Below are 72089 nucleotides of genomic sequence, written 5' to 3'. Positions count from 1 at the left end.
AATAGTTCCCTCTCCTACGTGTAAAGAACACATTTCCCTACTCACTTTTCAATTTCATGTAGCTATTGTTACCAAAACCATAGACAGACCTAACTTAGATGCTGTCATTATGATTGTTGTGTATTTTGTTTCCTGCTTTGCTTATCTATTTTCACTAAAAAAAAGTTGCTTATTCTATGGTTAAAAAGAATTCCGATGAATATACTTTTGGTTACTCTCCTATTCACATGAAGTTCCTTTCGACAATCATCTTGAGCCCCTCCAATTTTTGGATGATCTCCGGACTCAACAGATCCCTTGCTTCCCTAATGAGGGTACCTTCTCTACTCAAATGATAAGCATCCACCACACTCTTTATCCAAGTGTGAAGCTTCTCTGGAGTCCTGAAAAAAATATTGAGAAAAAAGTTATTGTTGCAATTGAATTCTGTTTCAAGTTATTTTATTCTCTGACATCTAATACATACGTGTACAAATTATCCACATCCTTTCCTTCAAGTTCTTCTCCGGGTGTAAAGGCATCTTTGAGGGCAGAGAGTTGCTCTTCAGGATCATCGATTTGAATAAGATACTTGACTATTCTAATCTCTTTTGGCACGAGTTTCTGAAGATTTCCCACTGCAGTCTTGTATAAATGAAAGAGGATATCCTTTACCTACAAATAAATGAGTCTTGTATAAATGAAAGAGGATATCCTTTACCTACAAATAAATGAGTCTTGTATAAATGAAAGAGGATATCCTTTACCTACAAATAAATGTTTCATTTTACAAGCTAAAATACGACAGTAGGAAATAGCAAGTACAATATATATATATATATATATATATATATATATTTTATTTTTATTTTTATTTTTTATATTTTTATTTTTATATATATTTTTTTTTTATCAGCACAAGTACAATATATAATGAAGAAAAAATTACAATATAATTTTTTAGGAAATTAGAACATAAATATGAAATTGTTAGATTAGTTACAATCAAATTGGACCTATAATTATATTCAGTCAACAGATACTCATCCAAAATTTCTAATCATCCATGTTATTGAAATTAAAAAGAAATAGCACACAAAGGAAATTAAGGTCACCGTCAGATTACCTCATCTTTCATCATGTCCGACTCCTTGGCAGCTGACCAAGCTTTGGTGATCATCAATACTAATGTTGAGTCAAGTTCTTTTTTTTCAGCCAAATTGTCTATCTTCCTGCAGGCAGCATCAAGCGAAGGAGAATTGATAATATCTTGGAATTTCAACTCTGCCGCATTTACCTGTTCAATGTTTTCAGTTGCAGCATCATAGGCTTGAACAGCAGCCAAGCATGAGTTCCCAAGCTTTGCCAATTCTTGTAACACAAAAAAAAAACATTATAGGTTAAAAAGTGTAAAATCAATTATAATTATAAATGCAAGCTTGAACTGTCCCATGATAGCAACACATTTCTTAACATATGGCATCTGCCACATTATGTTGGCTAACAATCAAAATTCCTCCCAGACTACCCAGAGAATATCCTCATTTCTCCTAATTATGACCTGATATGCTTCAATTTCAAAAGTACTTTTTGCTTCTACAAATTTAATATTTGGTGTTCCATGCAGGTCATAAATTTGAGTGTGTCCTACCAGAGAAAAAAAAAAACACTATCTGGATATAAGAAAGAATCTGAACTAATCGAACCTGATATGGTTTGACAATCTACCATACAAGAAAGCCTGATGAAACATTCAGAAAAATTGGATACTAAATCCAAAAGGTTGTTTCAAACAACCACTTAGATACTAAAAACTTGCAAAATGAAGTCCTACCATTTTGCTTTTCTTTGTTATCATAGTAGGATTCAGCCACTGTATGAAGGTGAATAAAGAACTCCTCAGTAAAATCTTTGCGACGCTTGGAGACAATCTCACTAATTTGAGAAGGATCCCGTTTTACCACCTCAATAAGCTCATTGTGTCTCTGTACATCCTCATCAATCTGCACAAGAGAATTCCAATCCTAATCAATCCCTATTCTTGTATCTTATCCTCTAATGAATGTAGATCATGGTAACACTGTGCATAGAAAATTCAATAAGAAGCTAGTAAGCATGAATACAACACAAGAGGATGATACCTTATGACAAAATACAGAGTACAAAGTATTTTAAAAATAATAAGAAAACACATTACATTAGAACATATGATATCGGTATAAACTTAACATAAAATCAAATATTAAATCAAAAGAGATAAACACAATCTTAAAATTATCAAGGTTTTTTATACAACACCAAATATTGTTCGCATGATGTCATTGCTTCATTGGACTCTGTTAAAAAAAATTCTCAGGAATATTAGATATAGTACTTATATTTCATAGATATAATAAAGTACTATAATTTTCCTAATTAGTATAATATCCTCATATGCATTGGCATGCAAGTTTCAAGAGTAGGAACAGCACGAACTGGAGGGCCAATTGTCGGGTAATATAGAATCTATAGACCCCCCTTTGCATGAATATTTGAAGCGTGATTCATAACTTTGTGGAAAACTGAACCCAACTCACTACTATTTTGAGGTATTCAGACTTTCTTAGTAACCAAGTATTTTATAGATAAAAAACTTGACTAATTTTTTTTTCATTGTTCTCCAATCAAAATTGAAAGTTTCACATGGATAATCTTCATAATCCTTTAATGAAAACCTTTATTATGCAGATTATAGAGGAAATGCTCCAATCTTGATAGGATAAACTGTATCTAAGTTTAGTCTTAAATAAAATACAAACAATTATATACAGTTCCTTCAGAGACTTTGGTGCTGTTTCCTAGAGTTTCACCTCAATAATCCACGTAGTGAAAGTTTCCATTAAATGTAACAAACAATATCGCGATTGGAGAGTTGCATAAAAAACAGCTAATCGTATTATTTACTCCGTTAACATTCATAAACAAAAGAGACCTGTTTGAGCTTCCTTGCAAGGCGTAGCAACTTCTCCTTCATGGCGGGATCCTCTTCGGCATCGGCTCTTTCGTGACAGCGCGCAAAAAAGTGAGGCCTAAGGTTGTTCCATTCTCTGCTGAAAGCCAACAACCTTCTCCAATCGGTAGGGGTGGGCTTGTCCACCATGAAAACCCCAATCAGCTTGTCACACACTCTATGCATTCGGCTCTCGTCCACCGCCTCACAGGAACGGCCGTCACTAACAGTCGCACGGGGTCCCGATCCTCTTCTTCCTGCGTCGCAAATCGCAATTAAAACGACACAGTTTACAGCGTAGAAATTCACAGAAGCTGAAACTGTTGGTGCGTAGTACTTACTGTCGAATTTTCGTTGGGTGCGGATGATGAAACGGGGGAACGGAACGGAGTATTTGAGGTTTCGAACGCAAGCTGCGTGGAGTGTAGGAACGGAGAACCTTGGTGGAAGAATCGCGTTGGCAGTGCACAACTCCATTTGGTTCGGTTTTGAAATTGAGAGTCAGAGAAGGATCAACTCGCTCGCCCTTCACTCAGTTAGATATGGTTATGGTTACTCGCCGTAGACAGAGACAAACAGGGGTAGAAGCAGGGTTTACGTTGAACCAAGTTATTGATAATTAAAAATTAAAAATTAAAAGAAAATATACATGATTAAACTTATAGGGGTTGAATAAAATCTCTCTGAACGTAATTATCTATTTAAAATTAAACTCGCAAATACTAATTAAACTTTATCAATTTTTGTATTAGTTAATATTCATTTAGTTGTATATAATGATTAAAGTTTGATAATTTACTAAATTTTCTAATAAAGCTTGTGACAAGTTTTATATGGAGATAAAAATCGTAAAAAAATTCAAAACCGGTTAGATTGGGTTTATTGAAAAAATGTTTAAAGAGAAGCTTTATTATTTGTTTTTATTTAGCGGAAAATAATTTTCTACTTTTTTTAATAAGCAAATCTTATTTGATATCATTCATTATTTTTATTGTTTGAAAGCTTTATGATACCATTTTGAGCATTTTTTCTGCTACTTCAATTACTTGATGGTTTAAATTGACATAAAAAAGTGTCTAAATAATTTTGTAAAGGTAGAAATAACAAATGTTGCCCGATTAAGTTAATATTCGTATTTGTTAGGTCATGAGTCTTACCGATAGTTGATTATTTATGGTACCTATGTATCTAAAGTTATAAGAGCACAAATTAAGAGATTTTAATCAATTAGTTTTAGATATTCAAGTAAGACAAAATCATGATTAAAGTTGGAGAAGTTCCAATTCAGTTTATATATACCAGATTATACTCTACACAAAGGACATATAATATATTACTCCAACTCATATTTTATCTTATACTTATTATATTTTGTGTTCTTATTGACTAAGGGTCAAGGTATCATTCAAGGAGTCGTTTTCCGAATATTGAATCACTAAAACTTGAAGGAAAATCACAATAAATGGGTTTTAGGTTGTTAAATTTAATTTTAGTGTTCGTATTTAAATACAATATTTTTGGTTGTATTTTTAAAATTGGGTAGATATTGTTCCCGATCAAATTAAACTGAAGTAAAATGTGAATCATGGAATCCGTTGAATTATGAAAACGAAAGCATTGTATTTGGAATATAGAGAATAAAACCAGTTTTAATCAAACTTAAATAGTCAGGAAATTGTTGGGTTTGGGCTCACTTCCTATGTGGAGGCCCAACCCACAGTGAAATTAGGTTAGGTCCCTTTTGCTTTTCATTCTTTCAATGTATGAGTGAGTGCAGTCAAGGTGCAAGAAAGAGAGAGCCATCCATAAACTCTTGGAGAGAGCCAACAGTGTGCCATCCATAGAGAGTGAAATAGAGAGTGATAGTGAAGCAGAGAAAAGGAGAAAGTTTCGTCAGAAACTTCCGACCACCGCCGCCGATTTGTTCACCGTTGGATCTGGCTGAAACTTTGTCAGCAGGTTCATACTGTGTGTAACTTCAATCTAACCGTTCGGATCTTGCATAAGGTGTTTGAGCAGAGAGAAATTCATCTCACACTGTAGCAGCATTTTTCAGCGTTTCTTTTGAGAACGGGAATTTTCAGATTGCTGCTGCGGTTTCGTCCACCGTTGGATCGGGCTGAAATTTTGTCAGCAGGTTCATACCTCGTGTTTCTTCAGTTTGACCGTTCGGATTGTTCAAAAGTCACTGGAACAGTGACATATACGCCGTGTACGGTAACTGCAGTTTGTGAATCTTTCAGGTTCCTTGTTCTCTGTTTTCATCTCTGTTGTATTGGTATTTGGCTGGTCATTGAGCACAATTTGTGCTGTGATTTGAGTCTCTTGTAACCATATTTTTTATCATAGTGGAACCTTGATTGACTGGCTTGTGCACGCGGTTTTTACTTCTCACATTGAGAAGGTTTTCCACGTTAAGTGTCTTCTTGAAGTGTGTTTTCTGTTGCTGCCATTATTTGCTATTGCTTCTCACAGATTCTTGCAAGTTGGAGAAATTGTTATCCGCTGGGTATTGCTCTTGTTGAGATATTATTGTTATTGTATTGAATTTCCCATCAGGAGTGGTATCGGAGCTCCTTGGTTGGGGCTATTTGACTGCTTGAATGATGGAGGCAAATACAAATTTGATGGTCTGTTTGAACGACACTAACTATCACTTATGGAAGGAAAAAATGAAGGAAGGGGAAAATGAAGGATCTGCTATTTGTGAAGAAATTGCATCTTCCTGTGTTTGCTACTGAAAAGCCAAAAGACAAGACTGATGAGGATTGGAAGTTTGAGCATCAGCAGGTTTGCGATTTTATTCGTCAGTATGTTGAAGACAATGTTTATAATCACATTGCTGATGAGGAAGATGCAAAATCCTTGTGGAAGAAGATTGAGACTTTGTATGCCTCTAGTACAGGGAACAATAAATTATACTTGTTGAATTCCTTGATGAATTTGAGGTACAAGGAGAGCACTTCTATTTCAGATCACTTAAATGATTTTCAGGGACTCCGAGATCAATTGGCAGGAATGGGCATCAAGTTTGATGACGAAGTTTTGGGATTATGGCTGCTGAATACTCTACCAGACTCTTGGGAAACATTTCGGGTTTCAATTACAAACTCATCCCCGGATGGTGTTGTCTCCTTGGAAAGTGTCAAGGGTAGTGTTCTTAATGAGGAGATGAGAAGGAAGGCACATGGTACTTCATCTCATTCCGAAGTACTTGTCACTGAAAATAGGGGGAGAAGCCAGAGAAAGGAACTGAAAGGGAGTAGGCAGAACAACATAAGTAAATCCAAGTCCAGATACAAGAATGTGGAGTGTCATTATTGTCACAAAACAGGGCACATTCAGAGAAACTGTTTTATATGGAAAAGGGAGAACAAGGATAAGAAAGGGAAGCAGAAGGAGAAACATCATGACAATGATGATCGTGTTACTACTGTTATTTCTGATGATGATCTTATTATTCTCCGTGACCATGATTCAGTTAATCTTGTATCAGATGAGAGCATGTGGATAATTGACAGTGGTGCTACATTGCATGTTACACCAAGGAAGGAGTTCTTCACATCTTACACTTCTGGTGATTTTGGAGTGTTGAAGATGGGTAATGATGGTGTGTTTAAGGTAATTGGTATTGGTGATGTTTGCTTGCAAACCAATATGGGAATGCAGTTGTTGCTTAGAGGAGTCAAACATGCTCCAGATGTCCGCTTTAATTTGCTTTCTGTGCAGATGCTTGATGATAGTGGTTTTGAAAATCACTTTGGTTTAGGAAAGTGGAAACTCTCCAGAGGTAATCTCATCGTGGCCAAAGGGGAGAGAATCAGTAAACTGTATTGGACAAAAGCATTGGTTGCTAAAGACAGTGTGATCACCATGGATATGGACGCTTCTTTGTGGCACCGAAGGCTTAGTCATATCAGTGAGAAGGGGCTGAATTGTTTAGCTAAAAAGGATGTGCTTCCGGGATTGAAGAGTGCAGAGTTGGAGAAATGTTCTCATTGCATGGCTGGTAAGCAGACCAGAGTATCCTTCAAGAAGCAACCTCCCACAAAGAAGTCAGAGTTGCTTGAACTGGTGCATTTTGATGTTTGTGGCCCATTGAAGGTAAAGTCATTTACTGGTGCACTTTATTTTGTTACCTTTATTGATGATTGTTCCAGGAAGCTTTGGGTTTATGCTTTGAAGACAAAGGACCAAGTTCTAGAGAAATTCAAAGAATTTCATGTTTTGGTCGAGAGACAGTTAGGCAAGAAGCTGAAATGCATTCGTACTGACAATGGTGGTGAGTATTGTGGACCGTTTGATGCTTATTGCAAGCAACACGGTATCAGACATGAAAAGACTCCTCCTAAAACTCCTCAGTTGAATGGCTTAGCAGAAAGGATGAACATGACACTAATAGAAAGAGTCAGGTGTATGCTTTCTGAAGCAAAGTTGCCTAAGCACTTTTGGGGTGAGGCATTGTACACTACAGTGCATGTTATTAATTTGAGTCCTGCAGTTGCTTTGAATGCTGAGGTGCCAGACAAGGTTTGGTTTGGCAAGAATGTCAAGTATGATCATTTGCGAGTCTTCGGTTGTAAAGCATATGTGCATGTTCCTAAGGATGAGAGATCCAAGTTGGACGCGAAGACAAGGCAGTGCATCTTCATTGGTTATGGTCAGGATGAATTTGGCTACAAGTTCTTTGATCCGGTTGAGAAGAAGGCAGTGAGAAGCCATGATGTGAAGTTCATGGAAGATCAAACCATTGAAGATATTGATAAGACAGAGAAGACAACATCTGAGACAGATAATAGATTGTCTAATGTCGATCCAGTTCTGAGTGATGAACAACATGACTTGGAGATGCTTTTGATGTTCCTATTGATGACACTGAAGAGGAACATGGGATGTCACAAGACGAGGATCTTGGTGATGCTCCTGAACCACCTCAAGTTCAAATTCGGAGGTCTAATAGGCAGAGGGAACCATCTACTAGGTATCCTTCTGATGACTATGTTACCTTGACGGATGAAGGAGAACCGGAGTGCTATCTTGAAGCCATGGAGAGTGAAGAAAAGAAAAAGTGGTTGGATGCAATGCAATATGAAATGAAGTCCTTGCATGATAATCACACTTTTGACTTGGTGAAATTGCCAAAAGACAAGAAGGCTCTGGAAAACAGGTGGATTTACAGGTTAAAGCAAGAAAGCAATTCCACATCTCCAAGGTATAAAGCCAGATTGGTGGTGAAAGGTTTTAGACAGAGAAAAGGCATTGATTTCAATGAGATTTTTTCTCCTGTGGTGAAGATGTCATCCATTAGAATTGTGCTGAGTTTGGCTGCTACTCTTGATTTAGAGGTAGAGCAAATGGATGTTAAAACTGTTTTCCTTCATGGTGATTTGGAGGAAGAGATTTACATGAAGCAACCTGATGGTTTTCTTGTTGAAGGCAAGGAAGATCATGTGTGTAGGCTGAAAAAAAGTCTATATGGCTTGAAGCAAGCTCCTCGTCAATGGTACAAGAAGTTTGAGTCTGTTATGTGTGAGCAAGGCTACAAGAAGACTACTTCTGATCATTGTGTGTTTGTTAAAAAATTTGCTAATGATGATTTCATTATCCTGTTGTTGTATGTTGATGACATTCTTATTGTTGGGAAAGATATTTCCATGATCAACAGGTTGAAGAAGCAATTGAGTGAGTCATTTGCTATGAAAGACATGGGAGCTGCTAAGCAAATTCTTGGTATAAGAATCATGCGTGATAGGCAAGAGAAGAAGCTTTGGTTGTCACAGGAGAACTATGTTAAAAGAGTGTTACAGAGGTTCCAGATGGAAAATGCTAAGGTGGTAAGCACTCCTCTTGCTACCCATTTTAAATTGAGTACAAAACAAAGTCCTTCTGATGAATATGAAAAGTCAGATATGCAACGGGTTCCTTATGCATCTGCTGTGGGTAGCTTGATGTATGCAATGGTGTGTACAAGACCAGATATTGCACATGCTGTTGGTACAGTCAGTAGATTTATGTCTAATCTAGGTAGAGAGCATTGGAATGCTATGAAATGGATTTTAAGGTATCTTCGTGGTACGACTTGTTTGAGGCTTTGTTTTGGAGGTGATAAGCCTACCCTTGTAGGTTACACTGATTCTGATATGGGTGGAGACATAGACTCTAGAAGGTCTACCTCAGGCTACGTGATTAAATTTGCAGGTGGAGCTGTGGCATGGCAATCCAGATTACAGAAGTGTGTTGCATTGTCCACTACTGAGGCAGAGTTCATTGCCATTACAGAAGCATGCAAGGAGTTGTTGTGGGTGAAAAAACTCTTGCAAGAGCTTAGTTTTGTTCAAGACAAGTACTTGCTATTTTGTGATAGTCAGAGTGCAATTTATCTTGGTAAGAATTCAACTTTCCATTCTAGGTCCAAGCATATTGATGTGAGGTATCATTGGATACGCGATGCTTTGGAAGCTGGGTTACTGGAGTTGGCAAAAGTTCATACAGATGATAATTGTGCTGATATGATGACAAAGTCACTACCAAGGAGCAAGTCTGAAACTTGTTGCAAGATTGCCGGTTTGGCAATCATCTCCACATAGTTGTGAGGGGGAGATTTGTTGGGTTTGGGCTCACTTCCTATGTGGAGGCCCAGCCCACAGTGAAATTAGGTTAGGTCCCTTTTGCTTTTCATTCTTTCAATGTATGAGTGAGTGCAGTCAAGGTGCAAGAGAGAGAGCAGAGAGAGCCATCCAGTGTGCCATCCATAGAGAGTGATAGTGAAGCAGAGAAAAGGAGAAAGTTTCGTCAAAAACTTCCGACCACCGCCGCCGATTTGTTCACCGTTGGATCTGGCTGAAACTTTGTCAGCAGGTGTTTACTGTGTGTAACTTCAATCTGACCGTTCGGATCTTGCAGAAGGTGTTTGAGCAGAGAGAAATTCATCTCACACTGCAGCAGCATTTTTCAGCGTTTCTTTTGAGAACGGGAATTTTCAGATTGCTGCTTCAGTTTCGTCCACCGTTGGATCGGGCTGAAATTTTGTCAGAAGGTTCATACCTCGTGGTTCTTCATTTTGACCGTTCGGATTGTTCAAAAGTCACTGGAACAGTGACATATATGCCGTGTACGGTAACTGCAGTTTGTGAATTTTTCAGGTTCCTTGTTCTCTGTTTTCATCTCTGTTGTATTGGTATTTGGCTGGTCATTGAGCACAATTTGTGCTGTGATTTGAGTCTCTTGTAACCATATTTTTTTTATCATAGTGGAACCTTGATTGACTGGCTTGTGCCCGTGGTTTTTACTTCTCACATTGAGAAGGTTTTCTACGTTAAAATTCTTGTGTCTTCTCGAAGTGTGCTTTGTGTTGCTGCCATTATTTGCTATTGCTCCTCACAGATTCTTGCAAGTTTGGAAAATTGTTATCCGTTGCGTATTGCTCTTGTTGAGATATTATTGTTATTGTATTGAATTTCCCATAAAAAATAACCTTCTATATATAAAAAATAAATAAAATAAACAATGACTTATTTTTTCTCTCTAAAATATCTTAAACTATGATGACTATTTAAACCTATCATATTATTATTGTACATGTTTTTTACCATGTTAAATTAGGGATTAGGTGAGTGAATTAAGATAGATATTTGTATTTTATGTGTTATCAATTTAAATTATTAATCTCACCTGAGTTTTATAATTATATGTTCTTTAATTATGTTACTAAGAGGTATTAGGTGTCTGTCATAGTTAAATTTTTAAAAAGTTCTTCATTATATTATTTTGAGATAGTAATATGTTATTTCTCTTTTTTATTATTATAATATTAAAAGTTACACTTGTTTTACTCATGTATTTATTTTCAAACTATTATATTAAGTAAAACATCGTCAAAATTTTCATTTGATTTCCTGTATGGTTGTTTGGATGTGATGGGAGTGAAAAAAAATTAGAGAGAAAAGAGTAACAAATTAAGTTATTTAGATACAGGAGAATGAGTGAAAAGTTTATAGATAATTTAGTTAGTATAATCACGGAAAAAATGTTTAATAAAATTATCTTGAATTTATTTTTGTTAAGTTTAATTTTTAAATAATTTAATTAAATACATTATATTTATACTAATGGGAATATAGTCGTGTATCCGCATTTTTTTATTTTTATAATTTATATATAATTATTTTTAATATTAAAATTGAATAAATGATATCATTATTTACACCCTTATATTGTTAGTATAAATTTATAGTTAATTGTTATAAAAAAATAAAAACATATATGAACCAGTAATAATAAAAAATAATAATATATTTTATTCAAATTGTTTCATAAATAAATTAACAATTATGCTGATTCAAATTATTTCGTAAATAAAATAAAAAACCGTTCTACTGATTCAAAAAGAAAAGCAACAAATAGAAAATTAAATTCAAAACTGTCTACAAAATAACCAAAAACAGTTACAAAATAATAAAAATAAGAATAGAATATAAATAAAATAAAATATTAATAAAATGTAACTGATTTTGAAAATAAACCAAATCCCTCCTCCACCTCTCTTTCAATTCATAATTGTTCTTCCACATCTCTTTCCATTCAAAACCACTCTTTCACTTCTCTTTCAATTCAAAACCCACTACGTATACCAAATATTGTAGAAAAAATAAAAAATGACACAATGACTATAATACAATAATAAAATTAAATATTAATATAAAAAAAATGAGGAAAAAATGAATAGCAGTTAGGAGGGAAATCCCTTTATATATATAGATATAGATTTAAACAACATACGTGTGTATATATATATATATATATATATATATATATATATATATATAATTTTTTTTTGGAGAAAACAGTTGCATTTTTTTATGAAAGTAATGTTAGAATTTAATGTTTCTGCACTACTCTATGTTATACATTAAAAAAATTAAAATTGTATCATAATCTAAATATATTACGATTTTGTAGTTATTTCATATACGTTTATGTTTACAAATGGAACCGTACATGTAATAATGAAACAACACATTATATTTTTCGAGTTTCACCAAAATTAATCAAATGCATCACATGCATAATTGATTATGTATGTTTTAAGGCATAATAGATTATGCATAATGCATAATCAACCATGTTTCTCTACAAAATACAAATATCTGTTTTATATAAATGTATGATCATATTATGCAATAACTTCGTGTTTTAATATATTTGTTGTGCAAAATTTTTTCACATCTCATTAACTACCAATGGACCTCACTTTTCACTGGCATAATCAATTGTCCATTAAGAAGTAATTGATTATCAAATCTTAATTAGTCTTGATCTAATTTGTCTCATTAATGGTCTAAAAATGAAGTTCTCAACAATTATTTTTTCCATGCATGTGAAATATACATACATGAATTTAAACTTACAACCACAAGCAAGTAACAACCTAAATCCAACCAAACTTACCCTCTTATCTTCATGTCTCAAGGGATAAATTTTCCTCCTCCCTTTCCTCTTTCTTTCTCTACCTTTTTAGCCAAAATCACAAATTTAAACGTAAATAGTGTTTCACTTTCTCCTATATCTTTTTAGCGTAAATAGTATATCACTTGATCCAAACTCAAAATTACTATTTGTTTTCTTCCATGTCAAAATTTCAAAAGTTTATACATTATAAATTTCCGTATAGTTCATCATTCAAAAGTGTCATATTTTTATCCATTTGATGAATGATTATAAACAAATGTTAAAACTAACAATGGTTAAATAAAGGAAAAAGTGATATGGACAAAAATAACAAATTAGTTTTTTTTTGTATATATTTTAATTACTAATATTAAGATTACTTTTTTTAAAAAAAAATTCCTATACAACAAACAAATTTTGATATTTTAGATAAATTTACGAAATTTAAAGTATTATTTTTCATTGTAGAATCAATTTTAGTTCTAGAGGTTTTATCTCAAAGTTTTACATGGAGAACACTATTAGTCTCAAAACCTTACTAAGTTGTCATCTATTTTTTCTTCACACATGGTTTCATTGGCAATTTATATGTACTACTAATTTTTAAAGGAACACAATCTCATAGAACTCAACATTGTTAGTTTCTACTTTAATATATGTTCAATTGTGTCACTTTTTTTAAGAATAAGAAACTTACAAACAACATTATGTTTACATAACCTAAAAACGTGCAATAAAAAATTTAGAATATATTTTTATTTTTTTCATATTTCAGACAAAGTAACATCTCCACACTTTAAATTTGTACAAGGAGTCTAGTTTATTTTCGACTTTATATATATTGACACTATAGTTGAATGTAATAAGAGCAATAAAATTTCAAATATATTTAATAAAAAAATTAGATGACCAATATTATCGTACCATCTCACTTATAAAAAAATAAAAAATAATATTATAGAAAATGAATAAATAATATTCACACAAGCAAACAAGCAAATAAACACGTGTACAGGGAAACCAGGGAAACCGACATGAAAAATTAATATTAATGTATAAACATTTAGAATAAAAATGAACTAAATAACTTTACATTCAAAAATATCATAAAAAATTTGAATTAAAATATTTTTCTCTCCTCACACATATCCTTCTTCAAAACAACCCCTGCAGAGACAAATATTAATGTTATATTTGAATTAGGTGACAAAAAAGTGAGGAAGAGAAAAAAAACAGTGAAAAAATGAATAAAAAGTAAAATTATTTATATTTATAGAAAAAATTAGAAAAAAATAAAATTTAGTTATTATTAATAATTTTTTTTATTTAATATTTTAATTAATATTATTATTATAATACAAGACGTAATTATTAATGAAATATTTACAATAGAATCATATAAAATGTAAACATATAGGACTATAATCAATAATATAATGTAAACATATAATCAATAAATATTATTGTGTAGATCCATCAGAATAGTTTCTTATTCTTCTTATTATTATACTTTATAGATGTAAATTATATATTATTCTTATAGATATTACGGAATACACGAAAGTTTTTGTGTACAATTACATTTTAAAAGTTTATAAAAAATATAATTTAAGTTATCATTAAATATTATAAAAAATTTAAAATTGTCTCCTCAATTTATTTAGAGACATTAAATAAAAACTAAATGACATGGTTACATGAAATTTAATAATTTTTGTTTGTATTATATGTCTCGAGGAAATACTGTATTTACCTATAATTTTGTAAAAAAAATTAGTCAACTAAACAAGAAATCCCAATTCCATAATCTCTCTCTCTCTCTCTCTCTCTCTCTCTCTATATATATATATATATATTTATTTTTTATTTTTTATTTTTATTTATCTTTCTATCTATCTATTCATTCAGAATCTATATCTCTCGGACAGTGGCAAAATTTTCAGAAACAGCAGCCATCCATATTCCAAAGAGCTTCTGCAAGGGCTTTCAACCCTCTGTAACAGGTTCACTATAATATATAGTTCGTATCCTTTTCGATTTATTTTTTATTTTTATGTAATTAATCAACGTTCTTGTGATTTTTCACTGTAGGCTAAAACCTTGTGCATGATATATAATCCTTGTTCTTTTATAATTTCATAAATGGTTTGTATTTGCCAAGTTTATGATTCGTTCGTGGATACCTATTCGTGAACTTTGGACTTTCGGTTGAATTGAATTTCCAGTGCAGTTACTTGTTTGATAATTGTGATTATATAACCGTTTTCCTTATGTAAATCTTTTTCTATAAATTACCATGTTACAGATTTTGTTGTTGTTGTGAAGTTGGCAATGGAAGTTTTGCTGCCAAAACTTCCTTCTTTCAAATTTTCAAGTCCCAGTCATTGCTGCTCGATCACTATTAGGAGCTCATCGTTTGTAAGATTTGGGTTCCGTCGCGTATCGTCTCTCTCTGTTTTTGCATCAACTGTCAACGAAGCTGTAGCTGAACCAGCTGTTGGCTCCCCATCTCTGGGGCACTCCACCCGCCCCCACTTTCCTATACTTCACCAGGTGCCTGTTTTTTGCTTGTTATCCTCAATTTTGTTTTCCTTAGTGTAGATGTGAATGTGTAGAAGTGTCGGGTTAATTAGGGTTTGAATTTTCAATTTGATTATTGCGTTACAAATTTAATTCTTGACGGATGGACTAGCTTAGACCCTCTTAAACATAACAAGAATATGTGCTGTAGAGATAGAAATCTTGACAGTTGAGTATCAAACACTTATGGCATATTTAGATTCTCATTTGAGATCTGTGTCTGGTGGAACTGCAAAAGCAACAAAGAGTTGCTTCGATTGGATGCCTCAGAAGTCAAAGGTTTCTAATTCATCTCCCCATATCTTTGCTGATGTCTCAAGAAGTATTCTAGAGTGCAAGTCTAACTGTTTCATCTGTGCCTTGGTGTTTTCTGAGCAATATGTTGGCTTATTGGACAAAGTCTATTACTTTTTGCCTAGTCAAAGTGAAGTTGAAATATCTAGTCTTGTCATAATCTTAAATCACTCACAGTAAAATTGTTTACCTTGTTTTCTCTTTGCAAATTAGCTCGCAAATTTGTTAATTGTATACTTGACATTCATATGTTTTTTGTGGTACTTATTCTTAGAAAGTGCACTTTAAGTTTAATTTAACCTCACAAAATTAGCTTGCAAGATGAGTTTTGCAATGCTTATATATTATAATTTGGTAATCGATGTAAAATCTCTAACACATCCTGTCACGCAGATGACTTACATCTTGAGTGTGAGATTGAATATTTGTGGCTGGTCGATAGTAGCCCAATAGTGGATAACATGATAGACTTAACAAATCTTACTAGGGTAGGCCTTGATATCATCTTATTGTGTGTTATTGTATATCAACAATTGGAAGTTTTAACATTCAAGAGGTTAGATTTTGCTGTTAGGTTTTGCTTATACTTGTTGCTTCAGTTATATACATGTGGCTTAAAAGGATTGCCTTTACTGATTGCCACCTCAACATACTATGTGGGATGATCTTGAAGAATGAAAACTAAAACTTTCAGTGATACCTTTCAAGGCCTCACAAATCTCGATCCTTTTCCAAACTAATGTAATTGAAGCAACATGTATAAGCAGCACCTATAAACAAAACCTAAACTCTTGAACATTAAAATTTTCACTTATATACTATATCTAGACAATGTGAGATCTCCAATACATATTATGAAGTTATGATAGTTTATCTAACTCCACAGGAAGTAAATGGTTCAAAACTTGTTTACTTAGACAATGCAGCAACTTCTCAGAAGCCCACTGCTGTATTGAAAGCATTGCAAAACTATTATGAAGGCTACAATTCAAATGTGCATCGGGGCATACATTTCTTGAGGTACTTATTGTGTAATATTTGGTACACATGTGCAATTTGAGGACACTTTATTTTAAATTCTTTCTTGCTTTATCGGGAGGTCAATGCACACTCAATTTATATACAGTATTATTCAAATAACCTATTGCTTTATTGTATATAATTTTTATGGATGTAGTGCAAAGGCCACAGATGAGTATGAATCAGCTAGAAGGAAAGTTGCATCTTTTATAAATGCTTCTGATTCTAGAGAGATTGTATTCACAAAAAATGCTTCTGAAGGTGTCAATCTTGTTGCTTATTCTTGGGGATTGTCAAATTTAAAACCAGAAGACGAGGTATTTCATTGTAGATTCATATTTTTAAAACTCACTTATTTGTTCAACTAATTCTATAATCATTTTTTGCATTTTCTTAAATCTTGGAGAGTATCAAGGTTTATTTAAATTTGTCAAAAATATTTTTTTTGAAGTAGAAATTTTAATTGCTGGGTTAGACATTTGGGCTTCTTTGTAATCACTTAATATTGTCTTTCATAATTAGCATACACATAATGATTTTGGTTCATACTGCCATTGTCTGCAACTTGTGTACTTGTAAAACCTTTAGTTTTATACTATTACAGATCATACTTACAGTTGCTGAGCATCACAGTGCGATTGTTCCTTGGCAACTAATAGCTAAAAAAGTAGGGGCTGTTTTGAAATTTGTGGATTTAAACCAAGATGGAATTCCAGATATAGACAAAATGAAAGAAATGTTCTCAAGGAAGACCAAAATAGTTGTTGTCCATCATGTTTCAAATGTGCTTGGTATGTTTCTAACCATGATGGTTCATGTTGATAATTCCAATTTACTTAATGATACCTTGAATTTATGCTGTTGAAGATCAGGTGCCTCAAGGGTTAATTTTGTATTTTTTCAACATTGATGCTCATTGGTTCACTAGCTGTTTTCTAAAATCCCTCACTGTTTCACAAGAATGTCACTAGGTTTCAAAGGCATAATACTGGAACATTGAAAATTTGATTGCCTTGAATTTATACAGATCTGTGAGATAACATGATCAGAATCAGCACCTATCATAACATTATGCTAAATGTTCTCTTGAATTTGGGATGGGTCCAACTAAACCCTAAAAACTAGTTTAGGAGGTGAAGATTATCCAAACTTTTATAATCTCTACTTTGGTATTATTAATGTGAGATCACAACACCCCCTTGCACACCCAGGATTGGATAAGTGTGGAGATTGTAGGATCTTCTCATATTGTATTGAGAAAGCCATAGGGTGAACATCGTGGGTTGGGTAAAGTTTTAGACAGTTGAGGGTGACCCTGATACTATTTTGAAGTTGGGTTGTGTCTAACATAATCCCAAAAATTAACTCATGAAGTGAGGAACCTAAGCCTTTTGTGTTGTAAGATTTACTTTGATCACATATAGAATGTGTAGCTGAAATGAGTGAGATTTCATATATCTTGTACTCTGCTTTTATGTAGCTTCTGTGCTTCCTATTAGAGATATTGCACAATGGGCACATGATGTTGGAGCAAAAGTTCTTGTAGATGCTTGTCAGAGTGTTCCACACATGATGGTTGATGTCCAGAGCCTTAATGTTGATTTTCTTGTTGCTTCTTCTCACAAGGTAGGATTGTTTACATATTTTTGCACTGTAACTATTACGAAATAGTAACAAGTTATCAAACACGTGTTTCAGATGTGTGGGCCTACGGGAATTGGATTCTTATTTGGTAAAATAGACCTCTTGTCTTCCATGCCTCCATTTTTAGGTAAGTTATTAGGTCTGGTTACTTATATCTTCCCATAAAATAAGAACAACCTACTAAAATGCAATATAATAAAATAGGGTTGTTGGTTTGAGAAGACATTTTGTTTTCATTTTTAATTATGAAAATGTCACCTTGTTTTCACTTGGTTGTCTTTTTTAAAATATTTGTATAAGAAACAATGAGAACATTTTTTTTTCTTTTTTGTTTTCAGTTTTTCCTATTCAATCTTTTGAGAATAGAAAACAAAGTAAAAACAATATTTTTTTTTGTAATTAAAAGTGAAAGCAGAAAATAAAAATAGACAACCTTTTCTCATACTAAACAGACCCTAACAGTTCCTGTTTGGTTTGGCTCCATGATAATGAGATTGACTTTTGAAGTAATGTATTGCTGTTAATCTCTACCTTTAATTGATTAGGTGGTGGTGAAATGATTTCTGATGTATATCTTGATCATTCAACTTATGCTGAACCTCCATCCAGGTTTGTGAACTTGCTTTTGGTTCGACCAAGGCTCGGCTTATCTTAGTAGACAATCTACATTGGCTTGGGTAGAGATCATAAGTTTGATTCCCAATATACTAAGAGAATATAAGAGCATTAGTGGCTGTACTAATTTTTATCATTGCTTTTCCTATATTCTTTAAAGTTTACTTGCTACTACATTCCATCACTACAAGATTTATACCTAGGCTATTCTATCGACTAGCAAGTTTGCTTGAAATTATCATATATCTTAATATCTCTATGTATGCTTGGAGTGTCATGCAATACATTAGTAAAGGTAAGAGGTGATATATGTGGGATTAAAATTTGAAAATTGGAAACGGATACACAGAGATTACTTCAGAAGAAATTTTAAGTTAAGACTGATATTCTCCTCTGTGCTTTGTGTGATTCTATTCTTCTTCTCTATTGCTTAGTTAGTTTTTTTCACTTTCTTATTGTAATTTTCCTGCACTTGATGCAAGACTATTATAATTTGGTTTTGATAATTGATGTTTTCAAACTCATAAAATTCTGTGACCTGGAAAATGATTGCATCAACCATTTAAGTGATTGTTATTAATAATAGTTAAGGGATAGAAACGGTTTTTGCTACATGGGAGTCATACTGTGATGATTTCTTTATCCGGCTTAAGAATAGCCAATAGTAATATCTGGCCTCGTGCCTAGCTGTTTTCCTCCACCCTGCAATGATAGTTTCTCTACTATTGTTGCATACCAATAGTTATATGTATCTTATTATTTGAGGCATTTTTACTGTCCTAGATTTGAGGCTGGAACACCTGCTATTGGGGAAGCAATTGGTTTAGGAGCAGCAATTGATTACTTATCTGGGATTGGTATGCAAACTATACATGATTACGAGGTGAGTTGAGATTCAATCTTATAACAAACACTGTTATTTATTCAATGATGCATAACTTCTGGAGTTTAATTTTTATATTCTCTCGGTGTAAAACTCTTTGACACCATATCCAATCTTGTGTTGATGCTTGACACCTCATTTAATGAGTTTGTGATATGGCAACAGAAGTATAGCTCCATTTTATTTATTTCAAAGCTTAATCTCTTCTACTACTGATATGGATGACAAATCCAGAAGAGAAAAAATGAAAAAAAAATGCACTTAGAAAAAAAGAAACACTGCAGAAAGGATCTGCCCCTCCCTTCCACTCCTTTCCTCACCACTATTTATCTCTCTCCTTACATCATGGAAGAAACCTTGTATCTTATTTAGAATAAATAGAGCTAGACCGACCTTGATTACAAGGATAAAAACATTGCAAAATTTTAAGGGTCTGCTTCTCCTAATTCCCAAATGCACCAGTTATCTCACAAACTAAATGACCTGTCTCTCCCCCTATCTTGTTAACATGCCTTATTCAAACTATCTAACCTACCATCATCATCTTCAAGGTAAAACCAACCACTGCCCTCATGTTAATGCTTTGGATATGCAAGACAGGACCCATTTTCTTCTCTATCTTAGCAACCATACTTGCTTCATGGTTGAGTGGCCTTGTGATTCTGGTGATGGAATCTAGTTTGTTGTAGGGCATGTCCTTGAATGATGATGCATCCTCCTCAATGGAAGAGTTTAAGTTGTAGGTTCCGCTGGTGGTGGCTTAGCCTTCATGCATAAATGCCCGAGCTCCTCAATAGACAATCCATGATTATGACCTACTTGTGTGTTGGGTCAAATATGGGTCTAGTGGTTGTGATGGTGGTTACATGGTTGGAATCCTTGAAATTCGAGTGTCCAACCCTTACTATTTCTCACATCTTCCTCAACCATAATGAAGCTAAGGTTTTTCTTGTTTTTAATCACATCTTTTGCTGAATGACCACTCTTGTTCTTTGTTTCTTTTTCTTCCTCACCATTGATGCCCTCTCTACTACCTTGTTTTTAATTTTTATCACTAAATTTGTTAGTAGTTCTAATGCACCAAGGTTTGTTTCTTCTCCCCCGTGTTGGTTCTTGCTTTCCACCCTTGTATCTACATTCTCACATTTGTTGCTTGGCTCCCATGGTTATTGTTCCTCATTCCAAACCCAATCCAGTTGATCAAGATCATACTACAAATAATACATAATATTATATATACATTTGAAACTCAAATTAAGCAATAAAGTCAATCATAAATACTTTTATAGCTTGAGTGTGTATCTAAATAGTATGTATTGTTTAAAGGCTTAAATAAGTTTTAAGTCCCCAATAAATTTGAGTTTTTCAACTATTTACCCAATAAAATATTTCATTCTTTGAGTACCCATTATATTTCTATTTTTTTCTAAGATCCTTGCTGTTTGATCCCTCCGGTTACATGCTGACATGACTGTTATGCCTTGTTAACATCGCACGTATTCTCTAAGTTGGACTTTTTTAGATACCATTTTAAATTAAGAAAAGGCACTGACTAGTGTGGGTAGGCTGTCAAGTTTCCCACCGTGAACTATATCTTTTTCACCATTGATGTATTCTTTTTTCAATCAATGGTCAGGATATTTTTCTTTTTTTACCCTATTTTTTTCCCCTTCATTTCCCAATTCATCCTTTTCTCCTAGATTTTCATTTCTTGTCATCCTCATTTTTTACTTCTTCAAATACCCATTTTCTCCATTATTGTAATTTTCATTATTTGATGCCTCACTTTTGTTAGCATCATATTCAAAGCAATGCTGCCTTAGTCATGCTATCCTTCAATATCATCAAAACAATCAAAATCACAAACTAAATTACTAATTTTCAACCTGGTATATCACTGAATTATTTGTAGTATGGTTGGGATCACCTAATACACAGCTAACCTAACTTATTTTACTTGGAGCTAAAAGTTTCTTCAGTTTATTGCATGATTTCAACAAGTGATACTGATAGAAACTACTGGCAAACATGTCAGTTATAGGTCAACGTTATTTTTTGCTCATGTATAAAATTTGTAATGTTTTTCATTAGTGAGATAAATTATACTGTTATTCTGTGAACAATTACTAAACATAAAATTTCCATAGGTGGAGTTAAGTAGATATCTGTACGAAAGGCTTGTATCAGTTCCAAATATTCGCATCTATGGGCCAGCGCCTTCAGAAAAAGTCCAACGAGCTGCTCTTTGTTCTTTCAATGTTGAGAATTTGCATCCCACTGATCTTGCAACATTTCTGGACCAACAGGTAGGAGTATAAATGACTATCCCCAGATATGTGCATTATTTTGGTTTTGAGAAAGTTTATTCTATATAAATCAATTGTGATAAAGCCTGAATTTGTGGAAGAAGTTTTGTAGCTGTTAAAGTTGTTAGGTAATTAATTGAGAGTGTATAATTTCAGCATGGAGTGGCTATCAGATCAGGTCACCATTGTGCCCAACCCCTCCATCGCTCCTTAGGAGTCAGCTCAAGTGCACGCGTTAGTCTATATTTCTACAACACAAAGGAAGATGTGGACTACTTTATCCATGCCCTCAACGACACAGTCAGCTTTTTCAATTCATTCAAGTAACCAGAATGTATTATAATGTATATTAAATTTTGTTTATACGCCAATGAGTGGGTTGTCTTAGTTGGTAGGAAAGCTGTGTCAATGAAATGTTCTTGAATTTCATTCCCACTATTGATATCACTGGTAGGAACTAGGCATCCATTAATTGCAGTATTTAAACCTATCTACCTCTTACTTTTATATACATTTAAATAATTTCCCCTCTTCATGTTGGAAGGTGAATGTTTTATCCACTTTTACTTTTGATGGAACCATATGATGTATAGTGCTCATTTCTTTTAAATTTAATCATAACAGTGGAATCAATTCTAAACCATTGAACATAGTTTGGAAGGATCCATGCTTAAATTAGTCTTAATAAAAGATTTTTTTTATTAGTATGTATGCATAATTGAAGCAAATATCAAAGCCTGGTAATGCGGAGGCAATTCGTAACATTCTGACAATTCTAAATGAAAAACTAAACTTTGATCTGTGGAGTGCGACATTCTAAGGCCATAAATTTCTTGGTGTTTTGAGTGTCAACAAGGGTATTGCTCTGTTGATACTGTATGGTGTTGTTCCCTGGCTCAAATATAATTATTGCTTCCTATTATACTCAAATTTAGAATAAATTTGAGGTTGATGGTTGCTGGTATCAAGCGATGTGGTGTCCATTTCTGCTTGATGTTGGATTTCAAGTTAAAGTAGTAGTCACAAAAGTGTTATTTGAAGGATGTAAGGCAAGATTAGCAGCAACTAAGAAGAGTTTTCTGCTTTAATGTGCCAATGCTGAACTGAGGAGTTTGGTGTTCACAATCTGCATAAACTTGAATTTTGTTGTATAATGGAGTGATAAATGTTGCACTATAACCTAATTGCTATAAAATATGTATAGAGAAGTTCAATACTATATCCTAATCTCTATAAAATATGGTAATGAGAAGTTTGATGCAATTGAAGGTAAGTTAAAAAATATTCACTGTGATTCATTTCAGATTCTATATGCATTTTATAGTTAAAAAAGTAAGAGTTGCTTCCAGACTTTATGATCACATGATTCTTTTAGTTTGTCTTTTAGTAGAGCAATTAAAATGTGAGAAAAGTATATGGTAAGCACGAGTCTATTAAAGATCATAAGCTTGATATGGTCATGATTTTTTTATGCTCAATTCTACTGTGCGTTCCAATTTTAATAAGAATACGTAAATAAATAAATAAAACTAATAAATTCTATCTTATAGAAAAGATATAATGCAATCATTACGTTTTTTTACTAAATTTGATAAACAGCTTTTACAAAAATTAATTAGTAAATATTTTTTTTTACTTTTGTACCATTTATCCTATAAATAATATATATATATATATATATATATATATTTAACTTATAGTTATCTTCTATAAGTGTTATGGAGAAATATACCTAAATAAACTTATATTTTACTTCAAATAAGCTTATTCTATTTTTTAGACTTTTATTCTTTTTGGACATCCTAGAATCAGGTTTATCATTAAAATTAATAAAAAATGCTTAAAAATGTAGACTAGTTCATAATATCATAAAGATGAATAAAATGTGAGTTAATAATGTTGCATTGACCATATATATGTTACAGGTAAGAGAAAATTTTATTAGTGCTCCAAGAACTGATTGTTTGTGTCCAAAGAAACATTAACTTGCAGAGCAAGAAACATCTCTCCTTTCTTTCTCCACGGATGACCTTATCATCCTTTTGTCTTTTCTTTTTAATCATAATACCATATTCTCTATAGATAGGCATGAACTTTAGCATCGTGGACAGTTCATCAAAAAAGAAAAAAACAACTTCGATGAAATTTTGAAAAGTGCAACAAATGTTCCTCTTTACTAACTCTCTATGCTTTGTTTGAAGGTTGAAGCCAAAATTATTTAAATGGTCTTATTCTCTCCCTTGTGGCTTTTGCATACCCATCTTTCCATAAAAAAAATGTTACCAATTTTATGGTCATTTCTAAAGGCTACTGTTAGAGAACAAGACCGAAATCTACTTGCAAATGTATAAAAGAACCAGTGATTTACAGAAAACAGTTGTGGCAAAGGTTGGAATAGAGAATCTAATCAAGCAGTGGATCAAAACCCCTGATAAAAGAACGTCACCAACTAAACAGGTGTACCACTTACAAATATTATATATATAGAGAGAGACACACACATACACATACTTCCAAATGTTGGGGGTAGTCAGAAGGATACAGTCTTTAACACATGAGAACCTTTTCATAAATATATTCATGACCTTTCTTGGTCTACGAGGATAATAGAATCATTTCCAATTCCAAGGTCCATCAGAGAAGAAGTGTCATTGTCAAGCAACAGAGGAAATGGAGAACCCTGCAAAATGCGAAGACATGTAACTAAATCAAGAAAGATTTTTTTTTGTTAGTGCAGAAATGATACTCATCTTGCAAAATTTTCTTGAGGTGATAAAAACTGTATGAAATATTAAAATAAATATATAAACATAATAAAAATATATCTAAAATTTCATTATTATAATTATAATGTTTCAAATTATCTCTCTCTTCGTAAGACTTGAAACATTTACATAAATTAAAACAAAATTTCAAAAGAAAAATAAATATTTTCCATCATCCATCTTCTCACCGAGAAACTTTATTACCTGTAGCATTTATCCTCTAAGACTATTTTTCTCGGTCCTAAAAAAAACAAGTATGACCATCTACTATGTTCTAGTTCTTCATCTTCCCCCCTCATTCTCCACGATAAAGTTTTGTTACAAATTAGTTTTCCAAAATATCAATTTGAAATTATTTTATTCATTCAGAGCAGAACACAACGACTTCTTAAGATTGTCTAGAAGCTGCTGCTTCTCATTTAGGAAATTTTTAATCAGCTAATCAGGCAATCATAATAACAAATAGCACATATTATTCTTGATAAAAGCAAACCTCTTCTTGAAGATATAACTTTAGCTTCATGGACTTGAGCTTAAAAAAGCTTTCGCATAGAGATTTCAGCTTACCGACCTAAGAAAAACAAGGTAATCAGAGGAGTTTTTAGGTCTTGAAATACTGAACATTGCATTACTAGAGTAGTATTGATGTTTAACTGTGGTTGTTGCTGGAAGCTTCTTTGTCAATGGTGGCTTCTCACCCATGGATGCTCCAACACAATTCAGAGTGATAGCTGCATTAATCTCTATATCAAAATAAAGATATTTCAAATTCAGAAAAACAAGCAGATATACGAACTTAACATCCATAGTCCATACACAATAATCCTGAGCTGATTGTTTGTAGGACAGTAGTTCCAATTGAAGGTCGTTCATCCTCAATTCCATGAATCTTCTTAAGCTCGTATAACCTGTAGCAAATTTCACCAGTATATTCACAAAAAATAGTTGTTAGAAATTAATTGATAATCCCATCTAGATCCAGTTTCAATTAATATCTACTATAACAGAACTCTTACAACACGTGTGCTGCGCAAATTCAATAAAAAAGACCATTCAATTAAGCATGGTAAAGCAGAAAACTTTCTATGGAACAATCTTAAAGGACTCTTTTATGAGCACCAAGTGTATCTCACAACATTAGTGTGGTTCTAGTTAGACCCTTGTTAAGTTTCTCATATAATCTTGCTAGGGGTGCGCATGGATAATCCAAATAAATGGATTGGATTTAAAATCCATATCCACTTTAACTAGATTAAATATATTTGGATTTTTTTAAAAATCTATTTAAAATGGATTGAATCTAGATTAAATCCATTTTGTAAATTACATTAAATCCATATTGATATGGACAGAGACTAACTTGGCTTGAACTGGGCCTAAGCCGACTCAACCTGGACGCAGACCAACTCGGCTCTACATCGGCCCAGACCCAGACGGCTCGACATCGGCCTGGGCCCGAACGACTCGACATCGGTCCGGGCCCGAACGACTCGACATCGGTCTGGGCCCGAACGACTCGACATCGGCTCGGGCCCGGACAACTCGACATTGGCCCAGGTCCGGACAACTCAACATTGGCCCCAACCCGAACGACTCTACATCGGCCCAAGCCCGAATGACTCGACATCGGCCTGGGCCCGAACGACTCGACACCAGCCCGAGCTTGAACGACTCAAACATCGGCTTGGACCCGCTTGGCTAGACATCGGCTCAAGCCTGAACGATTCAAAATCGGTCCGGGCCCGATCGTCTTGACATGGGTCGGGCCCGCTCGACTCGATATCAATTTGGGCCCGCTTAGCTCGACATCGGCTCGGGCCTTAACGATTCAAAATTGGCCCCGCCCTAGACGACTCAACATCGGGCCGAGCCCAAATGACTAGACATCGGCTCGGGCCCAAATGGCTAGACATCGGCCTGGGCCCGCTTGGCTCGAAATCGGCACAAGCCCAAACTACTCAACATTGGCTCAGGCCCGCTCATCGTGACATCGTCTCGGGCTCGCTCGACTGTATATCGGCTTAGGCGACTCGACATCAGCTTGGGCCCTGACGACTTGACATCGTCCCGGCTTTGCTTGGCTTAACTTTTGCCCGGGCCTGCTCAGCTCGACATGGGTTCGGGCCTGCTTGACTTAATATAGGCCTTGGCCCGTTCGGCTCGACATCAACCTAGACCTAGACCTGCTCGGCTCAACATCGGCCTGGGCCCGCTCGACTTGGCGTTAGCCCTGGCCCAGTCGTCTGGATATCGGCCCGGGCCCGCTCGGCTTGACGTTAGCTCTGGCTCGGTCGACTAGATATTGGCCCGGGCTTGCTCGACTCAATATCAGACCTGAAAGACTCTGCTCAACATGGGCTTGGACCGGCTCGACTAGACATTGGCATAGGCCAACTCGGCTTAATATCAGTCGGCTTAATATTGGCCACTCAGCTCGACTTGGCCCAGGGTTGACTCGGCTCAACTTTGGCCCGAAATGACTTGGCTCGACTTTGGTCCATACCGACTCAATTCGACTTGGGCCCGGACGACTCAGCTCGACGTGGACTTGGGTCGACTTTGCTCAACCCAGGCCTGAATTGTCTTGGCTCAACTTGCATCGGGCGAAGTCAAAATCCAACCTATTAAAGGAAAAGAAAGAATAGGGAAAATCCCTTGTGTATATTGAACACATAGAGTTATGTTTATATAGGAAAAGAAACATATGGGCTAAGCCCATTACATAAATATGAGATATCTAACAATATTTATAATATCAAATAATATATAATTATATCTAATAATATCTAACACTCCCCCTCAAGCTGGTGCATATAGATCATATGTACCCAGCTTGTTACAAATGTAATCAATCCTAGGCCCTCGTAAGGGTTTAGTAAAAATATCTGCTAATTGATTATTTGAATTAACAAATTCAGTCTTGATATCTCCCGATATAATCTTTTCTCGAATGAAATGATAATCAATCTCAATATGTTTTGTCCTTTCATGAAAAAATGGATTTGAGCTAATATGAAGAGCAGTCTGATTATCACATATAAGTGTCATTTGAGTAACCTCTCCAAATTGCAATTCTTTAAGTAACTGTTTAAGCCAAATAAGCTCACAAGTAGCCGAGGCCATAGCTCTATATTCTGCTTCTGCACTAGATCTTGCCATAACACTTTGTTTCTTGCTCTTCCAAGAGATCAAGTTATCACCAATGGAGACACAATAACCAGAAGTTGATCTTCTATCAGATGGAGATCCTGCCCAATCAGCATCTGAATAACAAACGACTTTAGTATGGTTATTATGACCATATAACAAACCTTTTCCAGGAGAGCCTTTAATGTACTTCACTATACGAATGACTGCATTCCAATGATCTTCACATGGAGAATTAAGAAATTGACTTACCACACTAACTGCAAAGGAAATATCAGGGCGAGTAACTGTGAGATAGTTCAATTTTCCAACTAATCTCCTGTACTTCTCAGGATCTGAAAGAGGCTCCCCTTGATTGGGTAAAAGCTTGACATTGGGATCCATGGGAGTATCAACAGATTTCGAATTCATCAACCCAATTTCCTCTAAAATATCTAATGCGTATTTTCTTTTAGAGATAACAATACCAGTATTGGATTGTGCTACCTCAATCCCCAAGAAATATCTGAGTTTGCCAAGATCTTTGTCTGAAAGTGTTGACAAAGGTGTTGTTTTACTTGTGAGATGCCATGGTAATCACTGCCGGTAAGAACAATGTCATCAACATATACTACAAGATAGATACACCCGGCACTCGAGTGACGATAAAAAACTGAATGATCTCCTTCACTGCGAGTCATACCAAATTGTTGAACAACATTGCTAAATTTTCCAAACCAAGCCCTAGGAGACTGCTTGAGGCCATATAAGGATTTGCGAAGACGACATACCAATCCAAAAGACTCCCCCTGAGCAACAAAACCGGAAGGTTGCTCCATATAAATTTCTTCCTGCAAATCCCCATTAAGAAAAACATTTTTAACATCCAGTTGATAAAGAGGTCATTGTTGAAGAGCAGCCATAGCTATGAATAAGCGAACAGAGGCCATCTTTGCTACTGGAGAAAAAGTATCACCATAGTCTAAACCAAAAATTTGGGTATAACCCTTAGCCACAAGACGAGCTTTGAGACGATCAATAGTACCATAAGGACCAACTTTGATAGCAAAAACCCACCTGCAACCAACAACAGATTTCCTAGATGGTAAAGGAACAAGTTCCCAAGTTCCATTATTCTGAAACGCATTCATTTCATCAAGCATGGCCTGACGCCAACCAGGATGAGCTAAGGCATCACCTACAGATTTTGGAATGGATACAGAAGAAATAGACGAAAGGCAGGTATAAAAGGGTTGAGATAGTCTATGGTAACTCAAAGCAGTATAATGTGGAGAGGGATTACGAGTAGAACGTATACCTTTACGGATAGCAATAGGAAGATCAGGTTCAACAGTTAGAGGTTCAACTGTAGGAGCCGGAGGGGGATGAGGTGTTGGCACCGGAATAGAGTCTGCTGATGGACGATGAGATGTTTGACGACGACTATACACCTGAAGAGTTGGTGGCGGTGGTGAATCATTAGGTGCACTAGGCACAACAAGAGGAATATTCACTTGATTAGATGAAGAAATTGAGGGAGAAGGACAAGACTTAAGTAAAGGGAAGATTCACTGAAGGTGACATCTGCTGAAATAAAATAACGGTTTAAAGAAGGTGAGAAACATTTATATCCTTTTTGTGATCTAGTGAACCCTAAAAATACACATTTGTGTGACTTAGGAGATAATTTATCAAGACCAGGACTAAAATTATGAACAAAACATGTGGACCCAAAAACTTTGGGAGGTAAAGAGTGGAGAGGGTCATGTGGAAATAAAATAGAATGAGGAATTTTGTTATCTAAAACTGAAGATGGCATGCGATTAATGAGATAACATGCACTAAGAACAGCATCACCCCAAAAACGCTGAGAAACATCACCATGGATTAAAATAGTACGAGTTGTTTCAACAAGATGTTTATTCTTGCGCTCAGCTACCCCATTTTGTTGAGGCATATAAGCACATGAAGTTTGATGAAGAATACCATGAGAAGCCATAATTTTTAAAAGAATGAGAAAGATACTCACGTCCATTATCACAACGCAAAATTCGGATGGAAATTCCAAATTGATTTTTAATTTCATTGTAAAATATTTGAAATATAGAAAACAACTCGGAACGGTTTTTCATTAAAAATACCCAAGTACATCTTGAATAATCATCAATAAAAGTAACAAAATACTGAAATCCTAAATTAGACATAATACGACTTGGTCCCCAAATGTCAGAGTGAACTAAGGCAAAAGGAGATGATGCACGTTGTGAGACACTACTAGGAAAAGAACTACGAATGTGTTTCCCTAACTGACACGACTCACACGATAAAGTAGACACATTAGACAAACTTGGAACAAGCTGCTGCATCTTGGCAAGACTAGGATGACCCAACCGAGCATGAATGAGAGATGGAGAATCCATAATTGCGCCAACATGTGCAGAGATCTGTAGTTGATAAAGTCCATGAGACTCACATCCGGTGCCAATCATCCGTCCCGAACTCTGGTCCTGTAAAGTAACAAAATCTTTGGTAAAAGAAATAACACAATCAAGGGAACGGGTGAGACGACTAATGGATAATAAGTTAAATGGAGACCCAGGGACATAAAGAACATTATCAATAGATAAAAAAGAAAAAAGATTAATAGTACCAACACCATGTGATGGTACCCTATATCCATTGGCCATGGTAACCGAAGGTAAATAACCCGTAGTAGACAGGGAAGAGAAAAAAGATTTATTACCAGTAATGTGATCAGTGGCACCTGAATCTAGAACCCAAGGGCCATGGGAAGTGGAGTGAGTGAGGCCAACAAAAGATGTACCTGAATGTGCAACAGAAGCCGTGGAACTAGGGTTCTGACGATCCTCATACCATTTAAGAAATTCATTGAAAATAGCAGGCTGGCCTGGGGTATCAATTGAAGTATGGTCCATGGTAGAAGGTTGCACAGGGGCAATTTGAGCAACCGCAACAGATCTAGGAGGACGACTATGTAAGGCATAACATCTGTCAATTTTGTGGCCAAGTTTGCCACAATGGTCACACTTGTGACGCCCTTTGCCCGGCTTGTGAGGGCGAGTACGATCATTATGCTGAGAGACTAAAGCAGAAGAGTCATCAACATGAGACGTTATATCAGTGGTGTGTTTACCTGGCACGCGCAAAAGGGTAGAACAAGTGGAAGTAAAATTGGGCACAATAGGAGATTCCAAAATTTGATCACGAACGTGAGAATAATCATCCGGAAGGCCATGTAAACCCAATAACATGAAGAACTTGGATCTTTGTTCTAGTTCTTGAGAAGGAGTAGAGGCAGGAGGTAATAACTCATTAAAATCATGAAGAAGAGCATGAAGTTTACCTAGATATTCTGCCATTGTACCATCAAGACGTTTGGGAGCAACAATTGTGAGAAGATTTTGACACACACCATAGAGACGTTGAGTATCATTGGTGTATAATAATTTTGCTTGTTCCCAAACTTCTGAACATGTCTCATAAGTACGAAAAATTTGTTTTAAAGATTAGTGAATGGTCGATTTGATAACAATGCATAATTGAGCATCAATTTTCAACCAACGAAAAACCTCATTTTCAGCAAGAGTAGGATGAGTAAGATGATCAACATAACCTTGACTCTTAAGCCATAATTTAATATCTGATGCCCAAGTGTCATAATTGGTTCCATCCAATTTGTCAATGGAAAGATGAACATTGACGTAATTAGTATAAATAGATGAATCCGGCATAATGACTATGGAAGAAGCCACAGTAGTAGTGGCAGCGGAAGAAGCCACAGTGGCAGTGGAAGCGGAAGAAGCCATAGAAGATAAGGACAAATCCAGTCACCGGATAATTAGCGGCAACAACAAAGATGAAGGCTCCGACAACGATTCTGGTAGCGTTTCCAGCAGAGGCTCCGACGAGATTCCGGCGGTGGGTCCGGCGAGGTATGGCGGCGGCTCCGGTGAGGTAGTGGTAGCTCCGACGAGACAGTGGGGCGGTGGCTGGAAAATTCCAGTGAATAGTGGGTTCACCAATAAAAATTGAACTCTAAACCCTGAACCCTAACCTTATGCTCTAGATACCATATTAAAGGAAAAGAAAGAATAGGGTAAATCCCTTGTGTATATTGAACACATAGGGTTATGTTTATATAGGAAAAGAAACATATGGGCTAAGCCCATTACATAAATATGAGATATCTAACAATATCTATAATATCTCATAATATTAAATAATATCTAATAATATTTAATAATATCTAACACAACTCAAAATGCAATTTGGATAATCCAAAAATGTATCCAATCTACATCTAATCCATATCCAATTAAATGTATTGGATTTGAGATAAATCCATTTAAATGGATCAAAACTAATATAGATTTGGATAATTATGGATTGGATTTTGTAATTTGGATTTTTTGCCCACCCTTAAATCTTGCTAATGTTTTCTGGCTGTGTGAAACATGCAGTCTATTGTTTCTCCTTATCGGGGCAATATGCTCACATGCTCAAATATGTCTCTTTGCCTCTGAGCTTTTTTGGGTGCTTGCATTCTGCTTTCTTAAGTTTTTTCTTGTTACTACAACTTTTTTCTTCTTCTAGACCATGCCCCTAGTGCAAAAAATGAGATCACAAATTGGCTGTGAAATCAACATACAAGTCTAAATAATGACACCTATTCAACATGATATGGATATCATTTGATTGTTGCCTAGTAAAAGCTAAAGTAAGCTCCGTATTAGAAACTACAGAAAAGGAATTAAGTTCTTTCCTTTTTTACTCTGTTGGTGTTGACAATACAATCCTATTTTATAGTAAATGGTTGCCTTCACAGTAGCTTGAACGTATCACCCAATTACTGGGCAAAACATCTAATGAAGAAGCCATTGAGCTCTTTTTGTTACCAGACTAAATGAACTACAAGTTGGATAGTGAAAGCCATAGACATCACAATCACAAAGTAAACTCATAAAAGATAAAAAAAATAAACCTTGGTAAGTGGGATTTAACCACTTCAAAAAAAAATCACAATGTTAAGAAATATTAAATATTAACGGTTAAGTGATTCCTAGTTGTGTACTATTAAATGGCTTACATGTCATTTAAATAGTCATCATTTTAGAATAAGTAGAGGTACGAGGGTAGTAGCTTGTATCACAATATGTAATACGTTTGAAGAAATATATTTTATATGTTCTGTTTGTCCATTTTATTCCCCTTTTCAGAAAATCCCTATTATTTTGAAGAAAAAAACTTTAAAAAACAGCACTTCATGCATAACTAAGGAGCACAAAACACCAAGATAACTTGATGTGATTCTAATAGCATAGAAGAGAAAGATTCTTGATCTTATTAGGAATCAACTTGAGTTGGACAATAGTTAGGCACTTTTCTTAGAATTGGATCAATGTTCTAAGTCAAGAACTCACCAAATCCAAAACTCATATGGAAGTTCCAATTATGATCAAATTGAACCGAAAAGAAAGGAACAAAAGATAAGCAAACTGAAATTAGAAGTGCTGGAAATTAAACACACCGAACCAAATCAAACAAAGGAAGAAAAGCTTGCTGGAAAATGGAAATGACCGAACCAAAAAAGGCAAGAACAATCATACTAGACATGGAAATGAATAAGGCACAAAGCTAGAGAAGAGAACACTTATGGAGATGGAAGAGAAGGTGATTGATCACGCCACTTGGAGTATGGTTGCTCCAAGATTAGTGTGCTGCCGCCACTTGAGGACACCATGGATCCATCAAGATAAGACTAGAGAAGAAGGCTCAAAAGCTCTCCAATGCTCACTCAAAATTTGAGTATAGTTTCTTTACTCTAAATTCCAATATGAATTTTACAAAGGGAGCACCTCTATTTATAGCCTAAGGTGCTGAAATGCAAGCTACACAAATTCAAAAATTCCCTCCTAAAAAGTTTCTAGAACCGGCGCCAAATACAAAGCATGAGGAAGGTGTGACCTCTTCCTTCACTTTGGCACCTCCTATTCTACTCCTACACCTATCTACTAACGCACCCCCCTTCCTAAAGCTCCTAACTAAAGCCTAAAAGATGCTATAACAATAGAGGTTTCTAATGTTTCCCTCTAAGCACCTTCAACCAAAGAAATTACAAAAAGAGAAAATAATTGTCCCACCTCAAAGGCTTACAAGAAGCATGTTCAAAGCTTTAGGAGCTAGGGGACAATTATTTTCTCTTTTTGTAATTTCTTTGGTTGAAGGTGCTTAGAGGGAAACATTAGAAACCTCTATTGTTATAGCATCTTTTAGGCTTTAGTTAGGAGCTTTAGGAAGGGGGGTGCGTTAGTAGATAGGTGTAGGAGTAGAATAGGAGGTGCCAAAGTGAAGGAAGAGGTCACACCTTTCTCATGCTTTGTATTTGGCGCCGGTTTTAGAAACTTTTTAGGAGGGAATTTTTGAATTTGTGTAGCTTGCATTTCAGCACCTTAGGTTATAAATAGAGGTGCTCCCTTTGTAAAATTCAGATTGGAATTTAGAGTAAAGAAACTATACTCAAATTTTGAGTGAGCATTGGAGAGCTTTTGAGCCTTGTCTTGATGGATCCATGGTGTCCTCAAGTGGCGGCAGCACACTAATCTTGGAGCAGCCATACTCCAAGTGGCGTGATCAATCACCTTCTCTTCCTTCTCCATAAGTGTTCTCTTCTCTAGCTTTGTGCCTTATTCATTTCCATGTCTAGTATGATTGTTCTTGCCTTTTTTGGTTCGGTCATTTCCATTTTCCAGCAAGCTTTTCTTCCTTTGTTTGATTTGGTTCGGTGTGTTTAATTTCCAGCACTTCTAATTTCAGTTTGCTTATCTTTTGTTCCTTTCTTTTCGGTTCAATTTGATCATAATTGGAACTTCCATATGAGTTTTGGATTTGGTGCTAGTTTTGGTGAGCTCTTGACTTAGAACATTGATCCAATTCTAAGAAAAGTGCCTAACTATTGTCCAACTCAAGTTGATTCCTAATAAGATCAAGAATCTTTCTCTTCTATGCTATTGGAATCACATCATAACTCAACCCCACCCTCTTAAATACCCCACCCCAAAAAAATACAAAACCAACAAATTAAAAGCTATTAACCTTATTCACCTAGTCAATTGAAGCATCTCTCAAACATTATAATGCCTAAGAAATAAGAACACAAGCTGTAAAACCAAAGTTTCCTTTGTTTCTCTTTGTTTCCTATTGAAGTCTTGACTATCATGTCCACTAGTTCTGACCAACATCTTTAACTCAATTTCAAAATCTGAACACCGTGAACCATTATTACATATTTACTCCTTTAATCCCATCAGGACCTACAGCAACTGATTTCTGATAGCATTTTCATTTGTTTTCAATTGCCCTGAACATTAATGCTAGAGAAAAGGTTCCAGATATTGTCCATGAATTTACCTGGGATGCTGTTTGATTTCTTCAGGACTAGTATGCAACCTGGAGATAACAAGCCGAACATACCTGCATAAGAATTGTAAATAATATAAGAATAGAAAGATGATGTTGCTTCATACTATACTCTAATTGCATGTAAACCTTTAATTGAACTCCAACATAAAAGATAAGCATGGTTCAAAAGGTTCACTTATCTCATGTATGGATTGATAAAATAAAAGGGTCTAATGGTTCGTCTTCAAAGAGGAATCTAACCACAAAAGTATACTGTGTGTTTATAAATAATGAATGCTAGAAACAGGCTAAATTATTTCTGTCAAACAACCTTGTTTTAACTTAAAACAATTATTTGGGTGACCCAATGAAATAAAACATATGTTTGACTATTTGTGGCATACCTAAGAAGCACTCAGCTTGAAAGGCCTTCTAGGTATATAGGCAGCAGTGGCATTGGTACAGGAAGCTACAACTTGATCAGAAAAGTTCTGGAGGCTGCACTTGTCTTTAGCGGTTCTGAAACAACATACAGGTGTAGGTTGGATCAATTTTATGTCTTATTCCATAATATACCTAATGCTTTGGTAGTTATTCTATATTTGTATTTTTTTTTGGTGTGGAATATTTAGTCCTCAGGATGGGAAACTAAAAATTGTTTGAGTTTCTTTAGTTGTGTAGCTTCTTATTTGAGACAAGGTCAAGAAAAGCAAGCTAACTGAGACGTTATAGGAAGGAGATACCCTCAAAAAAATTGGAGTCAGTGGCGGTCCCTAAATTTCATTTCTTCTTCTATAAGGAAAATTGATCAAAAGTTCATGGAAAGAAGAGAAGTATCTAACACTACAAGGCATGTATGACCAGCACTGACAACAAGATGCATCCCACAAATGAGTCACCACCACCACCTAAGAAGAAAATGGAATACAATGCTAAGAAAGACATTCACCCCCTATGACACGAGGAATGGAATATCAGAGAGATGCAAACAAACCAGATCTCCAGCGAATTATTTAGTTCATATGAGTATAAACCATACATGAACATCTAAAAGTTAAACTCAAGAGCAACACTCATAAAAAGATAGATAAAATGTATTACAAAACAACACATAGAAGTGATGACCATAAATGATGCTTCGGACTTTCAATTGCCAAAAAGGCATATAACATAGAATTTGAGAGCATACCTAATCTCAGAGTCCTTCCTTTCACGAGGAGTAACCTGAAAGGTAGAACAGAGATGAAAGATTATGTTTAGTAAAAGAGTATATAAAAGCAACTAAGCAACAGAGATATCTTCTGTCATACCTCACTTCCATTTAATATCTGAACTTTTGCTAAACGAGCAATCAAAACAAATCTTGGAACCCCACCTTTTCTAGAATCAGTAATTGGGTTTTCAGAAAGCCTGATATCCTTCATTGTTATTAAAGATGAATAATTAGAATTGAAGCCAGTACTGCAAAGTTCAGTCTAAAATAAACCAGTGAAAAAGAAAAATGAGAAAATGGTCCCTATAGTGATGATGAAAGATAAGTTATAAGAGTGTAGCTACAAAATAATCTTGAATTGCATCCCCGATTTACCATTTTCAAAATGGATTATGATATAGGCCATGGTCCAATAAACTTCTCAGCACTTGTAGAACAAGAGACCAAAAAGCAAAATGAACCAGACTTCTTCAAAAGTTAAAAACCAACAGGAGAAATTCAATTCCTTTGAATTCTTATGATCATTGCAGGCAGCAGTCCTAGACTCATCATTACAGATACATCAAAGCAACCATGATATGCGTACTCAAGAATTTATATTAAATATGTAATCCTGATCAACATTTCACAGTATAAACTTACCACCAAGTTAGGAAACAAGTTTAATGAGTCAACGGAGGCCAGATCACCAATGTTGTTATTACCTGAAAAATGATTTGAAAGCCTTCAATTGGTATCCACAATCCAGATTTCCTTGGAGTATGTTGAAAATGATATTTATCAAGAGGAAAAATATAATATTACCCAGTAGAAGGCGGCATAAATTTTGAAAGGGTTTATAGCATGTAACTTCTGATTCATGCTGCTCTTTATTATCAGGATAAAAGAGAGAATTCAAACAATTCTTGTTTAAATAAAGCTTCTCCAAACTGAAAAAGTTAACCAAGTATAAATAAATCAAATCGAAAGACTTAAAATCATATCTACCCAAAAGTAGAGACACTGTTGGGGGGAAGAAATACAGGACCGAAGAAGAGATGAATACTAATGGCCAGTTCTAAGGTACAATCAGTACTTCCAGTGATACAGATACCATCTAGGACTTTTAACCATATTTCAAGCTAATTATACTTCACCATCATGCTTACTGTTGTTGAGAGGTAGAAAATCAAGAATCATATGAATGAATGCGTGTCTTGAGTACACAGCAGAAGCTCTTATTTATAATTACAGTTATAAATATAACAGACAAGAGTTACATAATCATACAGCTCATAATATCTTAATTATAGTACTTCTCTATTCACACAATATCATAATCACAATTTACAAGATTCCTAACACCAACCACTCACAATCAGTAGTTAACTGAAATGATAATGGATTAACTAAATTGTTAACTGGTTAGATCAAGTCCTAAGTTATAATTTTAGGTACGATCAAAATGGAAGTAGATTTCATTGTTGAAGTTAGATGTGGTTAAAAGTAAGATAGGATCATTTCCAAATGGTGTCAGGAGGACTGTATTCTAGAAGTAAACAAAACTGCCATTACCAACCATCTTAGCTGAGAAAGCTTCATAATTTCATTCCATTCATCTATACAGTTATCTTCCAAATTCAACAGCCGCAGATAATCAAATCCCTGAACCATAGAGGATGATGTAGGCTGAACAGAAAAGCAAAAATTAGAAGGCTTTAAAATGCTAGTAATTTATATTTAAAAGATCATCAGAAATTGAAGAGTAACATAAAATTAAACATGAAAGGGAAAACCTAATACGCACAAAAGGAATTATCTCCATGGGAGAAAAAAAGTACTCCATATTTTAATGTCAAAACAGAAATAGCATAGCACATCCAACTAACCAGTCAGCCAGATAAGAGAAAACACATTCAACAAAACATCTCAATGTGAAACAGCCATTATGAAGGCTGAGAAATATTGAAACGTGTAAACTATATCCACAACACTATTCCCTAAATATGTCCAGCTTGCATTCTATAGCGATCACTTGAGATGGTGAATCAAAATGGGAGAAGGTGGAGACCAGTTATTCAGATTCCCCAAATTGAACATCATAAATTCAGGCCCTGGGGTACTTAAAAGATTGTGACAGTTTCCAATGTTTATTAATCTGCCCTCTAATTGGAGGAAGACTCAGCCTACAGGCTACAGCTTTAAGATACATGGCAAGCATACCGAACCAAAGGCAGCATACCAGAATTCTGCTTATATTGTTTCCCATTATATGTAGCTCTTCAATTGTTGTCAATGATGGTCTAAGCAACTCAACCTGCCCAGTTAAAACAGAAATATTTATCAATTCTAATTTATACCATCGGGAATTTTTTTAAGATAAACATTAGAAAACATATAGAAGGAACCTGCTGCCAATCTACACCAGTATTATTTAGAACCAGAACTTGGATGATTTTCAGTATTGGAAGATCGGTTTTATATGGTGACATTAATATGTTTGATAAATTGATTGTCCTCAGGGCAGGCAACTGTTCACAAATTATGCCAATATCCTGCAAAGAGATCAATTGAAAAGAAAGTAAATGACAAGTACCCTCAATCAATCACTAACAAAGTAGTAGGCCAAACAAAAAACTAAGTAAAAGAAGGGGGGGTCTCACACATGATAAGTGTCTAGGTTTTTTTATCGAAAAAGGTGATCATAAGAGATAAAAAGGGCAAGGACTATAGCTAATAAGATATTCTACAAAACAGTTCACAAAACAATATTAAACAATAAATGAAGTATAGTATAGTCCATTAGCCTTGCTATATTGTAGTCCCACTATGACCCTTTTGCCTCCTCATTAACCTTCACTTCCCCTCCTCCTCCGTACATAAGGTCTAGACATCCATTGTAACTAGAAAAAAGAAGAAAGAAATATAGCAAGGTTGTCCAATCCCTTGACACATTAGAAATGGGAAATCTCTTAAAACACTCCCATAGTTGACAGAAGACCAATTGATAAACCAATAAAATATAAGCTGAACACAGAAATGGCATGCAATACAGCAATATGCTTGTTGTCTCATAGACAGGCTTATACAAAGACTATGTTGTCCACAAACTGCAAATAACAACACCTTTTACTTAATTACACAACCTACCCTACTATCAAATATGTTGAAGATCTCATCAACTAAAAATATGCTAAGGCTGATATGTTGAAGAATTTGGAAGCATTGTGATACACAGCAGATAGTACCTATCAAGCGGCTACAATATTACAAAGGCTACCACTAAATTAATGCTAACAATATGGGAAATTTTGTCTGCTCATTTCATTTCATTCAAAGCATAAATAGAGGTGGAGTAGAGTCATGGGCTCCTGACAATAGTATAGGATGTTTGAGAGTTCTTAATTAGAGACTGGATGGAACAACCAAACGGAAAACATAATGAAAGAGCATGACATGGACATCTGTCTACATTGAAAACCCTCTAAGCCATCTGGGTTGCTGCACTTTATGCTTGGGCCAATGTATTCGCCTTGGAGAGGTATTTACGCACCTCTCAATACCCTCGGGTTCAAAAGAATCTGTCCTCAAAGATTGCAACACATTGATTGAAATGAGAGGGGTGCAGTGGGGTCAGAAGTTTGTGATCGATATGGTAGGCTCTTTGGTGGATTTAAAGTGGGGTAGTTGGTTAGGGTGGCTGGTTAAAGGGTAGAGTGGGGTGGTTGATGGATAATATTAAGAAATGGAATTGAAGTCTAACAAACTCTCGCTTGGATAGGCTTTAAATGACTCTGATACTATATTAATAAGTGAATTTTAAGCCTAACTAAACTTTACAAAACCAACTAATAAGGATGTTTCCAATGATGAGACTGGCGGGGTTGACCATCACACAAGGAGATGTTCCAGATCTGGTGATCACCAAACAAAACTGAACGACCAGCAGAAGACAGCGACAAACCCAAACAAGGTAAGGACAAGCAAAGTGGGATTGATACCAACTTGAAAAAATAAAGAAAAAGAGAAAGTATATTTTTAGAGAGCTTGAAAAGGTCTCCCTTACATACAGCAGATGACAGTGACAAACCCAAACAAGGTAAGGACAAGCAAAGTGGGATTGATCGCTCTGATACCAACTTGAAAAAATAAAGAAATAGAAAAAGTATATTTTTAGAGAGCTTGAAAATGTCTCCCTTAGGTAGTTATATCTATATATACAGCAGATCTGTGTGATACAATGATGAGAAATGAAAGAGTAAAAAGCAAGTAATCCTAGGTACAGATAGGTACTATTCAAAACAACTTTTGAATAAAAGCTTACTTAACCTACTCTAAACCTATTCTAATAAAGAGAGAGGAAGTGCCTCGGTAGTTTGCAATAGTCAATTATCATACAAAAAAACTTAACAGAAATTACTAAATCATAATCAGATATTAAAATGTAAAGGAGAATTTCATAATACACACATTCCAACGAAAATGCTAATAAAAATAGAAAAATAGATCCAGTTTTCGAACAGTTTGGGAAAGCTTATTTCCCACAAAGTAATTGTATGTTTCTCTTCAAAAGATCTATTAGGAAGCTAGCAAAAGAAGTTATTATTTCTTCAAAATAAGTTTAACCAAAAACACAAATCATTGAAGTTCTTGGTAAGACTTGCATGGTAGGTATGTTGAAAGAAGTAAATAAGAAGCTGCAACAGTTGCTGAGATTGATGATCACTGACAAAACCTGGTTGCAGAACATACCTTCCACTCCGAAAGCATGTTCCCAGTCAGGTCAAGTTCTTTTATATCTATCAACAAAAATAAAAGACGGTTAAAGTGCAAGGATCCTGAAGATATCAAAACAGAGAAAATTGCAAAAGAACTCATTACCTATGTTGAAATTGTTACAGGATAGAAAAAGATATCAAATAATCAAAGTTTCAAATTATAACTTCAGTTCGAACCAGCTTAAGCAAAAATAAAATCTAAGGTACAAGCAACTAATTTACTGATACAGCAATGTTATCTCAAAATAAAACAAAATCACTGATATAACTAAGCTAATGTGTATTGATCTTGATATTAGCAAATAAATGAGAGTGTTCTAGAATCAGGCTTACTTGGCACTGTGTTATTAATTTGAGAAGGGATTCCAGGGGAACTAACGCCCATGTATGACAATGATACACTGGTTAATTCCTCAAATCTTCTTAGCTTATCTTGAATTTTATCTTTACCCAAAAGTTGAACGGATACTCGCTGGTTGCTTGTTGAAAGGACATACATTTCATCTGCACAAACGAAGAAAAATTATGTTTTATTTTCCAGGTTTTGTCAGTGTATGCGTACCTACAAAAAAAAGTACATACAGAAGCAGACTAGAATGTAAAAAATTATTTTAGAATAGATAAGGGTAAAATTTGAACAAAAAATAGTGAATTCCTTTTCAGTTCTTACCCCAAAAGAAAATAAAAAATATTACTAAAAGAACACAAATTGGTCTAAAGGATTCATATCAAATCAATTTCTAACAGTCTCGAAATAGATATATCAGATCAACAGGCAGGAAGATTATGGAATTCAAAATGAATAATTTGTCAGTGTACATTTCTTAGAGAATTTTCTCTACCACTATTGTCTCTACTTTAGATATAAGAGAATTTATAATAGTAAAATATAATTACAAAATTAGTACTACTTAAATCCTGCACCATCGATCAATTTCACAACAAGCTGTAACAGAGTTTTATAATGGAAATTAGCATTAAAATTAAATGGCATCCTCCAACCTATACTCACCTATTCAAGACATGTCAACAAAACCAAATAACTGCAGTAACAGTTTGGTAACAAGGGTAGAGAAAACAGCTCCACTACAATAAAGTTTACCTCTTTTCTGTCATACCAAAAATTAAAGTGAAACCATTTTCACCCTCACTCATGGACCCAAAATATAAATGCTTTAGCCACAAATGAATTCAAGCCTGAGACATACCCTCTTCATCTTTTGTAGAGTCACTTTTGTATCTACTTTCAAGAGCTTCCAGCAATGAAATCCCTTGGTTCAGATTGTGGGCACGAACAAATGACCCTGATCTTTCTGACTTAGCATGGAAGTAGCGGACACCATTCACGGATCCATCATGTTTTCCTTCTCCGTTGTCCCAGTCAACTCCAACCCAAGTGTCTGAATAGCCTTCTACAGGTCCCACATACTTAACTGTACCAATTCGTCGAGGATCACCCAACACATGTACTCGTTGACCCACCCAAAATTCATGTCTTGGCTCTAGGGAATCCTGCATCTTTTGTTAAAGTTGGCTGAGAATTACTCTTGAAGAAAACATGTAAGATATTAATCACAAATACAGTTTAACAAATCATAAGATATATCCTTGACACAACAAATTAGTTAATGCGGATATCCCTAATTGGTGTACTCATTTGGTGTATTTGTTTTACCCTTCAATAAATCTTAATATTACAAATATTATGCTTTAACTACTCAGCATCACATACACTAAACTACCATACATCTAATGTTTATCCCAATTTCTACAAATTAACAGCCCTCTATATTTTATCTATCTTCAACAGTGAGTTCACTCCAAATGAAATTAGATAAATATAACATATCCATTAGTCCACGTATTAAACGAACCTTTATTATCAAGAACCGCATTCATACCCCAAAACCCGCCGGTCTTCACCCTCAAAATTTTACTTAGAAACAAATGAAATATAATTCTTAAACACATTTCAAATGTCCAATAAATCAAGCCTAAATCCAAAAGTGTCCAAAAAATTCCCCTTGACCTTGGTGTATCTTTCCCATCGTCATTTTCCTGAAATCTTTAACGGCATTACACTTTAATTTCAGTAGATGATTCAAGTACCTACAAACTTAAATTCGTGCAAGGTTCCACTACTGCAAGAACAAGACTAATACTTTTTAATTTCTACTCCATAAATCACTAAACAGTTGCAAAACATTTTACAACACATAAACCAAAACAGAGGAAGATAATTTACCGATGAGAGGAAGAGAAATTTGCAATGATGCAGAGCCGGAGTCGCTGCCAATCTTTGTCAGAGTCGTTGAAAAGCCTTGCCGGAGTACTAATCGTGGTGGCTCCTGTCGGTGGTTCTTGCGTGAGGTGGCCGGGGTTTGCTAAGCGCACTTCTCCAATTCTCCTTTCACTTCCCTTTTGATTATCATAGGTTTTCTTGCATTGTTGTTAACATCTATAATTTAAATGTTTAACATTCATTATGTGAGTGGTCCACTTATTTGATTTTACTCAGACAGTCACATAAATAAATAAATAATGTTGGATATATTTGTGTTTTTTATAACTAATTATATTTAATTAGATTAATATTTTTTTATCAACGTTAACTAAATTTTTTATCTAACTTTTTCACTTTTTTCTTCTAATATATATAATCGCATTTTTCTCTCTATTCCTCCTCCATCTCTTATTTTTACACTCTTTCACTTATATTAAATAATTTAATAACATTAATTAAAATTTCAAAAAAATTAACAATATATATATATATATATATTATTCGTGGCCGCATTTTTTATTTGTATCATTATTATATTTATATTTAAAATAAAAATAATAAAAATAATAATAACTAAATTAAATGATAATAAAATATCAAAACTATAATTTTAAAAAAAATAAAGAATAAAAAAAATATTGTTTGACGCCGCAAGAATATTCTACATCTAATAAACTACGTTTAATAAAATATTGTTTCCTTCCACGTTTGAAAAAAGTATATTAATATTAAAAAAACAGTTTTTAATTAATTATAAAAATAATTAATTATTTACTAAATATTTTAAAAATAAAAAATGACTACAATATTTAAAATAAAATAAAATATAAATAAAGATAAAATATAAAGAAATTTGTATAGTATATATAAAACAAATATAAAATTAAGTTTCTCCTATCTTACAAACTTCTCTATCAAATCAAACTGATAAAAAATACTTTTTTCATTATTTCATTACACGAGTAAAGAACATTTTTTTTTTTTTAATGTGAATGATAATATTAAATAAAAAAATAACTTCATTAATAAATAAATATCTATAAAACAACTTATTTAATTATAATTGTATGCAACTACTCTTAAGATATTTTTTTTGTTTATATTAATTACTTTATTTATATATTTTAATTAATGATTTTACCTAAATATAATATAGTATTTTTTTCTAAAACAAAATATTTATCTTTATTTATTTTAAAATTACACTTCATATTTATGAGTTGTTTATTAATGTCAACATATAGATATTATTTAAACTCGTTTTTATTTTGATAAGAAATATTCATATTAATTGATTATAAACATGGATAATGTTTGATTTTAAAAATTTGTCATGGAAACAAAAATGTGTATGTGTATACTTGTTTGTCATGATTCTCATCCTAATATTTCATTATACTCATATTCATTTTAAATTATTAAATTATACATATATTATTAATTAATATTTGTTTTTCTTTTCATATAGTTTTTTTTATTATCTCTCCGTGCTTTTGCCACACAAGTAGTTTTTGTTTTTACACAAGCCATTTTTTTGTTTGTTACAACCTTAATAACACAACTTTTGTATGGTTTCATTCTTGTATATTGCATTTTAAGAAACATGAAGTTAACATTGTTTAATCAAATAATTTGATTATTTCAATTTTTTTAATAATTTCATTGTGTGTTTTTTTCTATAAGAATGTTTCTCTGAATTTTAAGTATTTAATCACATAAACATAAACTCTTAATTTTTTGGGTTTAGGATTTAGCTAAATCCTAAATCAGTTAAACTCTACACTTTATTGATTATCTTTTATATTCTATTTGATCTTTGTTTCCTTTCATTTGAAAAAACTTTTGTTTTCTTAAAACAAATACTATTTCAAGAGTTTGACTTGTTAGTACCAAACTTACTTGGATTTTCAAGATTTTCTATCTCATGTTAACACACTGACTATCATTTTTTCTTTATTTAATTTCATTCAAATGATCTATTACATTTCAACAAATACAGTCAACGATTTTTTTGAATTAACATATTTTATTGTTATTTTTTAATTTTTTTTAATTATTTAACGTTTATTTAATTGTTGTTTTGTACTTTGATTTGATACTTACATAATTATAAATTGTTTTTTTATATTTAACATTAAATATTAAAGAAAAAAAAAAGATGGACTTCCTTAAACATTGATAATACTATATTTATTTTGCTATGATTTTTTAATATAAAAAATAGTTAATTTTTAAATAATAAAAAGATGGATATGGACACACGTATGAGTACATCCCTACCGATGGAGACGAAGAGGAAAAAACAAAATTTATGCATGTTATGAAGAGAAATATAAAGATAAATTTTTACCCCAAATGTAAAATTACAAATACTGTATAACTCACAGTCATTTCACCCCTTATTGGAGAAAAACAAAACTAAACAAATATCACTTTTCTTTTCAATTTGTTATTCAAATAAAAATTATTAAATATATTTAAATTTTTATAAGAAAATATAAAACCTTATATATATTGTTGTTTATCTACACCCAATATAGTCTTACATGGCTGGCTTAGGAGTCAAGGTGAAAAACAATTTAAATACATTTTAACCCATCGATACGCTTTTTAAAGATAAAATTATAACGGAATATTGACCTCCAAAACAAACAATACTTTGAATACAGAGATTAACCCTAACGATATTGATAAATATGATTATATATACCTTTCAAAATATGAAAAGCAAGATTAAATAAGAATTTACACTATAATATATTTGTTTTGTCCCTTCGGTTCTTATAAAAAATAAATTAAATTAAAAGTAAGACGAAAAAGTAATATATGTTATCTTAAACGTGTGATATTTTCATACATTACAAAGTCTTGTCACTAAAGAAAATTATTATCCAATATAACCAATCAAATAGATAAGTCATCGTGATTGATGTGTTCTATAATCATATTTGTCATTCCTTAATTTTTTTACAAAATCACTATAATACGTTTTTTTTTTTTTTTGCAATATTGAGTTATACTTAAAATCAGTTTTTTTAAAATGACAATAGAGTCATTTAGAATTTATCATAATACAAGTTTGTATTAGATTTAAATATACAATATCACTTACGAGTATGATGAATTAAATATCACATATGACTAAATATAAAAACATTTCATAATATTAGAAATCGATTAAAGACAAAATAAAATTATAATATGTAATTGAGAATAAATTTAATTTCATCAAGCAAATTTAACAAAATTGAATTATACTTAAATTCTATACATTAATATAGAAGAAGAAATGTATATCTATATAAAGATGAATTTTTAATTTGGGATGAAAAGATTGAAACCCACTTCCATCACAAAACATCAAAACTCATTTATAGGCAAAATTAGAATTAAAATGAAGAAAAAAACAAAGAAGAAGAATAAAATGAAACAATAATCAAGAAAAAAACTTAAAATGATAAAAAAAAGCAAGACGAAGAAAAAAAAAACAAAATAGCTCAAGTTTGAAAAGATTGAGGAGGAATTAATTAATTTTGAAAATATAAATTTTTCCATTATTTATTTCCTTTAGTTTAATGATTTAGATAAGTCGTGATTAGTAATTAAAGAAATAAATCTTGAAAAAGAGAACTGCTTTTTTAGAATTGGTAAGTGACTTATTTCTTCCAACAAAATTAAGCACTGAAGTTGATACATCCAACTTAGCTTATGTATCACGACGTCATAGATTGCATAAAATTAACACTAATTAAGATCCATGTATCAAAGGTAACAAGAGACGTATTAAAGATTTATTAAATTTATTAAATTTTATGAGTTTGATTGAAGCGGTGAATTATCACGTGATGGGTTTTCCAAGATTTAAACAATGAGAGAGAATGCTGTGGATTGTTTGTTTTGATTAATTTAAAATTTGAAACAAAAGCGAAAATGATTAGGTAGCTTGATTGGGTGCGAGTGGCACGTGTCATTAGACGCACGTCAAACAGAAGCCAACAAGACTTGTTTCTTCTGTTCATTCTTTTCCGTCTTTAGGCGAATGCAGAGTAGCAAGCCCACACCGCAATCAAAGAATCTGCACTGAAAGAAAAGCGAAGCGAATCAGAGATCCAACGCAATCTGTTCGTCAATTCTCTGATTTCTCTTCGCTTCAACTCTCCGCCGAGGCATGGCCAACGACGGTTCCTGCTCCACGCAACTCATTGACGGAGACGGCGAGTTCAACGTCGCCGGCCTTGACAACTTCATCAAGACTGTCAACCTTGCCTCATGCGGCCTCTTCTACGCCGTCGTCGCCATCATGGGACCGCAGAGTAGCGGTGCGTCTCGATCCTTCCCTTTGCTCGTTCCGAATTCTTGATTTACTTCCGCCGAACTTGTGCTGTTGTTCTTTTGTCGCTGTTGAGCTTGGATCGATTTATATTAGCGTGATTTGTGAGTCTATGTCTGCTCTGAAGTGGAGTGTTGTAGTTAGTGATTAGGTTTATATTTATTTTGACGATTGATTGACGTGACTTGTTTTGGAACTTGAAAGTGAGACTGAGATGTGATGCATTCGTGGATTAGGAGAAAGATAACATGTTATAGTTATAGCGGAAAGAAGTATATAATTCTTATTATTGGAGTTGCTATTGCCATGCATGTCCGTTTCTGATTTTGTAGTTTTAACCGGTTTTGGTTATCAATCGAGTGCAGTTTCTTTTTAGCTTTAGGTTCTCTCTCTCTAGTGGACTTGTGTGATTTAGTATTATGTTTTTCTTGTGTGCAGGGAAGAGCACGTTAATGAATCATCTTTTCCACACAAGTTTCAGGGAGATGGATGCTTTCAGGGGAAGGTTTGTTCTGAAATTACTGAGCTGTTGTTTTGGGTGCTTAAAACTGAATGTCTCTGACATTCTTGCTGTCTGTCATGTTCTAGTTTATGGCCAGCATCTAATTGAGCATCGTATTGTTGCAGATCTCAAACGACCAAGGGCATCTGGATTGCCAAATGTGTCGGGATTGAGCCAAGCACAATTGCTATGGATTTGGAGGGCACTGATGGAAGGGAGAGGGGCGAGGTAATAAATTCCGCATTATCTTTTTTTCATTTTCTGTTATTTTCTATCACCTAGTGGGATAGGGCTATTCTGGTTGTTATTTTTTACACAAGTCATTTTTTTGTCTGTATAAAAAGTGTAATGATCACACCAGTTTGATTAGTTTGTCATTTTAGGCCGTCGCCTTTAGAGCATCTGATAAGAATGACCTGATATTATATACTACGAAAATACTATAATTTCTTAACCTGTGCATCCTGTTGACTGTTGACTTTGGTTTTGCTGCAATGTTTTCTTTCAAATTCATTTTTGTAGTTTCTTTTTCCCCTAACTGTCAAAGGTTATTTTGTGACAAACCTAGTTGGTAATTGAAATCTATTTTAATTGTTTTGCAAGATGCTTTCTTTTACTGTTTTGTTTATAAATGAAAATTTAATGTATAAACACCAAATTGCCCTGACCATATCTTTGGTTGATATTTTGAACTGTAAGCTATATCAGTGCCTCATAAAACAGTTGTTGCTTTATTTTACTGAAAAATGTTCCTGTTATCTTTATTTGTTGTATGTGCATCAGAACTCACTATTATTGGCTCACTGCTTTCGTTTTTGAATATAACTTTCAGGATGACACTGCTTTCGAGAAACAGAGTGCTCTTTTTGCTTTGGCAGTATCAGATATTGTTCTGATAAACATGTATGTTTTTAGCTCTAAATTATTGCCATCTAAATGATTGAATGAATCAGATTATGGGGCAATCATTGAAGTAATGCATTATGCTTGACTATTTAAAAGTTTCTTAACAACTTTACATTCAACATGTTTGTCCAGTCCGTACAAGCTGCATTGCTTAACTGAAGTTTACGCGGAATTTCAATTCTTTCTGTCTATCTTGGTGTTTCGCCTGTTTGTTCTAGTAACTTGCGTTTTAAGATAACCTTTCTTATTGTCCACCTGACATCTGGTAGTTAGATCATTCACATTATATGTCAGTGAGTATAGGATGAATTATAATATGTTTGGGTGCAAAAGGTGCATAACCTTTTTTTCATTTTCTATATCTGTGTCGTCTCAATTCTTTTTTATTTCTGTATTTTATTCGGATTTTATCAGAAAGTAAAAGAGAACTCTGTTTCATGGTTCATGAGAGCTTACAGTAAAATTTGTGCAAACATTCAATCCACTTTGGACAACTTTTGAAGATTTTGTTTTATTCACAGGTGGTGTCATGACATTGGTAGAGAACAAGCGGCCAATAAACCTCTTTTGAAAACAGTTTTTCAGGTAGTTTTTAGCCATGGATTTACCTGTGGTTGGGTATTCAAAAGTTGAGTTTTCACACTTTGATACTTCTTGTATTTGCAGGTTATGATGCGATTATTCAGTCCCCGGAAAACGACATTGCTTTTTGTTATACGTGATAAAACAAAGGTCTAAAATCATGGGTCCTTTTTTGAGAACGTACCCTTTTTTATAGTATTTTACTATTCAATGTTTTTCATGTTTCTGGCTGTCTATGCAGACCCCACTTGAACATTTGGAGCCTATTCTAAGAGAAGATATTCAGAAGGTGTGTTTCCCATTTAATATCTGACTTTTTCTTTGTTGTGGTTTATTGTTTTTCTTCATCATCGGTGCTTACCATGATGTGAATTCCTCAGATTTGGGATAGCGTTAGAAAACCACAAGCCCATCAACATACTCCTCTAAGTGAATTTTTTAATGTAAGTTCTATCTATCTCCCCTTTTCACGTGTCAACTGTTTATGTATATATTATTATGATTAATGAATCTTCAAATGAAGGTGGAAGTTACTGCTTTGTCAAGTTTTGAGGACAAGGAGGATAAGTTCAACGAGGAGGTACCCTTTCAATAGACAGTGCATCACTTTTCGAATTTGTGCTAGGATACTTTTTTCCCTGTTCTGGAGTGATTTCTAATTTCTAAAATTCAATTGCTTTTAGACCTAGTTCTTTTGGTTGATAGTTTTCTGCATCAGTGTTTTAGCAAGTAATGAAAATTTGGAAACTTTTGTACATGAAGCCTTTCCATTTTGGGTTCTTTCCTTATCTCAGTGTTAAAGTGTAGTATAATAAGATTCTTTTACAGCTGTAATTACACTCGGATTTGATGTGGATCATAGAGTTACACTTATTCATACAGGTTGCTCAATTACGGCAACGTTTCTTTCATTCTATATCACCTGGAGGTTTGGCTGGTGATAGGCGTGGTGTCGTTCCTGCTTCTGCATTTTCTATTAGTGCACAGCAAATATGGAAAGTCATACGGGAAAACAAGGATCTTGATCTTCCAGCTCACAAGGTTTCCTATTAGGTTATTTTTAGGATGGGATGAAACAATTGTTTGTATTTTTATTCAATTTGTCATTTAACAGGTAATGGTTGCGACTGTGCGTTGTGAAGAAATTGCTGAAGAAAAACTTAACCAACTACACTCTGATAAGGTGCTTATCCATTTCCTTTTTATTGTAAGTTGCTTCAGCTATTTTTAGAGCAAATAATCTCATGTTTGAATTTGGCGTAGGGTTGGTTGGAATTGGAAGAAGCTGTTCAATTAGGTCCAGTACGAGGTTTTGGGGAAAAGCTGAGCTCCATTATTGATGCCAGGCTTTCACAGTAAGTTCCAGATGCCGGTGGACTTTTAATTTAAGTTCAAGAAAAATCTGTGTTCAGTAACTACAAATTTCAAATCAACAGTTATTTTTTCATGATTAAATATTTAATTATATATATATATATTTATACAAATCTTATATATATATATATATATATATTAGGTATTAATGCATAAGAATAAATCTTATATACATAACTGAGTTTTTCCTACCCTGAACTTTGATTTGATCATTTTTCTTTTAATAACAACACTAACTGTTGATTTTTCTTCCATTTGAACATTTAACATAAGATAACAAAATATATTCGTTCATTCAATTTCTTACTCTCAGTATTATGATTCTTTTAATTTATCAGCATTTTAAAAGAAAGTATTATTTTATCAAAATTGTATTTGTAAATAAATTAAAAGTTTTAAAAATATGCATTTCTTTAAACGTGTTTTACTCACCAGTGCAACTCATGGGGGTAGTAGTTAGTTTTTCATTAGTTTATATTATTCAATTGTATCCTAAGGTTTCAATCTTTCTTTTTATATGCTGATAATATCTTGTTTTCAACAGATATGATGAGGAGGCAATCTTCTTTGATGAATCTGTGAGAAATGCAAAACGAAAGCAATTGGAAACGAAGGCTTTGGATGTAAGGCTTCTGGCTGTGCTTTAATTATTTGTTTCTTATTTTATTTTGAATTTTGATAAAGCTGCCATGTGCTGTTGTAATAAACTTAATCCTCCAGAAAACCTGAAGCGTACCTAAAGAATTTTTCTTTTTGGGGTGGGGAAGGGGAAGTGAAGTACGGATGGGTGGAAGATTATAATGCCTTTAGAAATACAATATTGAACATTGAAGACTGAGCTAAAGTGACTTGAAACTATAATTATATTTACTAATCTCTGCATAGAAATATGACTACTACTTGGAAACAAGCTTTGAGCAGAGCACCAAACAAAGGCTCTAAACCAAATCCTGCCCCATAGACAATGTTGGGGCAAATGGATGATACCCTTGAAACTTTGGGTCTTCTGCTTCAACAACATAATCTCCACTAACACAATTTTGAACTTATTCTTGAAGAAACCTACCAAATCTTGTGAAATTCAACAATGTAGAATGTATTGTACTTTGACCAAGAACTGCAAACAGATTGATCCAAGGGGCTCTCAATGACATAAGAATAAATGGGTCACTGTTTTCCAAACTATATTTTCACTTAAAACACAAAATAAGAGAAAGAATTCTGTGAGGCGTCTTTTATATTCTCTACTCTACCTCACTTTCTTTGTATATGTGTATATATGTACACATATGTATGTTTTCCTTTTACATTAATATAATTAAGAGATTTTAAGCCTTTACCTCCATTGTTTTCTGATAAAAGCCCAAATTGTTAAGTCAGGTCCCAGGTATTGCTTATATTTCTTCTTTAACATTCTTCCTGCAAAGGTCTTTGGGACACTTGATGCTTAGATAAAGCTTCGGCACTCTCTCTATATCTTTAAGTTGATTGTTGAAGTTTATTTTAGTTATAAAAAATAGGGTGGCATGGTTGAAACTCTTGATCCTTTGTTCATAGAGGCTTTTATACTATTTCGATGGCCAACTCTCCTAAAAGCTTTATTTTCCAGGTAGGCTTAGGGATAATTTATATCGCTGTATCAATAAAAATCCCTGCCTTCTCCTGCTTTTAGGTGGCACATCATTGAACTTTTAAAATGTTTTGTACTTCTAAAGGCCATCCTGTAACCCCATCCAAGAGCTGTCGTCAAACTTCATTTAGATATCTTAGCAACATAGATGTTGAACTATAAGAAAAAGATAATCATTAAGCTGAAACCTTGTATCTCTACGATAATACATGTGATTAATAGAGGAGATTTGATACCCTCTAATAATAAAGAAATGATACTAGAATAAATTATAAATGTCACTAATAATATGAAAAAGATCATTATATTTCTTATTATAAGAATATGTACAAAACATGTGTGTGAGGTTATGTACAATATGTGGAACAAAATGAACATAGTGGAAGGTTGTATAGAGGGTAAAAAGGAGAAAGGACAAGTATGTACTTCATCATTAAGAACGATTGATGACATCGGATTAATGAGATAACATGATATTAGGATAACTTCTCCTAAAAAATGATGAGGAACATGACTGTCAAGAAGGGTCCAAGTGGTTTCTTTAAGATGTCTATTTTTGTGTTCAACGATCCCATTCTGTTGAGGGGTATGAGAATATGAAGTCTGATGAAGAATACCATTGGATGACATGAACTCCTAGAAATGGTAAGACATGTATTCACATACATTTTACCATGAAAAACGCGTATGGATATAGTAAATAGTGTTTTGATTTCATTGTAAATAGAAAGCAACTTTGATCAATTTTTCATCAACCAAATCCAAGTAAATATTGAATAATTACCTATAAATGAAACAGAATATTTAAAACCAAAAAGAGTAATAGTACGAGAAGGACCCCAAATATCAGAGTGAACTTAGGACAAAGGAGACAAAACTTGTTTATTAGTGCTATTAGAAAAGGACTGACAAATGTGTTTACCTAACTGACATGACTAACAATCCAAACTAGATAGATTTTTTTTTTTAATTTGACACCATCTTTTGTAATTTGGTCAACTTGTGATGTTTTAATGATAAAATTATGATACTATACTAGAACGAATAGTAAATGTCACTATAATATAGATATCATGTTGATATGTCTGATCATAAATATCTGTAATTATAAATATATGGTCCCTATTTCTGTAATTATAACAATAGAAAATGATACTTGAGTTCTTAAACATTACTCTACTTTAGTTGTACCAATAAACCTGTACGAATATTCAATATTGTTTACTATAATAATTGATCCATTTAAAGCTACAATATCATCCCACTCCCTATATTTTTATTCATACTGCTCTGCACAAAACCCTAAATCCTAAAACCACCGAGTACTGAACTGAAGTATTACTGATACTGACTTCTGAAGAGTGTGTGTTTGTACATAAAACTCCTGTAATGTTTTTTTTATTGGTGGCAACTTTTCAGCTCGTGTATCCTGCTTATACAACATTGCTAGAGCATATACACTCTAAAGCTCTAGATGATTTTAAGACGAAACTGGACCAATCACTAAACAACGGAGAGGGGTTTGCTTCATCTGTTCGTACTTGGACTCAAACTATTATGCTTGAATTTGACAACGGAGCTGCTGGTAATATTCTGATTCAATTCTTCATAGCATGTACAACTGTCTCTGACTTTATATGCATGTTTCAAAATTACCTGAAAATTGGGGTCCCAATGCTAGCTTGACTTTCCATTTCTTCTGAATTTATATTAGTTATCATGCTTTCATTTCTGCCTTGATTTTTTTACTTTCCCACTTAAGACTTGCATGGATGTGGATATTTGAAAAGTAAAGAAAATTGATGAGAATCACTAGTATCTGGTAGGATTTCGATCGTATTCTGCTAAGCTTTACATGACATCAATTTGCAAGTACTTCTGCGTGTGAAAGAAATATGATAATTTTATTGAGTATAATACGAAATCTTACTTTCAATCCATAGTTTTAACAAAATATAAGGGTGACTGCTTTCAGAAAGGATCAGGGGAAAATGAAATAGTGCTTCTGAGAATGTATATTACTATGGTTATGTGTGTTTATTAAGTTAATGGAGTGAATTTTTTAGGTTGGCTTTGTCAAGAGCATATTTAAATGACTTAGATTTAGTTAAGGAGAAGAAGCGAATGCTTCAAAGGATGCATACTTGAACATATCTGTATCAGATATGTCTTCGATGACACGGATATGCTAGCCTGATGAGCGTATCCGCGCATCAATGGGATAAATAAATAGTGCTTAATATACGTAGAAAGAGTGCTTACTGTTGCTTATTGGTGTGCAACTAATGATCCTGTTTTATGAATATGCATTGTCCTTTATGTTAAACCTTGATACAGTAGAAGACTTTATTGCCCATGCTGAATAAGACAACACGTCCCAAGATCCCACACTACCCCTTTTTCTTAAAATAGCTATAACATTCCACTAATATATATAAGTTAACAATCAAAATATTTTCTTATAATCATTTTTTTCTTTTTAGTATTATAACTGTCATCATTTTTATTTTTATATTATTCTAAACATTAAACATACATAAAATATATAATTTTTGTGATTTATTCCATGAAATAATTTTCAGGATTTGATGTATGAGTACCACATAATTAAAATACAAGCAATATGACAACAAATGTAGATATAAACAATTCTCACTCACTATTTATATATGCATTTAGATAATATTTAACAACGATTTTCACTTTTAATATAGCTTTTGAAAAAGTAATAGTTATATTTATTTTATTGTGGGAATTATATATATTTATACATGTATATATATGCATAGATATGTACTTCAAATGTATATGAACGTATCATATCCTATATTTTTAAAGATAGGACGAATCGCCATATCTGATCTGATACGTGTCGTATCAAATACTCGTATCATATCTGTGCATCATAGATTTATCTTATTTGTGGGTCTGTGTTAGTAGGGAAAGATAGATTATTTGAATAATATCAATTATGGATATAAGTTTTTTGTTTGGATATGTTATGTAAGTAAGAAGTGGTTTTGAGATAATCTATTTTTGTTTGGTTCAATTGAATTACTGAGAGATTAGAGATAAATACTATATATATATATGTGTGTGTGTGTACTAAGAAAAGAAAACAGAGCAGACCGTGCCTATAGTTGACTGCAGGCTACTATTCAGAAGAGGGGAAGAGAAAATAGCTTTTAAAGATATAGATAGATATTTTTCATAATCCAAGTACAGCATAGTCATCAATTTCAATTTAGCAATTCTATCCTATCTCCCTTCGTCTTTATTTTCTCCCTTTCCCTCCCCCTAAACTCAGCAGTTTCTGTTGACTCTCTTTAGAATTTTGTTTTCTCATATATAGATATACTTGAAGTGGAATAACTATATCTTTTTGGTCATCATTTAAATGCTTTTTGTATAATCACTGAAACTCCCACTCCTATTTGTTGATTGTTTAATAATATGTGCACTTCCCAGATGCTGCTGTAAGACATGCTAATTGGGGTGCTTCAAAAGTGCGAGACAAACTTCGTCGTGATATTGATTCACATGCTTCATCTGTGCGCATTGCAAAATTGTCCGAGATAACAACTAATTTTGAGGTAATATTGTCATTTCTATAACAGTGGTTGAGCTGGGTTATGTTTTCTTAATGCCTACTATTTCTATCAGACACTAAAATAAAAGTATCTTATGCAGACAAAATTGACCAAAGCATTGACTAAGCCAGTGGAGTCCCTCTTTGAATCAGATGGAAAGGACACCTGGCTTTCAGTAAGAGAACTATTTAAACGTGAGACCGAAGCTGCTGCATCCGAATTTTCGGCTTCTATTGCTGGTTTTGAGCTGGATGAAGAAACAGTTGAACGAATGGAACAAAATTTAAGGGAGTACGCAAGAAAAGTGGTGGAAAATAAAGCAAGAGAAGAAGCTGGAAAGATTTTGATACGCATGAAAGATAGGTAACTGCGTTTTAAATATCATATCACGTCATTTATTTGGTGAAATTTGGGTTTAAATTGTAAAATGTGTATAAAACTTGATTGACTATTGAATATCAATGTTCTGGAACTCGTGAGTTGTAAGGATTGAAAGATGACATGATACACTGCTTCTTTTGTATTTCATTGATGTATTGGAGGATGCATTCTAGGCTATTTGTACATTTTTATTATTTTATGATGAAAGAAAGAGAACTTTTCCCGACAGATGTTCAGATTTTGGATTAGTTTAGATTTTGGATTAGTTTGGTGGCTTACTGATTTCTGACTCCGTAATAATTTTCAGGTTCTCTACAGTATTCAATCATGATAATGATTCACTACCTAGAGTTTGGACTGGGAAGGAAGATATTAGAGCTATTACAAGAGATGCTCGCTCTGCGGTATTGATAGCAAGATCAATGATAAAATTTTGTCTCATACATGAAATTATAAATTTTTTTGGCTCATACATAAAATTATATTGGAAATTTCTCCTCTTTTTTGGCACATTCTGAAGTAACTTCTGCTGCCATGTATCAGTCCCTGAAGCTTCTATCAGATATGGCTGCTATACGCCTGGATGAGAAGCCAGATCGTATTGGAAGCGTACTTCATTCATCTCTAATAGATAAAACTAGTGCTTCAACATCTTCACAATTAATAACTAGGGAAGCTTCTGTGGATACTTTGGCTTCAAGCACATGGGAGGAGGTAGTATATAGGGATTTGTGGTTCCTGATTTCTTGTGTTAATGTTATAGTAAAAGTATCATATTTGAGAATCTATATAAAATGTAGGTTTCCCCAGAGGATGTGCTTATCACTCCAATGCAGTGCAAGGCTTTGTGGAGACAATTCCTGGGAGAAACTGAGTATACAGTTACTCAAGCTATTTCGGCTCAGGTAAAATCATATTTAATATATTCCTGTCTACTTGTTCTGTTTTCCTGTTGTTAGTCAAAATTTTCAGCATTTTTAGCCAACTTATCTGCAGTATATGTTTGAGGTAAAAAACTCTTTTGATGCCCTAACCTTTTTTTTGACAACTCGGGTTTTTGGTACAATTGATCATTGACATGGTATTAGAGCTTGTACCATTAAGTGGTTTGAAAAGTTTAATACATGCCATTTCTATTTTTCTAAAATAAAGTCAAGTTTCAAGGCAAAGTAGAGTCGGATATGCATTCTCCATGCTTCTAGTTCAGAAGGCTCTTGCATTGCATGAAAGGTGTGGTAGATGTAAAACTGTTAGTGTGCTTTAAATAAAAAAACCTTAGCTTTTCGAATTGTTGTTTCCTAACAATATAAACAAAATCCTGGGGTAGTTCCATAAAGTTAGCTGGTTATCAAATATTTACCACCTGATTGACCTTAATGCGTGTGTGTATATGCATTGAGAAAGAGGGATGGATGTCAATGAATATGCAATTCACAATCTTGTATAAAATGGCTTTTGGGTGGACAGAATGATCTATTTATAATGTAAGTTTTGAAATATGATCTAATTTGCTGCCATGTTGGAGTTTACTTGTTTTTGCCTTGTTGATATATTTGCCTAGGTGTCATCCTTTTATTTCAACCAAATACTATAAAACATATAACTTTCTCCCTTCCTATTTACAAGACTATTACTTAATTTATTAGAATAAAAAAATTTAATTTAGTTAATATCTATAAATTTGTTCTAAATTTTTTATGAAAGCTACCCTTATCATTAACACTCATTTCTGTCTCTCTCCTAATTGTTTGCCAGCATAAGCTCTGTTTTAATTTAGGGTATTTTAGATTGAAATAATAAATGCAAGAAACATTATGGTTGGAGTCTCATAAAAAGGGACAAGCACCACTTCTTTGGGCTTTATAAATACAAACTGAGTTTTTTTATTCAAATAAAACACACTCTCCCTCATTCTACATTATTATGATTGTATTTCATTTTCAAGGCATTGTAAAAACAAAACGTAGCTAAACAAATAATAATATATTTTATAATATTGTTATACTATTAAATTCACAATAACCTCAATTTATGAAAGCTCAGATACTGAAATAAGATAAATGACACTTTTAATATGGACGCAGCTCGGACAAGGCAATTACTGTGTCCTTGACTGTTTGTTTGGCTTGATGGGGGATCTTGTATTGTAATATGTAACCTTGCATACTGGATTGAGTAAAAAACTATGACGCAGAACTTATTTTGAAAGCCTTGCAGTTATATAAATTTCTGAATGAAATTTTATATGGATGAATAGCAGTCAGTCATGTTAATCATCATGTCTGTCTTGAGTGATGTTTGAAAACCAAACTGAGATTCAACAGCCAAGACCTCCAGGCTCTAGCTCGTGTTTAATTGGTTTAACCTTTGCCAGCTAAATTTTAAGATGAACTGTGTTTGAACAAAGTAACGTTCGAACTAAAAATAATGTTAATCCAGTCTGGCTTTTAGAATGCTAATCTCGAACCTCAATTCTTCTGCATCCATTTGCTGTGGCCTGGTTTTGTCCTGCTTCAGTTGCCTCATTTGCATGATAAAACCAGTTTAGTGAGAGTATTTCTTGGTAGGATTTATTAGAAAGAATTATCACAAATGGCGTTTGCTCCAAGGTTTACTTTTACGCAGCTTCTATTTTTCTACTATTTGGTGCTTTAGTTTTACCCAGAGGCAGATTCTATGAAAATCTTTTTTGTCCTTTATCTTTGTCTTGAACATTTATCTAACTTCAGACATACTAACAAAGGTATTATTTCTTTTTCTTTCTTGGTGTGTATTCAGGAGGCCTTCAAGCGGAGTAACAATTGGTTACCTCCTCCGTGGGCAATAATGGCATTGGTCATACTTGGTTTTAATGAGTTTATGATGCTACTAAAGTAAATATCACTTTTTAAAATATTTAACTTTGAATTATTTGTTATTTACATTATTCTGTTTCATTGGACCTTTTTTCCTGCAGTTTAATGATTACATTTGCTGACTTGTATGTAAAACAGAAATCCTCTCTACCTGATGTTTATATTTGTTGCCTATCTACTTGGAAAGGCTATCTGGGTACAAATGGATATAGCTGGAGAGTTTCGACATGGCACTGTGAGTATAGTGGAGATTATGTGATCATTTTTCTGTCCAAGAATATGACTCTAACAATCATGATATGTTTACACGTACACACGCACTAGTTAGGCCCATTGCCATTGTTTTAAATTACATAATGTAAAAGTTATTATTTCCACTAAATATAAATTTTTTATTGGTCCTTGATAAATTATCACATTTTGTATATGGTCCCTAATATATATATATATATATATATTATATACACTTTTTTTTTAACTTTTTTGTTCCTTATAAATTTTTATTTATTTTATTTTTATCTTAGAAACACTATTTAAATCACTTTATTTCACTGTTTAAAGCATTCTCTAAACCGTTTTTAATATAAAAAACAATAAATTTTTTATTAGGGTCAATATTTTTTTAAGGGACCAAAACAAAGTCTGGTAATTTATTAACGAATAGGATTTATTAGTTCAAAATTTATTATTTGTCTTGGTTAGCTTTGTCTGAATGTTATCTTAAGAGAAACAATGATAAATAGAAGAGATGGCTGAATGATGTCAGCTACAAAGGTGACTAGCATTCTGAGTTTTGTTAACGTTATGGCTATAATGTTTGCAGCTGCCTGGACTACTATCCATTTCATCAAGGTTTCTTCCCACAGTTATGAACCTTATTAAGCGTCTTGCCGAAGAAGCTCAGGGGAATCAAACCCCTGAGGAATCTCAAGGCTCAGCTTCTCAGACACAGATATTCAGAAATCAAGTGCACAAACCTGATTCAGTATCAAGCTCAATTTCCAATGTATCTAGTGTTGGCTCATCCAATGATGATAATGAATACTCAACTACAAATTTGTCTCAGAGGAGAAGAACAATCGCTCCACAAGCTGACTTTTCATGACAGAATTCGTGACAATTTGATTTGGAGGCGATTGGCATCAGAATAGAAATGCACCAGTTAGGGTGACTTCCCAGATCAGTTTTGTATTACTACTCCCGATCTCTATTTTACATCTATATTTTACTGTTCACTTTAACGTGTAAATTATCTTATTGTAGTATGAAGGACCCCTATTTGGGTTCTGCAACTACAGAACATTATCTTCAGTTCAATTGCGATGGAATAACATTATAAACTAGTTTTCCTTAAAATTTTACGAACGTTGAAATGTTTCTGATGAAACTGACTCTTGTGTTTTGCAGAAAATCCATTTTCGTAGCAAAGGCTCACTATTTTTCCACAACAGCGTTTGCTTTTCCCCGAAAATTGTATACAAGAAATAGGAGGAACAAATTAATACAATTGCACAACACGAGTATCTTAAATGGTCTTACTTTAAATTTTAAAATGTTTAATTACTCGTGGAGGCACGAGAAGTAATTCTATGAAGTTGATAATTTATTTTTGTTTATTATTTAATATATTTTAAAATTAAAAGTATAATGTAATACAGTGTGTTGACAATAAGTTAATTTGTTGGCAATCACTTAAGTTATTTGTTTAGTTAGTATAATGTTAAATATATTGAAAAAATCAGAACATTTAAAAAAGTTTAAATAGCATAATATTATCATATTTTGTTGGTAGAACACTACGGAAAAATCATTTATTTTATTAAAATATAAGATGATTTAATTATAAAAATTCATGTAGTCGATGAGTGCGTTATAGTTTGTGCATGTAATTTTTCAATTGAAGTATTGCATGTTTTTAAGATATTATAATAAAAGAACTCCCTAATTTTTTAATGTAAAAATAGAAATCAAAGCAAAAAGAACTCGACCACCACTAACACAAAGTCCCATTCCCACCCCATGGGTAGTGATAAAGGTGACTCTTTCAAGTATTTAAGAGAAAAGAATAACATTATCATCTTGTATCTACACATTGCAAGAAAGATCTCAGTTCGATTCAGATAAAAATCTTACATCATACGTATTACAAATATATTTACCCAGCAACTGCAGTAGGAAGCTTCTCCACAGCCAATCCCAAATCACAAACGAGAAGAGAATAGTCTTTCCTCAGGTTGCTGGGAGAGCGATGACAGATCATGCAGTAAAGAAAGCAAAAACCACACATTTCAGTGTATTTGCTCTATTCGAACATTTGCGGAATTGTAACATGAAATTATCAGACCAGCAAACATACTTCCAGAAGTTACCTATCTTAAACTCCCGTTGCTTGCCCGCAAAAAATGCTTCAAATCCAGAGCAAGTGTGATTCTGTTGTGTTTATTGCTAATTTCTTGGAAAGTATAGAGCTCTCTGCACATGAAAATATGACGCAACACTTTCTAGGGTCGTCACAACTTTGATTCATGTAATAAAACATTCTCTTTAAAAATATGGATTTGAAGTTGAGAAAATTACTATTCAGTCCTTTGCTTGTTATTCGGGCGTAGATTACGTAATTTTGAAATTGTTAGATCTGCACCTCCAAATCCATCCACAGTAGCGTTTGCCAATGGAAACTCAGCTCTAGAAGTCAAACTGTAGGAAACAATAAAATATAAGAAACAGTTCTTGAATGCACCAACTTAAAAACAATTACAATTCTATTGATAGAAAGGAACTTCCGATGAAAGAATGTAATAGTGCAATTGTGTAAACTCCTCCATAACATGTTTGTTGAACTTCCAAGAGCAAATCACCTGCTTCGTAAAACAACACATGGCATGCCCACCTGTGTAGCTCCAGATACACCAGATTGGCTTCCAGCAACAAGGACACAATTGCAGACGGGTAACCCTGCATATTCTGCTCCCGCACGTATTGCAGCCACAATCTTAGCTAGACTGGACAGACCAATCAACAAATTAATGAAAATTGACATAATATTTAACTATGCAACTGAAATCCAAATCAGTTAATAATTGGACAATTGATAGATTGCGTTGTCAAATTATAATTTGTGTTCATCAACTCATGTTCCACAGTTCCAGAGCACTGGCAAAAAATATCCAGAATCTCATTGGATCAACAGAAAAATATAACTCAATATATACACAAATCTATTATAGTTCATGGAAGAACAATTTTTCTAATGAACATACAAATTCTAGATGGCATAAAAAATCATAAATACAGGGGGAAATCAAACACAAAGTATAGAAGTTGACACAGAAAATGATTACATAAATCTGAAAGAACACTTTCTAACCATCAGATTTTCAGTTTCAATGCCTTTAGGTAGCATTTAATGCAGCTTTTACATTACCCATCTTTAAAAGGAGAGCCATGCCAAATATAATTTTAGGGAAGCTCTTGAAAACAAAAGCATTTTTAAATGAACAAAACCCCAAAATCTAGAGTTTTTCTATATGTTATGTCAGTATTTGGTCTGACGTTTTTTAGATTTTGAAAAACTACTTTAAAGATAAATTCATGAATACGAGTTTCCCATTAGAAGCAAAAATTTGGTAATATTAATATAATCATTATATCATAAATAAATTAATAATAAAATGCAATTAGTGCAATTGATCTGTTAGCTAATTTTTATATAATAAAAAATTAAAAAATGTATAGAGGTCGAAAAAAGGATAATGTATAATATTTTTAAAAAATTTCAAAAAATAATTTTAAAATTAATTATGTAATTTTAATAAAATAGTAATGTTGTTATATATATGCATACATATCCTAATATTATCTAATTTATCTTAAACACAATAAATAAATAAACGTAAATAGCATTCAAATGATGGTAGCATCGAATAGATCATTCAGTACACCTAAAAAATGGGATAGTAAGGGGCCTACTATCATATTCTAGCTCAATCTAACTTTTGTATAATAATTAGACGAAATGTCTACAATTTAGATATAACTTTATTTTGACTCTAATTTTCAATTTTTGCTAACAAAAAAAACTTGTCCTTTTGTGGAAGATTTGTACAGGTAGTCGAAAGAATTTAAATTCATTTCTTCTTTTGCATAACATAAATATGCACTTTTCCTTTCTCTACAAGGCACCTTAGGAAATATTTAGATGGAAAATAAAGCAGGGGAAGGGCAACTTTTGAGCAAATCTCCCTCCTGTTAGGAAGTTCCCCCAATTTTGAACGATTACAAACAAAAACTACTTTCACACCCAGTTCTCTTCCCATCCCTTCTCACACTCTTTCCTTTTTTTCTTTCTTGCTTTCCTTACCCTCTCCAAACATACGTCAACCATTGTTTCCTTAATAACTACAAAGCTGAGTAATACACATTTTCAAGTTTCTTTATCCTGCGAGTATAGATCCTTACAGTAAGTGAAACAAAGGGCCAAGATATTCTATTTATTTTTGGTGAAAATTACTGGAGACAAATGAACTAACCTTTCAGATGAGTTGGTATCAATCTCAACGCTCAATTTTAGCATGGATGCTACCTCCTTAGCTAGTCTTTGTCTTTCAGCAGAAACTAGCAAAAATGGCAGAAGTGGAAAGTCCCTTAGCAAAGAACATTGTGCACTAAAAATGCTGGCAGGGGGGCACATACATAATCAACGACTGAAGTATATACCAGCTCTCTTGGCTTCCTTGGCAAGCTCTTCATCCAAATCAGAAGCAATTACCTTTCCCGAGACTAGTTGTCCATATAAACTTTGATCAACCTCCTTATTCCCTACAATAATGACCTTTATGCTTCTATCTTTACCAAGCTTTTCCATTATGGACCTAAAAGTTCAATAAGCACAAGGCAAAAGGAAGGAAACATTAGTATGCTCACATTATCCAGGAAAACCTGAAATGTAAATTAGTGCCAAATAAAAATAACCAAGCACACCTCAACCCCCTTACAAGACCTAAAGAAACTTCGTAAGCAAATCAGTAAGCTGAGCTTCTCAGTGATCAATAACATCTCAAGACCACAAAATCAAATTCCATCAATAATCATAATATTATCCTGCTTAGTATCATAGTACCATGTAAAATTTTGAGTTAAACAAAATTACCCAGCAATACTGTCACCACTTTTACTGTATGTCGTTAGTATTACAACTGGAATTCCTTCATTATATGCATCATCAATAAATCTGTCAATGGAGACATTACTATATGTTAAGGAATATAAATAAGCAGATTAAAGATCCATAATCATCCAAGTTCCTAAACTCATGAAATATCCTAGTAACATTTGAACCTTCAAGAGAATTAATACAAGCAATCAAAGTACAGGTAATTATTAAGAGGCAATGGAAACAAGGAAAAACATTTTAATATGGGACTTTTGCAAACTACTATCAAGATCAACTACTGTCGAGAAAAAGAGGAATGTAAACATGAAACGTATACGTGACTTGCACAAATAGCTTTAAGTCACTGGCAGTATATCAATTTTATTGGAAACAAAATTAAGTTCTAGGGAAGAACCCTTATTTATTCCTGGCCTTGAACAAATCTTTCAATTAAATAATATATCCCTGTTAATGTCTAAATCATAAAGAAAAAAATTATATCCACAAAAATAGAACAGTGAAAAATCAATAGTGTCAAAATTACATGCGTGGTTAAAATCCACTTGAATGACCAAGTGGCTCAGACCTACAAAATGAAGAATGACTAGGTATGATAACTTAATAGAAACATTTTAAAGAGTCTGTTTTCCTTAGCTATGTACATCTTGTTCTCTAATTACCATAAATATAGATCTCTTTTAACATCTATCAAATACATAATGAGACATACAATCATACTCAAAGAATATGAAATAACTCACTGTTCAAGACCAGGTCGTAAAGGGAGACTTTTTGACATGACAAACTCTTCTAACGCCTTTTCCTGCCAGTATATGATAAAGATTGAATAGGATTCTCAACAAATTTTCATAACCTTCAAAATATGACTAAACTGAAAAATCATCTGGGAAGGATTTTTAGCGTACAAGGAATAGAATTGAATATCAAAGTGGCATGTTTTGCAAACCATTAGACACACTTTCCAGTTGGAGTAGAAGAACTGAGGAGGACAACTTATTCTAATAATTTTAAAAAATAACGAAAAAGCAAATAATCCACTGGATCTGATAATTGACATTTAAAGCATCCATGAACTCAAAACAACATTCACTAGATGAAGGAATCTTTTTCAGTGAATAATATATAGAATGTTTAGGGATAAATTATTGTCAAAATCTCGCATTAATCTTTTTATCGAAGGGTGTTTTTTGTCCCAAAAATAAGCTATGCAAATTGGCTAGTAGACAGGAGCTTCACCTTTCTGAATGTCGGCATCAAACATTTCTTAGATAACAAGATTGAATAAGGAGCCAAAAGGAAAGTTTACAAATTCTAGAAGGGACTAAGAGGCTTATACATTTGTGAAATTGTATGGGAAAATGACAGAAACATACCTAGGGCTATATGTACAAGAAAAAAATTAATTACATTACAATAAGTTATTTACAAGAATAAAATATAAGAATAAAACTAAGGTTTCCAATGTTACTTGAAACGATTTGCTAATTAATTACTACATAGATTTCAATTCAAGTATCCAAAAGAATCCAAAATCTAGACCTTCAATCTGCTGTTCTCACCTAAAAAATCTAAATTATTCAAGAAAACTGAGGTAGATGGCTAATCAAAAGCCTCCCCAAACCAATAGGGTGTTCAATATTAGGTATTTATTTATTACAAATTTGATTTGACTTCCCTCGTAAAAAACATGGAGCAGTTTAGTTTTCAAATTAAGTTAAACTAATCATGGAATGCAACACGTTTTGTTTAACCACTGAGTTTGGTTCTAGTAGATAAATTAATGGTCCCAACTCTGGAGCAAATCTCCCTTGTGGTCAAGACTGCCTTTGTTTTCTTCTTTCTCTATTTGGCCGTCATACCAGTTTGACATAAGAAAAAACACCTTTCTCCATGGAAAGCTTCCTTGAGTTGAGAATAATAGAGCAGAAGTCAGGATTAGGTTTCCACTTGCATTTGATTTCTTCATTCTTCCACATCATATGTTGCTTCTTTACTAGATAAAAGCTTTGAAGCACATCCACATATCTGATATTTCTAATCACTAATTTTTGCAGCTAAGAATTGGTTTCAATTGTTCAAGAATTAATAATAGTATCTTATTATCAAATTAGATGTGGCTGTAAATTTTCCGTATTAACACAACAATTAAGTAACTAGTCCAATAAATGCTCCAAATGGGAAGACAAAAAGATTTCTCTTATAGGACATATGTTCTGGTCTTAATAAAGTTAGTATTAAAACTAGAGAGAGAGGCATAACAGATATTTCCTCCTTATAAAGCAAAGTTCACGGGAATCAAGAAAGTTTCAGCATAATTTTATCTTTTGATCAACAACACATTCCTAGTTAACTAACCTCATTTAATAGGCCTCAGTCCTCATACACCAAAGTGAAAAGCACACTAATTATCAGTAGTATAACATTCATCAAGATCAAGTGTAAGGACAACACCTTTTGCTGCAAAACTCTTTTCGCAAATATTCCCTGCTCATTTGTGGGCAACGAAGCAGGCCATCCAATCTGCTTATTAGATACAACAACAGAATATGGCTTACCTAATGTCGGCAACTAAGAAAACTACTGATATTCCCGGTAAACATGCCTCTTTTTTCATTCCCAACACAGACAAAAGACGAACAACTTACGCGATTAAAATACAGAAATACCATCTTTTCTTCATCTCCGGCACTTCTCCTAGAAAGTCAGTAGAAAATGGTCTGTAAGCAATGGAGACACTCACTGACATAACTTACAACTCAATTGTGAAAACACTCCAACATTTACCGATCAAAAGTCTTCAAAAAAGAAATTCAACGCATCAATTTACACGACGCCAAAGTAAAGTGTGGCAATCGCAAAGTTAATTCAACCGCACACACACGCACGCATAAGCAACAGAACATTCTAATATAACAAATAACCATAAGCAAACACACTTCGCAAGATCCGAATAGACAGGTTCAGTCCAGTTGGCGCAATCGAGCCCAAGCCTCTCGAACGCTGCGGGCACAGGAAGAAAAGTTACACCGCGTTACACAGAATCACGGCAATGTAAACGGCGGATGCAGAATCGGTCCAACCTTTGTTGAAGGCCATACGATTTCCTACGCGGTGCGCGTCCATGAGAACCCTAAAACAGCAGAACAAGAGTTTAAGAGTGTGAGAAGCATAATACGAAGAGAGAATCGTGAGTGTAGCGAGAGAAGAATTGAATCACCCGTCGACTTCGAGAAGGACGGCGAGGTCTTGAGATGTACTGTGGTGGTGGTCGGTGGATGTGGCGGAGAAGACGGTGAGGCGCGAAGAAGATTTAGCGGGAAAATTGGAAGGAGAAAATGTGAGGCTGCAGAAAGTTGAGGGAATGCGAAAGTGAAAACGGAAGCGGAAGCGGAAGCGGCATGGAGCGCGTGGGAGTGTGTGGGAATGGAGAACCGAAGATGCGAGTGTTCGTGATGTTGCCATGGCGATTTGATAGTTCTGCTACGCTGGTCACACTGCAGTGGACTGATTTCTAATCCCAGCTAAGCTAACTATGATATTTTCAATTCAACCATATATATGTACCAACAACAGAAACATAGATTATTTTCCATTATTTAATATATTTTTTATCCTTCTGATTTTTTTTTAGTAATTTTTAACAAGTTCTACAAACTCTCTTTTTTTTCCCTTAATTAATTATTGTCGTTAAAAACTGCTAAGTAATTAGTGTATTTTTTTTTATCACCAAAACATAATAAATATAAGTCAGGATGACTTAACCTTTGTATTAAAAAAAAATATTCTTCGTTTTATTTCAAATATAAATTATCAATAAATCTTTACTCTTTGTAAAGTCATTATGGATATTTTTTATCTGCCTATCTAATCTTAAAAGGGAGTAGAAGTGAAATAATTTCAATTAATTAGTCTTAATCATTTAATTAAGATAAAATCATGACTAAAAGAGTACTTCTAACTCATATTTTATAATATATCCATTATATCTTATGTTTTTACTGACTTGAACGTTTGAGTATTTTCTACGGGTGAAGTTCTTCGAAATTTAATCGATCTTTAGTTAAACATATCTCTTAACTATTTAGATTCGTTTATTATTATTTAAGTATTTATTTTATATTATTATTATTATTTATTTATTCTTGTCTTATAATATATGTCATTAATTCCCTTTTTGATAAATTATTTTTTTTAGTCTTTATAATTTTTTTTAATCTTTATTATCATTGATGAGGTGATACTTTTGGAGATTTGATACTCATTAAGGAATATAGAATAAAACTTTTGATATTTATGATAATAGATAAACATTTTTTTCTTCATCTATTTTAACTAAAAATTAAAACACTTCATATCATATAATAATTGAATGAAAAAATTTATTTTATAAGTTGGATTTAGTCTTAATTTTAAAATTTAATTTTTAATACTTAATAATTTTTTGGACAATCTATGTAGCGTTATTTCTTACTTAGTAAACAAAATTGGGACATACTGAGGTTGTTTTTTAGCAACTAGATCTTCATTTTTAAATATGTGTTTTTATTGTTGATATGCTCGTGTTCTTACTCTGTATTGGCAAGTTGCAAAATTGTCTTGCTACATTTGAGAATTTAATGACCACTTATTCATTCTAATGATACCAAGGCACGTGATAGTCTTGTCTTAATAATTATAGACAAATGGTCCATGTCTTTTGCTTTACCACTCATTAGCCAAATGGATTGACTTAGATTGTGGTAGCTTCATGCCCAATTTTTAGTTGTTCAGACATGATTTCAGTGGCAGATTGTTCTGTCACTCGTGTTTTTTTCCCATGGCCTATGCATGGGCCAAGTCATAAAGGTCTTGAAGATATAAATATCGCCATTGGTTGGCAACTTATGCATTTGGATTGACTTGGTTCTCAAAGATAAAATCTTCAATAATAACAAAATTATTATCTAAAACTTATTTCAAATTTAAGTCAAGAAAATCTCATAATTCTAGCACTCCTCATCCTTGCTCAAAATTTTCTATGAAAATTCCGAGTTTCTATTGACATAGGAAATATTTTAGTAGCAAATTGTCAATTAATTTCTTAACTAAAATCATTCTCATTTAACTTTAATGACTTAAGTTCATGTGACTCAATCTTTCATTTCAAACATCACTTTCATCAAACTAAAGTTTGTGTTTTTTTGAAGTACTCTTGACACTTGGGATTTATTAAGTGAACAATCAAAACTGTAACATAAATTGCTGCTATGACACCTAACAGTGTTCCTTCTTTTTTGTTACTTCATCTTTCATTGAGTAATCTTCACACTCTTTTATGTTCTTTAGTTACTGTACACACATTAAAACTATTTGCACACTCATCAATAAAAGCTTGAATAAGAGGAAAAGGAACCTTTGCTAGAAAAAGAAGCACTTATGAATGTCATGTAATAAAAATGTGCCCCCATGATATTGTTCTGCATTATCCATTTTGGACCTTGGATCTTAAGGATCCTTGGGGGACAAGGTGGATAAAACCGATTACATGGTTTGTCTTTGTTGGAAGATATGTTCAATTATATCTGCAACTTTTCTTCCCTGTGACAAAAAAAACATGATTTCCTTGTTAGCCATGTTTTGTTTGCTCTGTCAAGGGCATGGCAAAAGGGAATGATGGGGACCCTCATGTATTAATAGTCAAGATATAATTTTTCCCCTTGAGCAAAAGGGGCTTAGCACACTAGTACATTAAAAATATGATTTTGTGCACTTTAGTGAACCACCACAAATTTTCCCCTTTTCTGTGTTAGAAATTTGAGCACTTGAGAATTCCAATTTATCACACCCCTAAGCTAAATTTCTGCAATAGGCATATTGCCTAAACGATCTAATGCACTTAGCTTCAAAAAGATGCTGGAAGAAAGTAAGAGGGGCATCTCTTAGTGTGGTTGTTGCTAGATTTTATGCTTTTTAAAGGGACCACCAAGTCATAGTGATTTCCTAAAGTCAAATTCATGTTCCCATTATCAGCATATCTGCAAGCAAATATAATAGCAAAGTGTGCTTAAAAAATTATGATTAGGATGACTTAAAATACTCCACATTATGCCTCTAGAAATTTGTAGTACTATATAAAAATGCTAAAGATTATATTAGTTGATGATGGTTAAAGTAGAATATTAAAAAACTCCATAATGGCTTTTACTTAAAGAATAATGAGTTTGGACCCATATAAAGATTTCCTTAAACATCAAGATACAAATTTGTTGTTAACATTTTAAAATAAAGGTTTGAGTTTGATGGCTTTGAAAAGCAGTCACAATGGCAGAAGAGAGGGAAAAAGAGGAAAAGAAAATGGTTTGTTGCCATTACGATTCCTTTGGTTATGAACTTGTGAATATAAATGGAACATATGTGACCACACTTCAAAGAAACCATGAAAGGTGAAAAAGAACAAGACAACATTTATGCAATTGCTCTCTTACATACATGCTAACAAAATGAATGCAACCCTCATTTTCACACATATGGAACTAAAGTGGGAGAAACAAAATCAAGCATTTGGTATAGTGGAAGGTAATGAAGGTATATGTTGGGGACAAAAGGTTCATAATAAATCGTCCAAAATGGGACCCCCTCTCTTTGAATTTGAAAATGTGCATGCCTTCTTCACTTTTTTCAAGTGAGAAGTCAAAATAACCGAAAGAGAAAGCTGTTTTTTCTCCAACGGTCGAAGCAGTGTCTTCTTCATTTTGACCATTAAATAGGAACACACTTTCTGGTTTCTGCGCATAGAGGATCATGAAAGGTTGCTGCATGATCCATTTGATATTGTTCCCACGGTCTTATACACGATTAGTTTTTGTGGGGTTTTTACGTTGAGAAAGAAAAATGGGAAATCATTGCTTCACCTAACTCACCTGCCTATGAATTTCTTTTGCTCCCTCTAAAGCTCAAAGTCCTGCAATCATTCCATTCTTCAAAAATCATGCTAGTTTTTGCTTCAAAAAGTAACCCAACCTCCTGCTTTCAACAAAACCATTGCATTATTCTCACCTTATTATTTTACAAGAAAATACTGCTCTTTCAATATTATTCATGTCATAAATGGAGAAATTCATTCTATCTCTCACTCACTGTACACACCCGAGTCACTGTACACACCCGAATGCCGAATACCCTTTTTACTGTCTTGAACGTCGGATTACCTTCTGCAGATACCTCTTTCATTTGGTAGAGACTGAGAGATCGAGATCTGAAGGAGTAGCATTGAGGCTAGAAGGATCACAATAAAGCTTCATCAACCTGTCCGAATAAAAAAAGAAAACAAAATCATTCAATAGTTTTCTAGATCTCATCTCCCTAACAACAACAAGTTCTTTATTTTCCCTTTGTGCTCTTCTTCCTCTCATTTTTCCCCCTTTCATTATCCAATAACACACATTTCAACGCCTACATAATATTTT

At 33.5% G+C, this 72089-nt stretch overlaps 5 protein-coding genes across 30 annotated transcripts in view; 2 read left to right on the top strand and 3 right to left on the bottom strand.

Annotated features, from left to right (window-relative positions):
• The window catches only part of LOC137832058 (uncharacterized protein At4g37920), a 3762-nt gene extending 173 nt beyond the window's left edge, over positions 1–3589 (bottom strand). The window contains exons 1-6 of the mRNA XM_068640037.1: positions 3310–3589; positions 2951–3225; positions 1814–1982; positions 1106–1350; positions 467–654; positions 1–383 (exon numbers count right to left, since the gene is read on the bottom strand). The exon at positions 1–383 is cut by the window's left edge and continues 173 nt beyond it. Coding sequence (XP_068496138.1) covers positions 224–383; positions 467–654; positions 1106–1350; positions 1814–1982; positions 2951–3225; positions 3310–3445 — 1173 coding nt within the window. The 5' untranslated portion in view covers positions 3446–3589 and the 3' untranslated portion in view covers positions 1–223. The remainder of the gene's footprint in view (positions 384–466; positions 655–1105; positions 1351–1813; positions 1983–2950; positions 3226–3309) is intronic.
• A 10581-nt stretch (positions 3590–14170) lies between these two features.
• Positions 14171–22292, top strand: CPNIFS (chloroplastic NIFS-like cysteine desulfurase). Of its 10 annotated transcripts, XM_068640031.2 has the most exons (12): positions 14171–14418; positions 14507–14560; positions 14721–14968; positions 16176–16309; positions 16467–16626; positions 16914–17100; positions 17790–17935; positions 18008–18080; positions 18499–18562; positions 19352–19451; positions 21599–21757; positions 21914–22292. In XM_068640031.2, the coding sequence occupies exons 3-12, from the start codon at positions 14747–14749 to the stop codon at positions 22082–22084; spliced, it is 1416 nt and encodes a 471-aa protein (XP_068496132.1). In that variant the 5' UTR covers positions 14171–14418; positions 14507–14560; positions 14721–14746; the 3' UTR covers positions 22085–22292. The 10 variants fall into 10 exon arrangements, 8 of the variants coding, with proteins under 8 accessions (XP_068496132.1, XP_068496137.1, XP_068496133.1 ...); XM_068640036.2 differs by lacking the exon at positions 14507–14560 and having other exon boundaries at positions 14196–14418; XR_016521419.1 differs by lacking the exon at positions 14507–14560 and having other exon boundaries at positions 14199–14418; positions 17809–17935.
• Positions 22293–24070: 1778 nt separating this feature from the next.
• Positions 24071–43519, bottom strand: PFI (tubulin folding cofactor E / Pfifferling (PFI)). Of its 10 annotated transcripts, none has more exons than XR_011084511.2 (17): positions 43283–43496; positions 42246–42555; positions 41371–41541; positions 41012–41058; positions 38668–38814; positions 38502–38576; positions 37839–37948; positions 37085–37209; positions 36923–36984; positions 36378–36485; positions 36257–36291; positions 35472–35586; positions 35077–35139; positions 25339–25430; positions 25177–25253; positions 25016–25093; positions 24071–24437 (listed from the first exon to the last, which is right to left on the bottom strand). XR_011084511.2 is itself a non-coding variant. In XM_068640028.2 (16 exons), the coding sequence occupies exons 2-16, from the start codon at positions 42553–42555 to the stop codon at positions 24336–24338; spliced, it is 1602 nt and encodes a 533-aa protein (XP_068496129.1). In that variant the 5' UTR covers positions 43283–43519; the 3' UTR covers positions 24071–24335. The 10 variants fall into 10 exon arrangements, 2 of the variants coding, with proteins under 2 accessions (XP_068496129.1, XP_068496130.1); XR_016521460.1 differs by having other exon boundaries at positions 37835–37948; positions 43283–43484; XR_011084513.2 differs by having other exon boundaries at positions 25177–25265; positions 43283–43484.
• Positions 43520–47209: 3690 nt separating this feature from the next.
• Positions 47210–60827, top strand: RL2 (Root hair defective 3 GTP-binding protein (RHD3)). Its single transcript, XM_068640026.2, has 22 exons — positions 47210–47640; positions 48090–48156; positions 48279–48381; positions 48986–49056; positions 49581–49644; positions 49726–49791; positions 49883–49930; positions 50022–50084; positions 50165–50221; positions 50524–50682; positions 50756–50824; positions 50905–50996; positions 51560–51638; positions 54065–54230; positions 56114–56238; positions 56336–56598; positions 56924–57020; positions 57160–57330; positions 57417–57521; positions 59395–59489; positions 59610–59706; positions 60295–60827. The coding sequence occupies exons 1-22, from the start codon at positions 47490–47492 to the stop codon at positions 60574–60576; spliced, it is 2490 nt and encodes an 829-aa protein (XP_068496127.2). The 5' UTR covers positions 47210–47489; the 3' UTR covers positions 60577–60827.
• A 638-nt stretch (positions 60828–61465) lies between these two features.
• Positions 61466–68212, bottom strand: LOC137832054 (Haloacid dehalogenase-like hydrolase (HAD) superfamily protein). 8 transcript variants are annotated; one of them, XR_016521493.1, is made up of 14 exons: positions 67862–68186; positions 67725–67774; positions 67581–67644; positions 67290–67338; positions 67096–67164; positions 65385–65446; positions 64621–64701; positions 64452–64526; positions 64188–64342; positions 64001–64085; positions 62330–62473; positions 62049–62168; positions 61841–61943; positions 61466–61708 (listed from the first exon to the last, which is right to left on the bottom strand). XR_016521493.1 is itself a non-coding variant. In XM_068640027.1 (12 exons), coding segments are annotated over exons 1-12 (1125 nt in total). In that variant the 5' UTR covers positions 68107–68212; the 3' UTR covers positions 61466–61942. The 8 variants fall into 8 exon arrangements, 2 of the variants coding, with proteins under 2 accessions (XP_068496128.1, XP_090159496.1); XR_016521494.1 differs by having other exon boundaries at positions 61466–61943; positions 64164–64342; XR_016521492.1 differs by lacking the exon at positions 64452–64526 and having other exon boundaries at positions 64164–64342.
• Between the last annotated feature and the right edge of the window lie 3877 nt (positions 68213–72089).

This window comes from Phaseolus vulgaris, chromosome 6 (assembly GCF_051622355.1).
Source record: "Phaseolus vulgaris cultivar YP4 chromosome 6, ASM5162235v1, whole genome shotgun sequence".
In the NCBI taxonomy this organism is placed as follows: domain Eukaryota; kingdom Viridiplantae; phylum Streptophyta; class Magnoliopsida; order Fabales; family Fabaceae; genus Phaseolus; species Phaseolus vulgaris.
Note: the sequence above shows the minus strand (reverse complement) of the source record. Positions and strands in the feature narration are given on the sequence as shown.

Bases quoted from the DNA above. Each gene is read 5' to 3' on its own strand.
- PFI (XM_068640028.2), bottom strand. From the start codon at position 42,555: ATGCAGGATTCCCTAGAGCCAAGACATGAATTTTGGGTGGGTCAACGA. The intron at 41,059-41,370 runs GTAAGCCTGATT...TTTTGTTGATAG, and splicing joins AATTAATAACACAGTGCCAA to ATATAAAAGAACTTGACCTG. The intron at 37,949-38,501 runs GTATGCTGCCTT...TTTTCTGTTCAG, and splicing joins ACAATATAAGCAGAATTCTG to CCTACATCATCCTCTATGGT.
- CPNIFS (XM_068640031.2), top strand. From the start codon at position 14,747: ATGGAAGTTTTGCTGCCAAAACTTCCTTCTTTCAAATTTTCAAGTCCC. The intron at 18,081-18,498 runs GTAAGTTATTAG...TTAATTGATTAG, and splicing joins TTCCATGCCTCCATTTTTAG to GTGGTGGTGAAATGATTTCT. The intron at 21,758-21,913 runs GTAGGAGTATAA...GTATAATTTCAG, and splicing joins CAACATTTCTGGACCAACAG to CATGGAGTGGCTATCAGATC.
- LOC137832054 (XM_068640027.1), bottom strand. From the start codon at position 68,106: ATGGCAACATCACGAACACTCGCATCTTCGGTTCTCCATTCCCACACA. The intron at 67,775-67,861 runs GTGATTCAATTC...CTGCTGTTTTAG, and splicing joins GTCCTTCTCGAAGTCGACGG to GGTTCTCATGGACGCGCACC. The intron at 62,474-64,000 runs GTTAGTTCATTT...TGGTCTGTCCAG, and splicing joins GATACCAACTCATCTGAAAG to TCTAGCTAAGATTGTGGCTG.
- RL2 (XM_068640026.2), top strand. From the start codon at position 47,490: ATGGCCAACGACGGTTCCTGCTCCACGCAACTCATTGACGGAGACGGC. The intron at 56,599-56,923 runs GTAACTGCGTTT...AATAATTTTCAG, and splicing joins TTGATACGCATGAAAGATAG to GTTCTCTACAGTATTCAATC. The intron at 59,707-60,294 runs GTGAGTATAGTG...TAATGTTTGCAG, and splicing joins GAGAGTTTCGACATGGCACT to CTGCCTGGACTACTATCCAT.